We start from the raw sequence: 70,581 nt of genomic DNA, 5'->3' as shown, positions 1-70,581 counted from the left end.
ACTGCATGTTTCTTATACATGTTCATCATTTTCATTTTTCATCATCCTCTTGTCCTTTCAGCTTGAAAAGACTTTATTTCATGGCACCACTAACACAGTAGCTCAAACGTATGGAATGTAATAGGCTCAAAGGCTTGTCATTTGAGTTGCACATGTGTCCCATTTGCTCTTCCATTTACTAAGCACCTATACGTACCAAATCATATACTGCACAGAGCGTATGCTACCAGACAGGCTTAACTGCTAGGTAATCCCAAATCGCTTCCCTTATATGAACTGATCATCCAGATCTTGGTTCAGAAACAGAAACATCAAATTCAACAGAACTACATCCAGGAAGCTTGTCAACTTTTACTTCCTTCATGAAGCCCCTTATTCTCTCGGCATCACTATACCTCCCAGCATCCGAATATATGTTTGCCAAGCTCATGAAGTAGCCACTCTTTGAAGGTGACATGCCCATCAGTTTGTTGGAAATCCGTTCAGCAGCTTCCATTTCCCCATGCACTCGGCATGCTGCTAATACACCTCCAAGCATGGCCTCATCAGGCTGGAAGGGCATTTCCTCTATGAGCTTCACTGCAGCAAGAACACGGCCATCCCTGCCTAGCGCATCAGCCATGCAAGAGTAATGCTTCAGTTCAGGCTCCACGCCATGCCATTTCATCTCCTCGAAGATTGCATAAGCTTTGTTAACCATGCCAGAATGCGCACAAGCTGACAGTGCCCCAAGAAAGGTGACAGAGTTTGGTTTAACTCCCTCAGCTGCCATTTCATCAAAAAGCCTCAATGCAACATCAGAACGCCCATTCAGACCATGGCCAAGAATAAGCGCACTCCAGGAGATGACATCCCGCCTGGCCATCCCTGCGAACACCCTCTCAGCGAGTGCAAAATCGCCGCACTTAACGTACATGTCCACAAGAGCGTTTCCAAGTGACAGAGGCAGCCCTGGGAGCCTCCGAATGCAACATGCGTGCACACTCCTCCCGTGGCGGCGCCACCCAATCTGCCCACACGCGAGAAGAAGGCTAACCATGACCACCGCGTCCAGCTGCACCCCAGCCACCACCATCCCCTGGAAAAATCGCAGCGCCCTCTCCGGATGTCCGCCCTGAGCGTACGCGGACAGCATGGAGGTCCACAGGACGGCATCTCTCGCGCGCATTCCGTCGAACAGCCTGCGGGCGTCGGGGAGGTTGGACAGTCCAGAGTAGCAGAGCACCAGCGCAGACGCCACGAAGAGGTTCCCCTGGGCCCCGATCTTGAGTGCCAGCGCGTGGGCGGAGGCGGCGAGGACCGACGAGCCGTTGAGCGCGCAGGAGCGGAGGACGGGCGGCAGGGTGAAGTGGTCGGGCCGGACACCCCGCGCGAGCATGTCGCGGAAGGCGCGCAGCGCGTCCGCGGGGCGGCCTGAGCGCGCGAGCGAGGCGACGAGCGCGTTGAAGGACGAGAGCGCGGCGGGGTCCGGCGGCATTCGGAGCGGTTGCGGCGACGCCCGCCACCGTCGTCTCACCCGGAGCGCGGGAGGGGTGGGAAAGGAGGTTTGGTGTCACCGGTGCGGTTGAGCTGGGCAATCGCGGGCCATGTGACCACTGGTTGTTATTAGCCGGTACTGGGCCGAATTATACGATGCAATTTGTGTGGGCCGAATTCTCCAAGGCAACAGGTGGACCGTATCGAATTATGGGCCTGGTGATAGGATTTGGTCAAATTTCAAGAATTACGTCAAGATAAGAGCCAAGACCTTTACTTATATTAATTGAAAACTCTCCTAGGAGCCGCACATCCTATGAGCTAAAATAACTACTGCCTCCATCCTATAATAACTTTATTTTTCATTTTTTCTTGTCCAACATTTAACCATTTGTCTTATTTAAAAAATTTGTATAAAAACTTTAAAAAAATTAGTCACGTATAAAGTACTATTCATATTTTATCATCTGGTAAGAACAAAAAATATTAATCGCAAAAAAGTTTCAAATAAGACGAAGAGTCAAAACATTGTATCAAAAAACTGAAAAATGATCTTATTTCGGGACGGAGGTAGTAGAAATTCTCACGTTAAGTGAGGAAAAGGAAATATTTTGGTCGTTCAATCTCATAAAAAATTACAAGTGATTAGTTGAAGGCTCCTAGAGCCACATCCTACGAGCTAAAATCTCACGATTAATTAAGGAAAAGAAAATATTTTGATTGTTCAATCTCATAGAAAATCTATATCTATATTAATTGGGTACTTTCTAGGAGCTCTCACATTAATTAGAAAGATCTGGCCTTCGATCAAGTAGATCATATTATCACCATCGTAGATCTCAATCAATTTTAATGTGATGGGCCTTTTTACTCCAATCATACAGCCTCTATGAAAGCCCATTCGAAGTACCGATGTATACATGGGCCGTAATTTGGATTCAGAGCTGTAAACACTTCAGCAATGGTAGTTCATCGATCAAGATGTTCTAAAATCAAATAGCTATTAAGTTGTTCATGATATCTAACAGTGGTCGCCACATCTGCATTAATTTATAGATGTATTCCTGTCCAAAAATGTATGTCTTCCATATTTTTTAAAAAAGTAAAGTTTTGTAACTTTGAGTTACGAAGGATATTTTAACAAAAATTCAAAATTAATTATGACCTTATACATAAGTAATGCATCACTATAATTATAATAGTTCTAATAACAATAATAATAGCCCGTGCAACGTACGGGTTGACGGCTAGTTACAACTAATAGATAATGTTGGATACTTAAACTTATATTACCGCGACAATAGAGTTTCTGTAAAATCCTGCCCGGATCCATATAGCTCACTCTATGTATTAAGTGTACCCATATTCAAATAACACTACACTTAAACTTTGGTAATTAGTCTGTGTAAAAGAGTTAATCCAGAGGTCCTGTGGCTAAATTATGTATATAAGCTGGTTTGGACTCCCCTATTAAATTATTTCTACCAAATGAATATTTGAACCTAACATGTTTTTTTAAGAAATTGAAGAATATTATTAGAGACAAGGATAAGAGACCATATATAGACATAATTTATAATAATACTAGCCGTGTAATCTGCACGAGTCATCACGCTAGTTATTAAGAAAACGGCTAGCTTGTAAAAACATGAACTTAAACTGCCACAATCATAAATCCTGTGATCAAGGGCCAATAAAGATTTATCACTGATTACACTCCACACACTTGCGAACACAATAGCTACCCGACTTTGTCGTAGGCGCCCATTCATCGATCTTTTTTGTGACAAGAAAATAAAATAAAACGACTGTTTTTTTTCTTACGACAAATGGAATCAGAGAAGCCAAAGAGCTATGTCGACATGAATCGTTCTTTTGTGTATTCTGACGGGCTCGCTTTGCTTTGCTAGGCCTAGCTAAATAATGTTGGACCGGCACCTGTAGACGTTTGGACCACCATATTGGTGATGAGGTAGTCTCCACTGAAAATAAAGCAATTTTTTTTCTTTACAAAAATGTTCTTGTAGGCAATGTAGGTTATCTCATAGCTTGTGCCATTAGAAGGCATGCGCCTTAAACAAGAAAAAAATGTGCATCAGTGTTAGCAGAGATAGAGAGTCGTAGTATGATGCAAGGCCTATACTGCATAATCAGAACGCAAAGCAGCCAATGGACACCAACTACTCATGCAAGATATATGTATTCTTTATTTCTTTCTGTTCATCTCTCAGTTCGATAGGGTGTGTATATATGTAGTTAGTTTATAGCGGCTAAAGGAACAGCACAACAGATTGCCATTTGAGTGGGAGCTACCTTGATTGAACGTAAAGATTCAAACTTTTCTGGCGACGCAAAGATGAATCTCTGACCGGCCGGGGATCTGATCGGTCATCTGAATATGCATCTACATATATGGCTTTAATTTGCATGAGCAAACAAGCGACCAGTAAGCAATTGATCAATCGACACGGCGCAGAAGAAATCAAAGGTGAGGGGATGCATCCACTCATGCTGTTTAGCTCGACCGATCAAGGAGGGGAGCAGCAAGCAGCAAAGCTTGGTGGAGGCAGCTCAGGGATTTGATTTGAGCTGCTCTCAATCATGCTCGTTCTGGGAGTGTATACAAGGACAAGGACATTGTTAAAGTCCATAGCACATTAGCAAACCTTCGTGGCTAGGTTATTCATACATATTGAAGAGGGTTCTACATGTACATAATCTTGTAAGCATCTCAAGTCCAATTGGCCATCCAGTTTATCTGCACTTTAATGGGAGAATCTGAGATGGTGGATATATGAATTCACGTATGATATGCAAAAAAACAGCTATGCTTTTGTAAATATTCCGCGACTGAATTAAGTCGTACTAACCACTCGACAGTTTAATACTATACCATTGATTGATTCAGGACAAAACTTATTAGTTGTGTAAAAAAAAATTATCTTGAGAAATCAAGTTTTTAGTGTAAAATTTGGATAATTTTACTATCCTTTAGAAAGAAACCGTAGATGTCAAATTTACGCTTAAAATTTTGGTATATCAAAATAGTCATTTATTGGAGGTATTAAGTTAGGCATCATTATAAGATGGTTAAAAAATGACAATTTTATCATTCTCGAGAAATATCTTTAGATATCAACAATTAAGCAATTTTATCATACTTGAGAAAGTTCCTAGAGTTATCATACTTTCTAATGTAAAATTTGGTACCTTTATTTATATTATACCTCAAGTACCAATATTTTGAGTATAAGTTTTAGTGCCTAGAGGTACTTTATCAAAGATAGTAAAATTGCTCTAAATTTTATATTTAAAATTTTGGATTTTTTACCATACTTTACCAAAAAAATTTAGTGTAAACTCCGTTATCTTAAGTTATATTGTATCTTGAAGGTACTAAAATTTTACACTGAAAAATATGGTAACTTGAGTTACTTTTCGAGGATGATAAAAAGCTCTAAAATTTGAGTATCTTAAGTTACGTAGTACTTAAAAATATCAAATATTGGACAATTTTCATCATCCATAACAAAGTACATATCAAAATTTACACTTAAAATTTTAATATCATGAGGTACTTGTATTCCCTCCAGTTCTGGAATACAAGACGTTTAGAGTATCTGAAGATACCAAAACTGGCACTAAAAAATATGTTATTTTCCGATACTTTCTCAAGAATGATAAAATTATTCTTAAATATCACGCTAGAAATACGGTGCCTCTCATTATTTTTTAAGGATGTAAAATTGACATATAAAAAAACTCGTACATGTTATAGGATGGGTAGGTACACAATTCCATTGTCTAAACTCTTTAAAAAAATGTGTCTGCTGTGTCAATTGATTAGCCATTATCTCGCATTGCCAAACTTCCGAAATGTTCCTACGAGTGATTACTTAAGTAACATCGATAACTGTTCCTTCAAAGAAGACAAGGGTGTCTGAAGATAAATGCAACAGTACTACTCCCTTTGTTTTCATTTCTTTTTCAGGAACAGATATTAGCACTAGGGGGCAAAAGGGACTAGTACAACCCGAAATTGAGAGCCAGCTTTGAGCTAGGACAACTGACCTAGCAAATGCTACTTTCTCCTGGACTCCTTCTGAAGCTATTGTCAATGTCCTTGCCATCCCTGTAACGTGGTAAACCGGTAATCTTTCCTACAGGTTACACGTGCTGTCTGCTCGACTGTTCAAGTGTTCGTGGTAACTGATCCAAACACATCGGGGTAAAGTCTCGATTCCTTCTTTGTGCTTTCCAAAGAGGAACTGAAATAGAAACTCTGGTTGGATCTTGCGCACTAGTAGGACACAGTTTGTTACTTGATAGATGTTTATCTGTTGCTTGCATATCATCTAAATAATAATTAAAAAGATATAAAAAAATTTGATAAGATAGATTAATATGAGTTATATCACTCTACAAATATGCAAGTTCAAATTCGACTTCTACATATGGTAACAAAAATATCAAAAATAATTGTGAATGAGCATATACTAGTTTTAGTTTTTTTTTTGCTACAACTGGTAGAAGCTGAATTTAAATTTGCATGTTTGTGTATTGATATAACTCATATTAATCTATTTTTTCAAAAAAAATATATTATTTGATAACTATTTAGATAATATATAAGCACACAGGTGAGCATCCACTCGCGTGCTTAAAAGAGTTTCCCCGCACTAGTAGTCTAGTACAATAATTAGCTAGAAAAATAGGCTTCTTTTGTTATTTTTTATGGATCGTAGAAGTCATATATAAACTTGTATATTTGTGGAGTTATATATTTAATATTAATCTACCTTCATAATTTTTTTAAATATTTTGTTAACTTAGATGACACGTAATAGACGAGGGATGTCACCTTAAGAATTTACAATACTTTTCCTTCTCAGTTAATTGATCAATTCGGTGAACACAGCAAGTCGCATGCAGACGAAGAACTTGTAAGAACTGACGAAAAAATAGCATAGGAGAAAGCTAAGTCACCTGACACGCCGACATCGGTAGGATGCCATTCACCTTTTTCTTTGCCATTCAGTAATACAGCAGATAAATTAAAGTGCAAACTTTGCACAATGATTGATTGTTCTAATTGTGCTATTTGCTTAGTATATATGTGATTTGCAGAATAAAAACAGGGAATTATGGCACATGGGCACATGTCATTATGAAATGTGTATATGCGTGTGTTGAAGGATGGTTGCCTTTTGTAGTTCGATTAGAAGTGGTCCTTGAAAGAACAAGATATATGAACACGTGGCAGACATTACGCAACAAAGGCATGTACCTTCATACTCCATAAATCATATTGGGTTCTTTGCTTGTTGTCTGGGATGGTCAAATTAAAGAGCAAACAATTAGAGAGCACTTTTGATGGAAAACCATGTTTTTGACGGATTCAGATTTCAGAGAGAGGGCGTTGTTCAGAACTGTACAAGAAGTGAACTTTTGACAACAAAGGAGCAGTCGTTGGGTTTCATATTTCTATTCAAAGAAGCGTAAAAGAGGGAAGACAAACCTGAAGCAATTCAACTTCTAAACATAAATTTTTGGGGCAACTCTTTGGTGTATTTTACTGATAGTATTATACGAACAGTAGAGAAAAGGTATTTTTATAATTTGTTAATTGTTTGATTAGCAGTATTTTATAATTTTGTTTTCTAAAAAAGATCACCATAAAAGAGACGATATTACCCCTTCAAATTTCTACTACACCTAATATTATTGGTAGTATAATTTAATCACAGCCATCCGATAAAAGTAGATCAACGGTATAAATTAAATTCTACTACCAGTAAAATACACCAAAGTCAGCCTCAAATTTTTGTATTAGTGGCATAATTAAAAACTCGAGTTTCCAACCATTTCAGATGAACTAACCACTGTAAACTGTTAATTTATTTCTGATAATGCATATATATTTAATTCAGACAAGAGGCTTATAAGCCAAAATTTAAATTTTCAACCTTAAATTAGGAGTTGATTTTAGAGCTTCCACTCAAGTTTATTTTTCAGTCTTAACTTTTATATTGATAAAAATACATGTATAAAATTTTTATTCATAAATTATTTTTCGTTTGTAAATACTTGGATCAATCCCTACTGAGCTTTCCTGACAACTAGCAATTGACAGCACATGTGTTACACTGTTACTCCAAGATTTGTTCTTTCACACCTTTCCCTTTCCTCCGAGATTACCACAGGTCGCAGCAGATCGAATATATGCCGGCTCGAATCAACCAACTGTACATATTCAGAAGAAAATGTTTCCAGCACGAGCAAGCAGCCATCCCAGTTGCTCCCGCGATGCAAGTAATCGAATGCTACTAATGCTGCTAAGTGCTAACCCGCTCTTACGTATGCAGCATATTCTTCCTCCCGGCATATGAGAAACCAAGTAGTGCGCTAGAGGAATCACTGCGAGAAAACAATCAATCAATCGGCAAGAAGCACGCACTGTTTGCAAATGGGATCATGCCGGACGGGAAAAACAGTAACTGCACGAGAAGGGCAGCGCACTGTGTCGAAGAAAGAGTCCCTGGAAACAGTTGCAGATAGCATCACGCGGTAGCTTTGCAAACTCCATGCCCTGCTCCTCGTAGGGAGAAATGGAATCTGACGAGCCCCCTCGTTTTTCCTTCCAGGCCCTTGTTTAGTTTGTAAAAAAAATTTACAAAAATATCACATCAAAACTTTAAACACACATTTAAAGTATTAAACGTAGTCTAATTACGAAACAAATTTTAGATTCTGCCTGGAAACCGCGAGACAAATCTTTTGAGTTTAATTAATCCGTCATTAGCACATGTTGGTTACTATAGCATTTATGGCTAATCATGTTCTAATTAGGCTCAAAAGATTCGTCTTACTGTTTCCTCCATAACTGTGTAATTAGTTTTAATGTTTTATTTAGATGTCAAAAATTTGATGTGATATTTTTGGGAAAAATTTTCGAGAACTAAACATAGCCTCAGTTTCAGGGACCCATTCACTGCAGGCCGACGGCTTTCCGATCGATGGCCCAGCAGGTCTTCTCAGAACTCATCTACTAGTAGTCTTGAAAAAGAAAAGGACGAAGGGAAAAAAAAAAAAGAAAGAAAGCTCATGTAACTGCATCGACGGCAAAGGCTTTTTTCTGTGTCCTATCTTGATAAGCCGATGTAAGAACATGTTGTGGCTTTTGACTAGTGAGTAATGAGTAATGACAGCACCGCTTGAGCTCAACGGCTCAAGAATTTTCCAAGACGTTAGCTTTTCCTGACATAAATTGCTAACTCTGCCAAAAAGAAAAGCAGAAATGAACGTATTTCTTTATCTGAGCTCCTGAAGCACAGTTGGTAGTTGTAGTGATGCATTGCAAGCTTTGCATTTGCAATAGCGATCGATTCTTTCTCCTTTTTTTTTTCAAGCTAAGGTGTGACTGGGCCCGTCAGTGCAGATGCTACGGATGAGTAGTATCAGGCTATCAGCCCATTGCCCATGCACGATCGTTCAGGCGGATGTTCAGTCATGGCTGCGTTAGTGCTGCAGTACGTGTAGATTCATGCAATGTTGCCGTCCCACTTGGAGGTCACGAAGAAATGCATGGATACGGCGAATAAATTTGATTTGCATGCTGGCTGCCGCGCCTTTCGAATCGGCTACAGGTGTGCGGTCGCGGCAGGAGTATCCGCCGTGACGGAACGTGTTTCGCGCAAGCTAGGCCATAGCGCGTGAAATGAATTGAAAAGATGTCCCTTCAGCTTACTAAGGCCGCGTTTGGCGAGGAAAGTGAAGGATAAGTTATTTAGCGCAAAAAACATATTAATAGATTATTATATAATTAATTAATTATTAATTATAAAAAAATATAAAATAGATTGATATGAATTTGTTAAGTAAGAGTATCTCCAAGAGAGTGGCTAAATTTTAACTCTCCAGATTAAAATTTAGTTATTTATTTTAGTTTTGGCAACTCGAATTCTCAGAGCATCTCCAACAGACTCTCCATCCCCACTCTTCAAATCCTGCCATGGGGAGGATGACAAGGAGGCCCCACCCACGTGGGACCCACGGATAGCAATTCTGCTAGTGGGGAATGAGTTTTCAGATTTAGCCTTTGAGGACTCAAGTTTAACCATTCAAATGACATGGCAAGTTAAATAGACACTCTGAGGATATTTTTTGTGTAAAATTACTAAATTTAAGTATGGCAAGTGAGATGACCATTCTCTTGGAGATGCTCGAACTTTCCTATAATTTTTTTTATAAAAATACATCGTTTACCAGTTCGGGAAGCGCGCGTGAAAAATTAGTGAAACTGGGATTAGTATTGGGGTGGCCGAATGCAGCCTAACTCCGTTCCAAAATATAGTTATTTATAGGTGGTTCAGCATACACTAACAAGATGTCAAGATATTCTCTTAGTCATTTCAGTTGTTATTTTTTTGAACTTTGCATTAATTTGATTTCTTTTTAAGCATTTGGTAGGCTTTGAAATCAATAGAATAATTAAGATAATGGGAACCAATGCATAAAATGCTTATATCGTTGCACAAAATTTAAATCCTACGGATGCTTATATTTTTAAATGAATGGAGTAGCTTTCAACAATAGTAGTGCTCCGAGTGTGAGTTTTCTTCCTTTTTACGCGTCGAGCTTGACGGAAAATCTATGCATGTATTGTTCATTTTTTATTGACAGCTGATGCACACACTAGACATATATTGGGTTTGCTAAATGGTATTTGGCAGAAAAAGATAAAAAAAAAAACAAGATATTGAAATCTTACTGATATTGAACCATCAAATTTATCACAGGAATTTTTTTTATGAGAACACAGTACAACGCAGACGCTCACAACGCACGCACACTCTCCCCTAAGAACGCACGTGCGCAAACCCTCTCTATGAGCACTTCCCCCCTATGAGCACCTTCGAAGACTGGCCGACAAATCTAGATAAACGACTTCTAGAGAAACCCTGAAGTCGCCACGGACGCCTCGTCTCCCATGGAAAGCACAAAGCCGTTAGAATCCTGAAAAATTCTTAAGTAACCACTAGACTACATGTCCTTTCATAATTTATCATAAGATTTATGCCTAGGTTCCTTAAAGCTTTGGCACCACCAACACATTAAATTCTAGCAAATAACCTACATATTAGGGTTTGGGTTAGGGTCGAGACGCGGGAAGAGAAAAGAGAGGATTTCCCAAGGCTTAAAAAGGTGCTCGTTGGCAGCGAAGAACAAGTGGTGGGCAGTGGACACAAGCAGACAATGAGGCACCAGAGCCACTGGAACGGAGAAGAGCAGTAGGTCAACGTTAGAGGTGAGTTCAAGGAAAACAAGAGGTTTAGGAGCAAGGGTGGCGAGGATGTTATTGAAAGGGGAAGACAAAGGAGCGGGAGCACCTCATGGATGGCCACCCGGCTCGGAGAGGAGAGATGGGCAGGAGGGCGTTGGCTAGAAGAGAATGGCCAACTGGAACTTGCTAGTACCATTGGTGTCTTTCAACGCTAGTGAGGACGAGGTCAACTACTGAGAAGTGGCGACACTAGAGAGAGCTCTCCGTGCTTACATACGTACGAGAGAAGCAAGAAGGGTGAATAAAAAGATATGTTAGGTACGTAAATAGTATAAAAATGTTCTAACGAGGCCATTTTTGAGAAGTAATTGTACATATTCTGATTATTTTCCTTTTTAATTTTTTCCCTAAATTATGGACATGGTATTGAAATTACAACTAAGTACTTAAATTCATAACTATAAAAATTCTGACTATTTTCTAAAAGTTATAGAATAATGATACCATTTTCGAGCATTCTCGTCTCTAGTATAATGTTATCGTGCTTACATGAATCTTGACGTGGTCTGACTAGTGTCAAAGTAACTGAGAGTAGGAGGGTTTTCTTAAAAATCTGACATAGGTAGTATTTACTTTGTAATCAGGAATTCAATCCCATTCTGGGATCGTTGGCATGAACTCAAAGACCTTTCACAATGCCGACAATTTGTGCAGTCAGAGCAAAGATTCGTCGCTACTACATAGCCCATCATACCTTTTGTCTTCTCACCGCAATCATGTCCCAAAGGCAAATGTTTTCTGGGACAAATTGATTGTGTCATGCGTTTGCCCTCCAAGATCTTCGGTGAAGCACTGACGCCTCCTGGAACCTAGGCAAGAGCCGCAAAAGGAGGAGCATCAGCAGTTCAGCACAGGTGCTGGTTTCTTACAAATGCAAACCCATCTTTACCCGTTCCTTCCAATCCGTATATTTTATCATAAGTACGTTTCTTAAATTACTAAATAGTGCGTATTTTTAAATTCTACGCTAAATTTACTTTAAAATCATATCAATCTATTTTAAATTTTTTAGCTAATAATTAATTAATAATATGTTAATTTGGTGTTACATTTTCCATATCAGCTACTAACACAACTGTCGAATCCAGCCTTAATCCACCAACTTACGGTGAGGGCGACCACAATGAGATGTAATATATTTCATTCGGTCATATGGCCTGGTATCAAGAAAATAACAAAACCTAAACATAGTATTATGGATTGGCCAGAAGATAATAAAGACTCGTGCGAATACAGAGAGATATAGGGGTAAACGATTTATTTTTACCTTTGGTGGGACCCACCTTATTTACTGATATTTGACGCTTTCTACAACCGTGACTTCCAGTTGTAGAGCCCACTCTTATAGCCAGTTTGCCAAATACATTCTGCCATTCTGGTTGGCCTAGTGAATATTGCTAGATAGCCAATGCATTTTGACATGGTGCGAGCTCATGTCATATCAAATTAGACGTATCCAAGATATATCTGAGGATAAAAATTAAAACAGTGAGATGGCTTCATATCTACTACATGTATGCACGGTTAGGAGCACATTTGCATACTCTCCGGCCATCAGCATCGAATCTGATGGGGTTCATGCAAGAGAAACATAGGGTGATTTGTAAATAAAAAATAATTTATAAATAAAATTTTTATTTATATATTCAAAGTGATCTAAAAGGCAAGGCTGAAAAATAAATTACGATGAAAAAATCTCAAAATCTACCCTAAGTTTAAAAATTAAAAATCTAAATTTTAGAAGCATAAGCAAAAGCGAAAAGATAGGAGTGATTTATCATTCCCCACAAAAAAAGGTTTCAGAGCAGCCGAATCAATTCCTCTTTGCAACATCTAAAGGAGATCCTCCTCGGCGAATTCCATCGTTTTTTCTTTCTGGTGCATAATTAATCAGAGCAGATTTTGCAACCAAGCCAACTGATACGGTCGCAGATTAATTTCAACCTTTTGTGCTTCCCGTTTATATGGACGGCACGGGGGTATCCAACGACGCCGATCGAATCCACCATCGTTCCTCTCGAGGAATCTGTAAAGCAGTTTTAATTTCTTTGTTTCGTGGAAGCTTAGTAAGTGATCTGAGAATAATAATACGGTTGCGAGGAATTTTTTTCTCTCTATAGGATCTGTAAGTCTCAAGGATCATCCGGCCGTGACCCACATTTCTGCACTGCACACCTGGCCGGCCATGCTGCCACTACATGCAAACATGCAAGTGACAAAGGATTTGAGAAGCTTTCGGCATCAAGAACCGGGCAAATTGCGAGATGAATCATGCAGTCGGGCTCAGCTAAGCATCGGTCTATATCTTTATCGGTGAACACATATGTGTGCAGTAAGATAATGCCGGTGTCGTGGATGTTTGCCAACCATTAAGAACAGTTCCGGGCACGGACACCACTGTCGATGAGCTGAATATGGATTGTGCTTCAGATGGAATGGTACTTTTAGAACTTCCCTATCAGAGAAATGATTTTTTTTTTTGTCCAAAGCCCCAAAACACTCTAGATTAAGCTTTAGTACCGGTTCTAAGGGCTCAAATCTCTAGAAACATCTTTAGTATCGGTTGATGTTATCAACCGGTACCAGTGATGCATCCCAGGGTGGTTTGAAAGAAAAGCATCACTCCTGTCTTTTGGCTTTGGGTTTGGATTATAACCCAAAATTTAAAATTTTAACATTAAATATAAAGTTGATTTTGAGAATATTTATTTTTTAGTTTTATCCTTTTTTTAATTTTTTCTGTTTGTTATTTGGTTTTTTCTACCAATAACCCTAAGGTCCCTTGTAATCACAGGAATGAGAAAACGGAGAAATAGAAAAACATAGGATTCTGACAAGAATGTGAATACAAAACAGAGGATTGCAAAACACAGGAAAAATATAGGCCACAGGAAAAACACAGGAATTTGAGGAGAGATAGACACAAAGGATTTTTTTTCATGAGGTTCAACCTCTTACTAAATTTCCTCCAAAACTTGTATATGAATATGCATTCCATAGGAATTTCATAGGGTTTATTCCTTTGATTCAAAGGGTTTTGTAGAAAAAAATCCTATAAGAATAAAATTATCTAAAATTCGTATGAAATTTCTTTGAATAAGGGGGCCTAAATATGACCGTGGATCCTATCCAAGTTAGATGTATGGAGTAGGTAAGATGGTAATGCAGGTGAGGACTGAGGCTAGATGTCTTGGGTTCTCGAATCCCATGACCTTGCATAATTTTTTTATTTATATGCACCTTTAGTACCAGTACTAAAAATATATGCACTTTAGTGCCGGTACTAAAAATCAATATATTTAGTCTCGGTTTGTCGGTCTCGGTTCTAAAAACCGGTACTAAAGAGGGTTTTACACCAATACTAAAGATTATTTCTCTAGTAGTGCTTGGCTGGAATAGTGTCTCTAGAAAATTTTGATATGTGTGAGTTTCTTGCTTTTATGATAAATCTTAATTATAGTCCTTGAGAAAGTATATAAGAGGATTTTTACCATCCTTAAAATGGTACTTTTATGTACCGCAGACTTTATATATTTTAAGATATTTTAAGGACCATAAAATATCCCGTAAGTTAAATTTAGACTTTAGAATTTGTAGTATGATATATACATGACATATGAATGTTGTTAAGCATTCTATAACTATGAAATATTGGGTATTTTCCATCACAACCACCACAAAATACTTGCGCAAATATCATTGACTTTTAGAATTATGTTTTACTATTTATTTGTAAAGAATTTTTTTGTGCAATATGAAAAATATGGGGCACATTTAAAGTACTAATAATTAGGTATTTTTTTGAATAAGAAACGAATAATCAAATGTAATTTCCAAAATCAACTACATCAAACATTAAAGAATGGTAAGAGTATCCCAACTGGTTAGGTTGTGGACCTTATCCATCTAAATTTAAATACTAGATTTAACGCAATTTACGAGTATTAATTTGATCAGGGAATTAATGCGTACGTGATGACTTTAGAGTGCAGGTATACGTATGTTCATAGGGATGAACGTCTGTGTTGGCATGTCCTCGCTAAAAAGATGGGACGTTCCCACAAAGGTTTCCTGTGGTACTGGCCCAAAAGCCGGAAAACTCGCCCTCCAGTTTTCTTCCGGGGGCGCGTAGCCGTAGCCCGTAGCGCAACACCTCACGTGCGGCTCGATCACAAGCTAGCGAGCGCGCAAACCCGCCCGCGGCGAGGTCGTGGTCGCTGATTACTGTTCGCGCGGCACGCCATCGATCGATCGCGGTGGAGCACCGGTCTGCGTCGGGTTATTCGCGGGAGAGAAGAAAGAAAAAACACGTGGACTTCGCGTTTGGATGCGGAGGGGGAGAGGATGCCCCGCCCCCAACCCAAGCCGCGCGGAGAAACGGCTATAAATACGCGCGCCCTCCGCTTGCCACTCTTCTCCTCAGGCGACAGCAGCGAGCGAGCGAGCCACCGCCACTCTTCGCCTGTTGTGTTTTGTGACCGGCCGGCGTCGTGTGCACACGATCGATCTGACAATGGCCGTGCAGCAGAAGCAGCAGCAGGGGTCGTCGATGATGCAGAAGTGCAAGCCGTACCTGGCGATGATCTCGCTGCAGTTCGGGTACGCCGGCATGAACGTGATCACCAAGGTGTCGCTCAACCACGGCATGAGCCACTACGTGCTCGTCGTGTACCGCCACGCCTTCGCCACCCTCTCCATCGCGCCGTTCGCGCTCGTCCTCGAGCGCAAGGTCCGCCCGCGCATGTCCTTCTGGGTTTTCCTCCAGATCTTCGTCCTCGCCCTGCTCGGGTACGTCCCCCCTGTCACGTCAGCCGGCCCGGCGGAAATGGACTCGACGGTCCGCTGTTCTGCTCTGTTCTCACACCCACTGACCGTGTATGTATCCACGTGTAGCCCGGTGATCGACCAGAATTTCTACTACGCCGGGCTCAAGTTCACCTCGCCGACCTTCTCGTGCGCCATGAGCAACATGCTCCCCGCCATGACCTTCGTCATGGCCGTCATCTTCAGGTATACATGCAGTTACAGTTGCTGCACCGTGTGGGGTTACGCTTGCACGGTCGCGGCGTTGTCAAGGTGACGGAGTGGATGGGTGTCTGGCAGGATGGAGAAGGTGAACCTGAAGAGGGCGAGGTGCGTGGCCAAGGTGGTGGGGACGCTCGTGACGGTGGCCGGCGCCATGCTCATGACGCTCTACAAGGGCCGCGCCGTCGAGATGATCTGGACCAAGCACATGCACCTGCACGGCGCGCACCAGGTCGACGCGGCAGCCGCGGCCGCCGCCGACAAGGACTGGCTCAGGGGCTCCATCTTCCTCATCATCGCCACCCTCGCCTGGGCCTCCCTCTTCATCCTCCAGGTCGGTCAACACAACAAATACCCGTGTCTCAAAAATCAAAATTAAGCTGATGCGTGCCGCCATGAATGCATAGTCAGCTCTCCTCCCACAACGTCGGAGCTCGAAGTGCTAACGAGTGTTGTTTGGTCGTCGAATCGATCTGTCGTCCTTGCAGGCCGCGACGCTGAAGAGGTACGACGCGCCGCTGTCCCTCACCACCCTCATCTGCTTCGTGGGCACCCTACAAGCCATCGTCGTCACCTTCGTCATGGAGCACAGGACCTCCGTGTGGAAGATCGGCTTTGACATGAACCTCCTCGCCGCCGCCTACGCCGTCAGTCTCGAAAACCATCCAAGATATATCCTCTTCTCATCCAGAGCGATCGAACATGTCGTCCGTGTCACTGACCAAGGATCGATTTGTCCGTCTGCGTGTGCGTGTGCAGGGTATCGTGACATCGAGCATTGCCTACTACGTGCAAGGGCTGGTGATGCAGAGCAGGGGGCCGGTCTTCGCCTCGGCGTTCAGCCCGCTCATGATGATCATCGTCGCCATCATGGGGTCGTTCATCCTCGCAGAGAACATCTACCTCGGAGGGTACGTAGCGATCGATCTCCATGACAAACTGACAGCTCAAGCTCGATCGGATGGTCACGTTCTTTCTTGCTGCTCCGTTCTTCGGTTTTTGCAGAATCATCGGGTCCGTGCTCATCGTCGCCGGCCTGTACTCGGTGCTCTGGGGGAAGCACAAGGAGAATGTGGAGAAGAAGGAGGCCGAGGCGATGGAGATCCCGGTGGCGATCAACGGCAACGGCAGGATCATGGACATAGTGGAGCTGGACGAGGTGCAGCTGGAGAAGGCCCAGGCGAACGGCAAGGCGGTGGTGCACGACCACGCCGCGGCCGCGGTGGTCGCCGTCACGGTCCCCGCCGAGGAGGCCCGGATGCAGGGCAAGGACGAGGCTTAAGCTACACGATACATCCACTGATCGGTGAACCATTGCGTCAATTTCGCCATCATTTCTTGGCTTCTGATCTGTTCTTCCCTGAGATGTTGTATTGGCATGGTGATGTAAGCACTGGTGGTAAGTAGTAGCAGTAGTAAATTAGTACTAATTAGTAAAAAACTAATAATCTAGTAGTGGTGTGGAAGATGAGGAGGATGCAATCATGCCATCAACGAGGGAGCGTTTTGTAACCTCTCCCTGGTTAAGCAGATGCTTTCAGGTTGGGATTGTTATCTCTTCTAATGCAATGTCTCCTCAATGATGACATGTGTGAAGTGTGAACCACTATATGGCGCCTCAGATTATATTCCAATCCTATGGCAAGCAAGTGTTTGATCATGTCGTGTTATCCTGCTTCTGGTAGCTGTGTTTTTTGCTCAATGCAATTGTAAATGCTAGGTAGTACACAAAGAATTTGATTGTATTTGAGCTCACATGATTGGGTGGTAAGCAGGCAGCTCCCCTGAATCTCTGAAAAAAGATACTACCTCTGTTTGATAGTAAAAGATGTTTAACTTTTTTTTTGCAGCGTTTGACCATTCGTCTTATTCAAAAATTTAATACATATATAAAAAATGATAAGCCATGCTTAAAGTTCTTTTAATAATAAAGTAAGTCACAAGCAAAATAAATGATATTTTCATAATTTTTTGAATAAGATAAATGATCAAATATTACAATCAAATAAATCAAACAAGAAGTTAGTACACCTAAAAGCAAATATCTTTCTGATTTTTTTTTCATTTTTTAATGGAATCTTTTTAGTTTGAAACAAATGTTTCAGTTTTCATCTATAATTAATAATTAAACAGTATGCTCGATATCAATATGCGTTTCAGCTACGTATCAAACTGATGCGGCTGTTTGCTCAGAATATCGATTCAATGTTGAGAAAAAGAAAGAAAACGCATCCACTGCATATGAATATGCTTTTGGTGTACTAGGCAACACCACTGATGCATAGTGATTCCAAGAACCCTGTCTTAATTGGTAAGGATAGCCTCCAAGAATCTCAGCATTAAGCAGTGACGGGAGCTAGAGGAATAATTGCCTAAAAGGAATCCTACTTAGCATGCACTTGCAAGATTCAGTGTCAGCTCTAAACCAACATGCATCTCTTGGAATAATTAACTTTTTGAGGCCCCCATAATCCATGGCCAGCTAGACCAATGCAGTGGGCAAGTTGGTGCCATTAGGAGCAATGCCAGGAACAAGAACAATACCTGAATTTGATGCCCATATGCTCTAATGTTCCTCCCCTCCAAAAAGAAATTCTCATTCTCGTGTCCTTTCTCATTCTAAATCCTGGGAAGGGATCCCAATCGATACGCGAATTCGATAAGCTCTCCTAGGTTCCTTTCTCTGGCTTTCAATTGCTTCAGGGAATATCAAGTTGCAAGATGTGCAATTGCAGTGAGCCATACATGACAAGCAGCAGTCACTTGTTAAGGGAGCTAATGGGTTCTGCATCACTCGCTACTTGAACACGGATACACGTTTCGCACTTCAATTATGCAAGGGGATGCGCATCATGCTCACGTCCTGGTTCTTATCATGACAGCAGCACAGCTTATCTGTCGAAGTGTCAATCACATTTCAGATCAGTGCTTGCCTGAAGAACAACAGCACAAGACAAGTCTCAATTTAACCATGCAAGAAGCCATGAAAGCTGATGTTGAACATATGGAACAGAAAAGTAAGAAACAACTGATGCTGAGCTTCTGAGCAAACAGGTGATTTAGTACGTTGGTTATCTTAAGATACAATCCATACTGCAATTCATAATTAGGCAGATAGTACTTTTCTTTCCTGCATTACAGTAACTGATTAGCGTTAAGCATGCTTTCTTCTGCTGGTTTAGGTGTAAACGGTTACTGAATCCAGCACTCATCCTCTAATCAGGCAGGGAAGAAAAAATAAAAGTGATTCCACTGAACATATGTCAACATCTACAGAATAACAGAAAAGCTATGTTTGTGTAGGGAAGCGATGCTCACATAAAGCAGACCACACTCACAATATTAGTGTGCCCACACTCAGCCTACATTCCTCTTAATTATTCCATTTACTCCAAAACCCATGCCCAAGAGACTAGCACAAAGTTCGGAAAGAATACCAGCCAGCCACATTGGCACAAAAGCAGGAACAGAAATGATGGTAATAAGTGACTTATGCTTGGTCTGAATCATGAATACATGATAGGATGAGTTTTACTCCAATCCTTCCTTTTGTATCTTGAGGTACCGGTACCTCGAGGTACCAAATTGTTTCTCACCATTGAATCTAGCTAAGTAGGATGTGCATTGTTAGATCTAACGATCAGAAACGATTTGATACCACGAGGTACCAGTACCTGGAGATACGGATGAGAATAAAACTCATGACAGAATAGATGATACGGCATGGGCATCAGACGCATAAGTGTGATATGTCGCTCGTGCAGTCGGCAATATGCATATAGGCAAGCCATGTTGCTACCTCAAATTGCACATATATGATTCATGTTGATCCGAATTACCTTACTTTTCAATAGCTTCTACAGTTTTTTACCCTTTTTCTCTTTGTGGTTTTCATTTTCTAAATTGCATTCGATATTTTGTAGCATGATTGATCTCAACAGTAAAGTAAGCTGCTGTACTAAAACGTATAAGATATTTAAGTTGCAGCACTGCTTCAGAAGTGCCGAGCTTTTGCTTCCAACTATTCTTATGTATCAACAAAAGCAGATAAAACAACAGTTTCAGAGACGACCAAGCAAGCATTCAACTAAGGATACGAACAAATTATCGTGATGAAGGCTTTGATACTTTCAGTATGAAAACAAAAGAAACATGCAACCTTTAACTAACTCCTGACTTTCAACCCGCAAAGCCGCACCTCAACTTCATGATTTGTAGCACTGTAAAAATGACTAGAACGTTTATGATATCTGCATTTGAGATTACTTTAACTTGAAAAGTAGTTTCAGGGTATTATTGTTCAAACCATTGACATCACTGTTGTCTTTTTTTTTAAAAAAGAAAGTACAATAGTTGGGTTGTGTCGTTTTGCAGGTGAAGTTTTCCTCAGTCCCAAATGGTGAGTTCCCAGGTTGCTGCACATACTTTGCAATAACCTACACATAACTTGTGTGGACCAACTAGGATACCACGATTTACAGCACAGCACAATTGCACAAGTGAGAAATCCAGTCTGCATTGTACCTCCAGAACAATAACAAATGTTGGATACAACCGTAATCAAAGGCATTTAGGTTTGCACTACAGATCAATCAAATTCAACTAAATAAATGTTACCCCTATTTTTCAAACAAATCTACCTTAATACGTCATTGTTTTTTCTTAAGAGTTTTTTTATCGTCCTTAAAAAAATATCTTAATGTATCACATTTTCTATAAAAGTTAGTACTTCTATATACTAGGCACCTTGAGATATCAAAATTTTGCACTAAAAAATTTTGTATCAGATACTTTCTCCGGGATAAATTTCTCTTTTCTTAATTACAGATTTACTGCAACTTTACCTATTAGACTAGCAATAAGAGTAGGGTGGGCAAATATTTCTCAAAAACTGACCACTAAAACCAAACCGAAGAAGCGGTTTTTTCGGTGTTCAAAAGGAGTTGCGGTTTTTTGTTTTGCGTACATCAGTGCTCGGTTTTTATTATCTGTTAACCAAGATACTGAAAAAACTGAGTATTTAATTTGAGCCCAACAGACCCAACGAGAAACGAGAAGGTGCCTCGTAATCCGCATGCACTAATTAAACCGACAACTCCTCGTCTCGTGCTAATTAAGCCGCCGTCTCATCGCATCTCACGCCACTGCCTAACTACCCACCCCTAATTAATCTGCCATCTCCTCGCTTCCCATGCCACCGTCACCTATTCCGGTTCACCGAGAACCGACTAAACCGAACAAATTTTGCTCGGTTTAGTCGGCTCGGTTTTAATTATTTTAGATAAAAGCAATTTACATACCTCTAAAATTGATCTTCAAAACCGAATAAACCGAGCCAAAAAACCAGAAAAATCGAACGTCCACCCCTTAACAAGGAATTGAGATCAAGTACAACCACAGCTATGACTGCACGTTAAGAACTACACGCACTCGTAGTCATTCATTTTGATGATCAACGGCACGCATTTGTCACTACAATAACAGCGTCGACAGCAAAATGTGATACAGTGTTTTGAACAGTATATGTTACTGTTTTGCTCGTCCGATCTCTATCCTGCGGTTATATCAGCAACCACAAAAGCTACAGTCGCAATAGTGTCTGCAGCTAATCCGGATCCATAGATGAATGGGATCATCTGCATTCCACTAGTTGTACTGGCTACTGAGCATGGCAACTACTAATGGAGAAGGTTGTGTACAAGGGAACGGAGACATGACATGACCTACAAAGATGATGAGATTATTCTATAAATGAATTCGCGAGTGATTGTTTATTTTTTTATATAAAAAAGTCAAACAGTATATTTGTAAATAAAAATAATTTTTAAATATTACTTTATATTTAAAGGTCAAGGTTAGCAAATAAACTTGAAAAAAACTCAAAATCAACTTTAAATTTAATGTTGAAAATTTCTATTTTTAGCTTATAAGCATAAGTAGAATCAAAAGGACGGAGGTGGAAATGGCAGCGCTCATATGTAAAAAGAAATGGAACTGTATTAATTGCTAACAAGCATTTCAATAAATTTTCCATTTTGAAAAAGAAATGTTAAAATAGTCGTGCGACTAAATAATTTCTACACTGCAAATTTTTTCTTCTGGAGATAGTGTCCCAAATCACTACCTGAAGATGGAAATCGCTTAAGTGATTCAAGGTAACTTCGTAAAGAGCACGGTTTCCAGGGAAAGACAAGAACTAACAGAACATGGCTAATGTAGCATAATTTGAATAGATACAAGTTAAAGCAGGAATCTTCCAGTAGAGTGCCCACAGAACCAATTATACTATCGTTGTGGTCATTTCACATGAGAAAGGTTTTGCATCAGAAGTTTAGATCACGTAACCAATTAACTATTAGCAAGGAGCTAATCGAGTAGATCAAACGAAATGAAAAACGCAAAAAGCCCGAGTTTGACTCCTAAGTTATAGCTGGTGATGGCATTTTCACAGGCTAGAATTGTCTGAGCAATCCTTGGGAAGGGCCACGTAGTTTGCTGGTATAAACGCCGCTGTCTTGCCAGCGTCCTTCACTTTGCCAGAGGACAACCCTCCCTTGCGTGCCATTGGGGTACAGGCACGGCGGCCGGTTGGAGTTCCACCGATTATGTTGACGTTGGAGCTCTGCCCAAGAGGCTTCCTAGCCGAAGGCGGACGCACAGGGCTTGGCTTCATTACAAACGTAGCACCTTGTTCTGCCACAAACTGTTCTTGGAGTTTCTTCAGCTCCTGCAAAGAGCACATCAGCAACATTGAAGACAATGAAGGTCATACCAGGGAGGTAAACCTCTCGTTGCATGATACTATCAATACCCTAAAGCTTCTATTTACTCATCACATTCACTAAACTGGATCATGCATGTGAAAGAAAGGACATTTTCATCTGGCAATACTGCCAATGATTGAGTCCCAAGTTAACAAGAAGCAACGTAAGTGTCATTTGTTTGGCCATGACAGGACGACCCACGATGGACAGTGTCACCCCGATTGTTGGTTGGTGTCAGCGGTACATCCGCCTCGGCGCCTCCAAACAAAGCTTAGCTATCGACATACTTGTAACATATGCTAAAGGAAACTACAGAGAGAACACACTAATAAGCACAACAGAAGACAGAAAATAAAACCAACCCGTGATCGCCGTTTCTCTTCTTCCTTCTGCTGTCTTCTTGAGGTGTATTCTTCTAAACTATCCAACAGCCTTATCTGCCAGTGAAACGCCAGATCTTACATAAGATGAAATTAACATAATTAATCAAAAGAGTAACATTGAGAAATTGAACTTGCCTTGTCATACATGAATGGAACACCCTTCTCCTTTTCCCAAGCTTTAATTTTAGTGGTTAAATTCTCTAGCAGAGCTATAGTATAAAATCACATTTATGTCAAAAACTAGGTATATTTAGTAATTAAGTTGTGTTGAAACATTTCATATTAGTTCACCCAACAATAAGAAAAACCAATTAATTTAAGAAATAAAATGCCGATGTTAGAACAAGTGATAGCTGTTAATTTATCTTGAAGTTAAGTATACACCAAGGACCAATAAGAATGCTTCCAGAAGCAATTTGCTTACGAAAATAGTAAGTAATAAACTAAATAAAAAACAGAGCAACCATCAATTGAATTTTCATGTGCTTGTAAACCAAAATGGTAATCATGTGAGGGGGCTTTTAAGTATCACATGGCGTACACATTGTCCTTTAATGATTGGATTGCATCAAAACATGAGATGTCGGGTATCTCCAGTATACCAGTAAAACCATAAAAAACAAGCAAGTCTACAGGCTTACATGGGATTTTGCTGACCAACATCCTTGCCTTTTCAGCACGCTTGAGATTTATGTGAGCTCCTCGACCGGCATTATAGCGGTTCTGATCCTGAAATGAAAACAAAGAATTAGAACTAATATATGACAGATGAATTTAGACTGAAGATATGTTGCAACTATTTAAACAAGTGAAGAGCATCCAGTATAAGAGAGAATTTATGGTACCCTCTCATACTCAACAAGCCAATTCTCCTCTTCAGATGCTAACGTCCATTTGTCAATCTTCTCTAGAATGTCTTTTCGGCTTAGAGCGTGCTCTCTTGCCTTTGTAATTCGGCCGTCCATTCCTGTAAGCAAATCTGAAAGATCTGCTTTACCTGCAAAGGTGTACTTATCATCAAATTTGATGATTAGCAGTAAGAAACCATAAGGGGGTACATAAACTAAAGACAAAATTATCAAAATTGACTAATGAATGCCATCAACAACTGGGGTAATTCCAGATGGAATTGCAGAATGAATCCATACAGGGGCTAAAACATAAAAGCCTAAAAGTGAAGCAAACCACCTATATTGTAACTGCTAATCATAAATGGAGTAACGGTACACTGAATATTTGGAAGCATGGTAAATAATCAACTACCCATTCTTCTCTTATAGATAGAAAAAAGACAGCAAGCAAGTCTTCAAGTACTAATGTAACAGTATCCAGTTAAACAAAGCATATTGACAACAATATAAAAGAAACCAGTTTGAAATACCACAAATAAAGGATGATTCAATCTATTAAGGAAAAATAGCGGTCTTGAGCAAGTTATATGGAGCAGAGACATCACATTTCTAAACAGTATAAGCAGGGTTTACAAATGAAATACCAGATGCACAAAAGCTTAATGTAAGAGATGATAAGGGATAATTTTTGTGGATTATGGCATGCTATAATAAGAAACCAGTGGTTTCAGTTAAACAGCAGCTTCCTAGAGAACCACCAAATAATACTTGTACTTTTAATCCTAGAAGGATATGCACCATTATACCAAAGTCAATCTACAAGCCAAATGAAATCATAATGGCCTGGATAACTACTAGAATTTCAGATTCAGTTAATGATGCACTTGACAAAAGTTCATGGAATTTCAACATAATGTAGGTATGTAAAATTGAACAGTTAAGTGTCAGAATATTTTAATAATGAGAAACTGCATGGAAAAGCCGTGCTATAAGAAAAGAATTGTATGATGACTAGTTGAGAATTTTTCAGGTTGAAATGGACAAGAGAGAAGTGAACCAGAATCAATAAGATCATTGAGAATCCGCCTCTCGTGATCACTGTCGATATCCATGTGAACATTTCTGTAGATCTCTTCCAGCTCAATCATTTTCTTAAACACAAGCTCTTTCATTCTGCTGGCTTTCAAACAATTTAGCCTCTTAACCTCAGCCTCTACCTAAAATAAGGGGAGAAAGGATTTTACACGCAACTGAGAGAAATTAGCTTCAATAACAATTCAATTAAGCAAAATAACAGAAAAAGGACCGATCAATTGTAACCTTCTCAATAAGTTCACATGCAAGGCATCCTTGGGGCATTTTTGTATTCGGTGAGACTGAAATGAGAGAAGTAACATGATCAAAGCATTTTTGTTCATCAGTTGGTGTGTCCATGAGGTTCCATAACTCAATAAGTGTGCTGCCAAGATCTTGTAACTGCAATACAGAAAACAAACTTCAGCGATGCGAATATAGATACAAGTAAAGATAAAAATCTGTAAATTCATGAGGTAGGACTAGTAACGTGTAAATCACCAAAGTAAAGAGAAGCACAGAGTATGTGCAAAAAAAAAGAGTAACCACATGAGGATTAAAAACTGATGGGAAAATAAACATGATGAAAGTAGCAATTATAATGGTACGTAAGCAAGTTACATTAGTGTGACTATGTTATGAATAGTAAAGTCAGTAAACCATTCTCTTCAGTTTTGACAGTACACAATCTGAATATCAGAATAGGTCAGTTATTCATGAAGTAATAAATTGCAAATATATGATTGTATGCCATTACATTATGGTTGCAAAATTTCATGCTCCACACAATAAACTTAATTTCCATTGCATGGACCTACAGAGTTTCCTGAAAATTATGCTTTCATCAAGGCGAATCATGATAATATCTGGCATACTGGAGGTCAAACTTTCGCACAGCAGCGGAAACAAATCAACAACAGAGAATTGAAATAGGAAACATCTATACAGCTTCTTTTACTGCGTCACAATGTTTTTTGAGATCTTATAAAATGAATAATAGGAACAAGAAATATCACTACCTTCCGGAGCCTCTGTTTCTTTTCTTGATTTAACGAATGAACTTTTCTAGCAAGCCTTTCAAGTGTGCTATCACTTATACTCATCGGTGTAGTTCTCCCCAACTCAATGAAGCTGGGATGAACTTCATATAGTTCTTTTTGAAGATCAAGAGACATCATGTTGCAGATTTCATGAATATAATTGATCTGTACATCGATCTTTTGCAGCCTGAGATTCTGAAAATTAAAAAATAAATATAAACATAAGAGCTCAAGAAATCTGAGATGCAAATTTCTAAAGATGGACCACAACCTTTTCAGTTTGGAGCTCTTTAAGCTGGCTGTTAAACTCTGCTAGCCTCTTTTGGGATAGGTTTGTCTCATCCACCATAGGAGTTACAGGATCCCCATGATCAATTGTTCCCGAAATTTCTGCGTGTAGACGAACTATTTGCACCTGTACAACCATAAACTCTTCAACTCGCTCATCCCTCCTCCGTCTCAAATCGTCGAGGGCAGGCTCTACTTTTGCAAGTTGTTCCAGTAATGTTCCCTCAAGCTTCTCTACCTGAATAGGTAAAAACAAACACATAAGTGAATGATATATACAGCAAGCATGGATTGGATAAAGAAAGAAACACACACCCTAGAAAAAGATTCTCGCTCTCCAAGAGCAGAAAGGATTTTATCAATGTCAGATTCACCAAAAGAAACTGCTTCAATTAGGTCCTCCTTTTGTTTCCTTGTTTGCTCTACTTTGCTTCTGTAAACATTCAGGCAGTCCTCCTCAAGCTGCAATATCATTCTGTCTCTTTCTGCTTCATTCTGACCAATTTCTCCCCAGAGCACCTGGATCAAGAGTAACAGATTTGTATAAAATGGTGTGTACGATATAAAAGAATTTCCACCCAAGGTGATGCAAACAAAACAAAGGAAGCCAGGACACACGGATGCTTCGTAAAGTAGGTACTGAGACAACATGAATACAAAAGATAGAAATTGAAATAAAATACATTTCTCCCCCGCAACAAGAAAAGAAAGAAAGAATCTCCATTTCAAAATCATCAGGTGACGCCACAAAATTCAATCATGATCGCAATCGAATTCTTGAAGTAAGGTGATTTATTTGTCAATTTTCGAGTTCGTCCTCAAGTAACAGCACAAAGGATCACAAAACACAAAGATCGTCGCCCGATCCTCCCTACCAGTAGCTTTGCCACCAAAGAGAACATCCATCTCTCTCAAAAAAAAAAAAGAACTCAAAACACTCGTTCCTCAATTCTCACAAAATCCAAACAAGATCGTACTCCTTTTCAAAAAAAAAAGTAGCAAGAAAGATTGACTTCCTGACTCCGCCGCATCAGACGCAATTTACCGGAAAAAAAAAACCCACAACAAGGGAAACACACTCCAACCACTCGACCAGTGTCCATTATCCAATCCCAGCACCGGAACCAGGAGGCCGAATGAGCAGAACACGCGCAGGGCCGGACCTGCAGTTCCTGAAGAAGGGAGCCGCACGAGACGCGCGGCGGCGTCGCCATGATCGAGGAGGCGGCGGGCACCGGGGGTGGGGGGGGGGGGGACGGCGATCTCGCTGGATTTGGAGGTGCAGCGCGCGGTGCCCGCGCCTAGGGTTTATAGAGGGGAGCGGGGTTGGAGAGAGATTTGAAAGGGGAAGAGCGGGAGAAGGGAAGCGACGCGAGGAGGGAGGAAGATGGGGGGAGGCTATTATTACCGCTACTGCCGGCGAGGCGAGGGCGGTGGTGGTGGGTGCGCCGTTCTCGCCCGCTTTGCTGGGCTGTGATTGACAACGGTCGGGGCCGTAGCCGGTAGCCCGGGCTAGGGTTGGGGCCACAAAAAGGGAGAAATAAAATTTGGAAGAAAAAGAATTGGAGAGATAAGTATGAAATGTGTGTGCCATTTTTAACCTTAGAGCATTCCCAATAACTCATTTAAATTTGGTCATTCATATCTTTATTTAAATGATCATCTAAATTAGTTTCATCATTCATATCTCTTTGTACTCCACTAGATCATCCATATATGATATCTTTTATATCTCTTTGGAAGATGAAGGAAGATCATCTAAATACGAAGGTTCTCTCTCCAAATATAGATGACATCTAAAAATAGATAATAGGATAGCCGTTCTGTTGAAGCTCAATTTGTAGTCTTCATCCTCTATTTTCAGGATAGAGGAGGGGATAGATGAACTGTTGGGGATGCTCTTAGGCCCTGTTTAGTTCAAAAAAATTTCTTCAAAAATATCATATCGAATCTATAGATATATAAATAGAGCATTAAATATAGATAAAACGAAAAACTAATTGCACAGTTATGTGAAAAATCATGAGACGAATCTTTTGAGCCTAATTAAACGAAAAATGCATTAGAAAAGTACTAAGTTTTAGTTAAAATTTATCCAAAAATATATACTCAATTGTTGATCCCTAGGCTTAGGAATTTTATGGTTCCTCCCTTGGTTATGTTGACCACGAGATTCTAGGTTTTATCCACTGCCGGTCATGACTCACATCGTCCCACCCCAAGCTTTTGAGGGATGACTCGAGCAGTAGAGCAAGCCTAGGTAGAGTTGAGTGGCTAGAAGTAAAGCCGATAGGTGGAGTGGCGCCTCCTCTCCCTTTCTCTCTTTCTCCCATCGTATCTTGATTACGGGTATGAGAGCCTGAGTGTTGCTGCTTCGCTCCGTCACACATGGGGAGCTTAGGCCATTAGGCGTGCGGGAGGCAGAAATGAGATTCATTGAAGTATCTCGTCCCTACGGTGGGATCTCGCCCTAGTTGTCCTCTAAATTCCACTACTACTATAATTAGGACGCAGTTCGTCTGACTTAGTCAGACGACTGTGTGTGGCTGACAAGTAGGCCTCACCGTCGATGGGCCTACATTTCAGCCACTGAGATCAAAGTTAGAGGATCCGTCCATTTCGTTCTCTATAATTGGGCTACAAGCATGAATAATATTGTGATATAAATATATAGGAGATTTGTATATAGAATTAGCAATTACATGGAGGAAGGAAAAGAAAAGAGAAGGATTTGATTCGTTGGTCGACTACTACGACATTTTGTCCATACCACTTTCTAAAATGTATATAATTAAGTAATTAATTTGTAAAATACATTGTAACAACTAAAATAGACAACATATAGCAATTGTCTATACGTTATCTAAATTATAACATGAAAAGTTATACAAACAGTTGTTTAAACCGTTGTTCGTACCGTCAGGGAGTAAGACGATCAGGCGATTAGCATCTTACCTGAAAACAAAGACAGCAGATCTCGAGTAAAGAGTAGCATAATCGCACGAAAGGTGTTGCGGCGGAATCAGGACAGCAACATTTTTCTGCGACAAAAGACTGGAAGAAATCGATGCAATTCAACATATGCAGCGGGAATACCATACAACGGCAGCAGTAATGCCTTATATACATGCAACGGAATGACGGGTATGGAATATACAGGGAGCGTTCACTTTGCAGCAACAAATACACACTCCAGATGTCAACTCAAGTCTGCTCAACAGCGTATTACGATCTAGACATCATTCCATAACAGTGGGGAAAACTTCACAAAAGGATAACATCTACTTTAGTCCACAAGTTATTGACAGCTAGATCTCAGAAGCTGAAGTCTTCCATCCTCTCCTGGAAGCTAGATTCAAACCAGAGTACATCTGAAAGTAAATACGAGTTAAACTGTAAGTCGGATTTGTTCACAATGGACAAAAAGAAGAAAATGCAATATGTAAAGTGTCCCAACATTTACGCAAAATGCTAATCATTGTCATAATCAAAAGTTTTAAAGCTACATATTTAGATTACAGCCTTATTCAAAACGTATATGGTCTGTGTGCAATCATGGAAGTCACTTGCTTTTTACTGAGCATTGTATGGTAATATGGTGTACCACATGTGCCAAAGGACCAAACAAGTATACCTAACAGAGCTGCACGGATCAACTAGGAGCTTGACTATAGTGCTCTCTACAGGCAGTAAAATACTACCAGTGAAGAATTTGGGCCGTTGATTTAGATTTCTTTTGCCAGTAAGCAAAAAATATTCAACTATCAATAGTAGACATAGTAGTATAAATATATCTGATCCACTGAATTAGAAGAAATAAATAGTTTAGATTAATCATACTACCAGTAGATAGCATTGTAGAACACCTAATCAGCTATACTTAAAAGCAGAGTTCTTAATATTTTCATCGATTAACCTAAATCAAGATTCATAACATCATGCTAAGACATTATTTCTTAAGTAACTTTACCATCCTTAAGAAGGTACCGTGAGGTGCCATATCTTTTAGTGTAGTGTAAAATTTAAGTACCTCTGTGTACTTAAATTTGTCTCCCTTCTTACTCCCGGTGCTATAAAGCAAGCCAAAGATTAAGCAAATTACAAGAACTATAAGTTGACAGGCAGGATTACCGATCAACCAACTGCTACAAATGGCATTAATAATCATCCCCATCTTTTCGCTTTACTTATGCTTATAAGCCAAAATTTGAATTTCAACCTTAAATTTGGAGTAGAGTTTAGGGGGTTTTGCACCGAAGTTTAAATTCCTAAGAATACAAATATACAAGTTTTATTTATAAATTATCTTTTGTTTGTAAATATGCCATTGAAAAAGCCAAGCAATCACCCGAGTTCCATAGAATCATGAAAGGGGTAAAAAATAATACCTGAGAAAAGGATGATAAGTCAACAGAGACTTTATTTTGCTCACTGTTGTGTGAGTGAGTCCTTGGCGCCAGAGAGGGTTCAGCAGTACCTGGGAAATCAACTTGTACAAGTTATCTTTCTCCCCAGTGATTGAACTGGGCCATTATGAAATTCTTATCAGAAAAATGCACAGTCTGAATGTTTGTCAAACAACACCAAGTTTTTATCTATTAAGAATTTTTGTTGAGGGAAGCTTTTGAGAAGTTCAGGCCATGCAACAATATGACGAGCAATTAGTTGTCATATCATGTAAATATTTTTTCATGTGCTCCCTTGATTCCTAGCTAATTATAATTTATAAACTACATTAGACATATGTATCAAGGGCGTCGGGTCCCCGGGTAGCAGGACCTCGGCTACGTAGTTCGTAGCCACGATCCGTCTTCTCTGGCAAGGTTTTACCCCTCTGCCATAGGCTTAGTTGTAGAACAGAGGAAGGAGAATAAATGACTAATATCTGGTTGAATTTGTCCAACGTGCGGTTACACGAATATATAGCCCAAGGCCTCAACCAATTATTCCTAAACTTAAGGAACTAAAATAGTAAACCAATCTCTCTTTCCTAATTTAGTCACTCGTCGTGGTTTCCTTCTACGCGGCGTCGCACGCGCCTGCCGCGCGTTCTGCTGCACGGAGCACATCGCGGGCCAGTCGGCGCCTGGTGTACGTGTGCCCCCACATGACATATGTCGTTAATGGGGCTGTTGCCCATAATTTAAAAGAATATGCAAATGCAACTACCACTATGTCCCTATAAGAAATTATGTGTGAATGGCCTTGAGAACACTCAGCATTACTATCGAAACAATTCCAAAAACATAATGAGATGAAAAATACCTTGCCCAACGCTACCATCAGCAGCAATGGACGGCTGCGACTGGGAGTCCTCGACGTGACGGAACTCAACGACTGCCTTAAAATCTAGCCATGGCTTCACCCATACCTTTGCACTATACAGGCTTTTCTTTCCAGAATCAACTACCTCCAACATCAGGTCATGCAAGGTACCAGTCACAACCTGCCGCTTGGCCTTCACCAACCGTGCAAATTCCAGCGCAGCGCCCTACAAAACAAGATTAAAATTGGACGAAACCAAACATAAGTACTAAGAAGAATTCATCCTGCATAGAAGAGGAAAATCACAGTATTCCAATCTGCAGAGATTATATTAGAATTCAATTTCTAAGGAGACAAGGGAACATCTGACAAAAAAACAACTAGGAGTACACATGGAATCACGTCATGCCAGTCCATGTGAGAGCAACTCAGAGTCTCAGACACACAACTAGGACTAGGAGCTACGCCGCAAATAAGCCAAAGTTATAATTGTATATGATCATACTTTGCATTGATCGGCGCTAGTTGTTTATAGATTCAGGAAAAACATCCTATTGTCAAAGCTCCATACAATTCCACAATTTTATCGCATGAATAATATGCTTCCACAGTTCCACTTAAGTCAACGAAACTTGGATAAGTGGTTCTAAAATTATCAGCCGTAGAAAACGCCCTTTAAATCTGCAGTGACCGGAGCTAAGTGGTGAAGTGAAGCACTTCCCCGAGATAATGCAATTTACTCAGGTTCATGGACCAAATTTATTATGTTCCTTTTGCAGGGAGATATTACTAGACCTACCTAGGTAAGCTCGTGCGATTCTCAGATTTAAGAACTAAAAAAATCAGACGGAATTGAACTCGCGGACCTGATTCTTGTTGTACTCCGCGACGGCGAAGCGCGCCGCGTCCTCCGCCTCGGCCTGCTCGCGGATCGCGGCGAGCATGCCCCTCACGAGGTCGCTCTCGTCGCCGCCGAGGTGGAACCCGGCTGCCCGGGGGGAGGCAGCCGCCACCACGGCCAGGAGGAGCAACGCGGCGGCGAGCGCGCCGGGGCAGCCTCGGCGGCGAAGCATCGTGGTTGTCGCGGCGACACCTCCTCCTGCTCCGATCCCGAGCTCTCTCTGGTTGTTCGCGTCGGCGTGTGGTGCTTGGCTTCTTCGGGTTGGGGAAAGCAGTTGGGGCCGGACAAGTTGCCGTGGAAGGGACAAAGACGTGTCTCCTAATCTGGCCCGTCCGCTTGTTGGATCGGGCGGTAGGAATAGTAAGGAGTTTGACCAGTACGCGGTTTCTCTGTGTCCGGCGCAGTAAAAAAGAAACAACAACCGAGTAGTAGTATAGAGGATACAGATGTGAACGTCTGGGCAGTTTAATCCCAATGAAAGAGTTGTCAAAAGAAATACTGTAGAAACATTAGTGGTATAGAGGATACAGAAAAGGCCCGAAATAATTAGCGACAGAAATGGACAAGAAGATCCAGGACATGTTTGGTTTACGGACCAAAATCAACCAAACAATTAGGTATGCAAAAAACAAATTGTCAATTGCCGTACGTTTGGTTTGTAGCCAAAAACTGGCATTACCAAATTGGTCGACTTAGTTGAATTGGACCCATTCTATTGCGGTGTATACTCTTTATCAAAAAAAAAATGGCAATAGCAAGAATTGATCATTATCAAGATATTGAGAATGGCGGATGAACGCATTATGAATCTTTTTGTTCTGAATCATTTCATATAGCTAGCAATAGAACAAACTCTAAACGGGGTTGTGTGACACAAAATAGAGTAGCACCAATCACATGCTTTGGGCCGTCAGATTTAACCCACTGAATTCAGGTTTTGCCGTATAGATTCAGGTTTTGCCAGGTTGTGCCGTATAGGGTACATGAATTCGGGCAGAGCCCAAGGATATGCAGCAGGCTAATAGCTTCCAAACATGTGTATCATAAGACAAAGAGACAGCATCAAAAGATAGTACCACAGCAAATGCATGCCAATGATACAAGGGTCCAGCTTCAACTGAACTTGAACTGACAACCGATACATGTAAGTTCTAAATGGAAAGTTAGAGAAGTGCTGATAAACCGCCAGGCTAAACCCTTTGGCTCAAAACAATTGGAGCCACAGTGCGTCCGTTCAAAGTGAAAATCCAACCTGGCAAGAGAACATTTTCAAGCTAATTCGAGAAAAAGGGTAGGAACTAATCAATCTAATAAACATGATTAATCGTCCTGCTCAACCTTCAGGCCCTGCAACTGTGAGTCCAGCTCACCATCATCCTCTTCCTCCTCATCATCATCATCGGGATCTCCCTCAGGGTCGTTTTCTTCAAGTGACCCAAGCACATCCGCTGAGTTCTTACCACTCTTCAGAATATCCTTCACCTCATCTATCCCTTCATCAGAGATGTAATTCCCGTTGAGGTTTAGTTGCACAAAACCTGGCTTGTTGGTGACTGCTTGGGCAAAGCAGCGAGCTCCCACCCTCTGCAGCATATTTGTGCTAACATCAAGCTCCTTCAGATCCCAGTGTCCATCTTCCAATGATTTTGCAATCACCACAGCACCATCATCCTTCAGTTCATTTTCAGCCAAGGTTAACTTCTTGAGTGATTGAAGTGCTGTTAGGCATTCTGCCAAAGCTTGGGCTGCTTTGGCATTAATTTCATTTCCAGCCATTTCAAGGACCTCCAATTGAGGTGCCGACTGTTTGAGGACATTGACAATTGCTACTGTGCCCTTATTCTCAAGATTGAGGTCACTGAGATACAGCTCAGCAAGATCAGGAAGCCTTGAAAGGGTTTTGCTAAGAGCCACCCCTGCCTCAACACCAAACAAATTGTCCCGGAGATCAAGTTTCTTCAGTCGAGTACATGCCCCTAATGCCTCAGCCAGAGCAACTCCACCATCAGATCCTATCCTTGTCGCTGAGCACCTGAAACTCTCTAGATTAGGAGAACGTTTAACCATCTCTGCAACAAACATAGCACCTTCATCCCCTGTCATGTTATTGTGGAAGTGGAGAACCTTAAGCTTCTCGGTAGAAGGAATAAGTTCAGAAAGAGCTTTTGCAGCATCCTCTGATATACCGTCATTCATCACATATAGTTCTTCCAGGTTGTCCTGTGATTTCAGGAGCTCTTCAAATGCTCTGACGCCCTTTTCACCTAAGGCATTGTCAGAGATGTTCAGGTATCTCAATACAGCACCTTCTAAGGCTTTTGAGAAGATGCGCATCACATCAAGGGCTTCATCCTCGGGTCTTCCAGCAACAAAATCAGATATATCTACCTCCGTGAGCTGTGTTTTGATTGATTCAAGAATAGGCCCAGCAACATTGGCAGCACCAATACCAAAGCTTCTGTTGCTGAAGCAAATCCGTTTATAAGCATTTCCTGGTTTGGTAAGTTGGCTCAAAAGTTCCTTCGCTTCGTCTGCCTCAATAAAAGCACGCTTGCCACCAGATATATCGAACACATTATCAGCAGGTTCAACAGGTGTATCAACCAGAGGTACTTCTGGCTCCGTAGCTGAAGTTGGACCTTTTTTCAGAACTTCCAGCATCAGTTTGCTAGTTTCCTTTGCATACAGCTGGACAGCAGAACTCCCATCACCATCAGGCTCTGCCTTGAAATGCTCATCTGCAGAGGTAAAACATATTTCTTCGATCCTTTTAGCATTATCATGAGCCTCTTCCTTGCCCAAAAGGCCATACTTGCGAGAAAATATGGACTCAGTGGACAGATTTTTGGTCATCCTCTCCACAAGCATGAGACGAGTGCTTTCACTTGGCGGCCACAGCTTGATGGAGAATGTACGGGGTTGAAAATCTTGTGTTGTTGAATCCATGTGAAAATATGACAGTTACAACAACCTAATGACAGATGAGCAACTATTAGGATAATTGTAATGATAGAAGACGAGATAATAGCTGCAACATTAAAAAAATAGTAAAGGGCTCCATTGAAAGGCAGGACTGAGAAAATGAAGGAATAGGAAAAACAAAGGACATAGGATTGCAAAATACAGGAAAAGCACATAAATTGGATGAGAGATCGACTTGAAGGAAATTTTCCAAGAGGCTGCAGCTCTTGCTAACTTTCCTCCAAAATCTACATGCATTGAGCCCTTAGGTATTTCCTAGGATTTGTAAAGCTCCAAATCTCCAATCCTTTGTTTCAAAGGGCCAAATAGGAAACTTTTGTTCCAGAGGGGGCCTAAGTAGTCTAGCAAAATAGCTACTGGAATTCTAGCTGCCAAAATATAGTAACAATGGCTATACGACGAACACTAACTAGCCAATAAATAATGAAGTCTGCATTGTAATTCTTTTAGCAACTACCACCAGGGCACTTTGTTTGAAGAATCACTAAGCAGTTATAGAACCATAAGCTCAGAGATTCACTGGACCAACAGAAAACAGTAAAAATGTGTGATACGGATATTTCATCATGATATTTTAGCAGAGTTTTGTTATCATGTTGGTTTTATATTATCGAGCAGAGCCACTTAACTGGTTTATGATGGTTTACTGGTCTCATAGGACCTATAATGCTTCAGAATTCACACTGCAACAAGATACAACCATGGTTCACCCTACCGCGGTAACTGTGCACCCTAGGGGATTGGTAAGGGTAACCACCAGCATGGTTTGATAAATTTTGTCTGAATTCAAATTTAAAAAGAAAGATGGTAACTGTGCTACCACTGGGGGGCGACAAACACCCTCCCGGCAGTAGGGTGAACCCTGCACGACCAGATAAGTCCCAAGAGGTGAGATATAGATCATCAGACCACAATTACCACTGCAAAGTGCAGATATTGCTGACCCCACCAAGTCATGAACTCACTTTAGCTTCTAAATATAATGATGAGTTAAGATATAAAAACAGCAGTTCAGTTAGAACATAACTCAAATCATTGCCATACTTTCAATTTCAGAAAGATTCTACATGCTAAAACTAAGCACAAAAGGGTCTTTCGCCATGAATCATCTCAGAAATAACTAGTCTCAGTTTGAAGAAGATACAAGGGTATTAGATTAAAACACAAAGGGTTAAGCTTCTCTAAAACTGAAAATCAAAAAGGCACTTAAATACTAGCATTTTTTTGTAATTCAGCTTCTACCCATTTCTATTATATAACATGGAAATCATCATTGGAGTACCATTTAAGATCTCCGGAATAGTAACCAACATGAACAAATCAAGTCTAAAACGAGGTCTTGGGAGGTGACGCATCACCCATACCCCCATGCTTCAGGAGATCTTTTGTGGCTAGATCTGTCGTCTGAATCGAACTAGCGATTCGTGTGTGGGCACACAGTAGCATGGGTATGTGCTGCCTTGGATAACCCAAAACCTTAAGAACGGCGAGGAGATCGACACTGACCTGCAGGGCCCTGCAAGTAGGGATGGCAATAAGGCTCAGCAGGCATAGGTATTGCCTATCCATAGCCATAGCCATGAGAAAAATTATGCCCATGGGTATACCTGTTACTACGTCACTGGCAAAAAAAACTCTGAACAATCCCGCTACCCGCGGGCGCTGTATACCCATGGGTATACCCGTTTACCCACCAACAACATTCGCGAGCGCCGTATACCTGTGGGTATACCCATTTACCCACAAATGCTATGTTAGCACTATCCCTAATGGGATTTGTTTCTGGATCAGCCAAGTACATCCTCAGGTGTCAGATCTTCTCAAATTATAGAATATATGTATTGCTTGTCAAAACTGACCAGGAACCAGACGGGAAATTAAATGTTGCATACTATCAGTTTTCTAATGTGTTGCGTTGCTCTTGTTTTACTGCCTTGCAAGCATTTCTATTATTCTAGATTCGTCCAACCAACAGCAAGAACATATACAAGCACAACCCACACAACACAAGCACACATATACAAGCTACAAGCTAGCTAGCATACATTCCCGGGGCGGATCTAGGGTTCATGCTGCAGATTATAGAAGAGAAAAAAGGGAGATGAGAAAATAGGATGTAGATGGATGGATGCTCACCGGTGAGGATGAAGGACGACCGCGGCACAGTGCCCCTGCTCGGGGTGGAGAGCGACGGCGGGTGGTGTGGGGGCGGACGAGGCCCGAGGGTGTAGGCGGCGTTGGGGGTAGTGGATGGGGGCGGGCGCCGACGTCGGGGATGGGGGTCGGGGCGGCGCCGGGGATGGCGTCGAGGGTGGGGAACTGGGGCGACGGCGTCGGCGTCGGGTAGAGTTGGAGACTTGGAGGGGAGCGGCAGCGGCGGCGGCGGCGGGTAAGGCAGGCAGTAGAGTGAGGAAGGCGGCTGAGGATTTGGGAGGCAGGGAGGGCCGGAGGGGAAGGAAAAAACCTAGAAGCTTTTATATACACACTATTCTTTGGGTACACATGTCAGTTCCTGGTTGGTGGGTAAACGGGTGAAGTGGGCATGAATAGCGCCAACCCGTGCCTGTTTGCCATTAGTCCTGGTTTTGACTCGATAAGAAACCCATGAGTAGTAGGGCATCCACAATGCTAGAAGCATGAGTGCTTAGTAGAAGGAAGTAGTTGTCATGTGTCAAGAGTCTTGTTAAAAGCTTAATAATCCAATGCAACTAACTTAAATGGATGCTTAAAACTTGAAATTATTAGCGTTAGTTGAGTGCTTGATACAGTTAAGCGTCTTCTTAGCATCGATCCCCGTCAAGCGTTTGCTGCTAGAATTAAGCACCCATTTGATTTGACGTGACAAAAAATACCAATTTTTTTCTTGAGGCTTCTCTACAAGCGCTCCGTTGAGAATGCTCTTAAATATAGAATAAACCCAACTTTAATATGGTTTTTACCTACAAGTAAACATACATAATTGTTATCCTTAAATGCGGTCAAGGTAGTGGTGGTCAACATCGCATAGCCACAGTTATGGGAGGGGGTGAGCCCTGAAGGAGGCCAAATAAGGGGGATTGAGAGTGTTCAATTGACAGGGCTTTGCTATGCCTTTTGGGTTGTTTGGGCCTTCATTAGTGCTATTTGGGCAGCATGTCAAATGGATACTACATTTGATTTGAATAAATGGTTTTTCAAACTTAAAAGAAAGAAGTGGCGCTACCCCGCCACCAATCTCCCTAAAATAAACATGTGGTCCTTGCCTAAAAGGCATTCACTTAAATATGTAATAAAGAACTTCAATTTTTTTCATAAATATCAAAATCTTTTTAAACTGGCCAACAGAACTCTGATTTATAGTTGACTCGTGATCAAGTGAGTTTGGAGTTCACGTTAACGTTGTATCCTTCATATCATGGCGACTATCCCTTCATATCACGGCACATAGATGCTCTCTATCCTCAGTTTCTTTTATTTTAACTTCTAGGCCCGGGTTCGGCAAGCTTGGTAAGTTAACTTCTCGAATTGTATTTTTTTGCAAAAATTTTTTATAGGAAAGTTGTTTTAAAAAATCATATTAATTTATTTTATATTTTTAATAATTAATTAATCATATACTAATCTATTACTACGTTTTCCGTGCCAGAATAAGTTAACTTATCCGCCTGTAAACGAACGCGGCCTAGGACACAATGTATGTATGCTATTGTCTTGACTGAAACTCGTGTCTTCGTGTAATCAGCCTTGAACTGTCAACAAGTATTGCTCCACTTTACGTTTTTTGAGGAACGGAGAGGTGCAGCCCAATATGAATCTGTATGTGCTGGAGTGATTACTATATGTAAATAATGGTATACATTCCAATTAAAATGATGATTAAATAACCATGTTAGTTCTTTCATTTTTGCAGCTACGTCGTGATAAAGTCAACGTTGGCTATATCAATGAAACCAAGGAGACCAGGAGTAGCATTTGTCTACCCCAACAAGGGAGGTGGCTGAGGTTAGCCTTAGGCCCAGTTTAGTTCAAAAATAATCGCATTAAATATTTGGACACCTAAATAAAACATTAAATATACATAAACAATAGAACTAATTACATAGTTATAGAAAAAATCATGAGACGAATCTTTTAAGCCTAATTAGTACATGATTAGTTTTAGGTGCTACAGTAACCAACATGTGTTAATGATGGATTAATTAGACTCAAAAGACTTGTCTCACGGTTTCCAGGCGGAATCTGAAATTTGTCTTGTAATTAGACTACGTTTAGGGGGTGTTTAGATAGGGATAAACTTTTTAGCCTCTTTTTAGCCACATATCAGATCGGATGTTTGGACACTTATTATAAATATTAAACATGGACTCATTATAAAACTAATTACAGAAATGAGAGCTAATTTGCATGATAAATTTTTAAGCCTAATTAATTCATAATTAGAGCATGTTTACTGTAGCATCACATAGGCTAATCATGGATTAATTATGCTCAATCGATTCGTCTCGTGAATTAGTCCAAGATTATGGATGTGTTTTATTAATAGTTTATTTTTACTATTTATAACAAGTGTCCAAACATTCGACGGAACAAGAAACTAAAGTTTAGTCACGTGTCCCAAACACCCCCTTAATGTTTCAAATGTGTGATCATACGTGTCGATATGACATCTCTCCTAAAAATTTTTGGGAACTGAACGCAGGCTTACTCCCAAAGTAAATTTTGCAACAAGGATGTGATTGATACGATACTCTGTTTGTTCTATACACGTTCATACTTCATCCTATCTTACACCACACTTAACACAGTGGCTCAAGATCTCGGCGTGGATGACCGTCAGAGCAAATGATGACCGTCAGAGCAGGTGGATCAATTAATATACTCAAAGTGCATCTAGGTCTCTAATTTATTTTGGTGATTAATGACGATCAAATGATGAGAACTAATGGATTGCGTGAGATTGTGAAGATATATCTAGTCCTCATGAGAAATGTTGTTGTTGGACCGCCCACATTGAAAAGAGAAGAAAATCGGTATACTCGTGTTGGCGTATGTTTATTTTCATGTTTAAGTCAACTAGGAATGCTGTACTACAAATAGGGGTGTGCAAATGAATTATATGAATGAATCTGGTGCTTGAAAATATATTTGAAGTACATTTTTTGCTATCTTTTAAAGTTGCGCTAGAATTTACGAAATTTCTGAAGGGGTCTTCGGAACATTTTAAGAGGTCAGATTCAGTTCTGTTGGCTGTACAGAAGTTCCGAAGAGAGTCTTCGGAAGTCGTGTACAAGGTTGATTTCAGTACTATATATTTTACAGAAGTTCCGAAGAAAGCTTCGGAGGTTCCGTCAAAGATGATTTTGGTACTGTAAGATATACTGAAGTTCCGAAGGCTTTGACTGAAACTTCCAAAGAGTAATTTTTTATAGTTGACTTTGAATTTTTTCTAAGTATTGGGGGCAATTATTTTTGAACTGACTCGAAGTTCCGAAAGGGTCTTCGAAAGTTCCGAAGAGAGCATCTTTTGCCTCCAACGGGCAGAAAATGAGTGGGGGTATAAATACCCACCAACCCCTCAAGCTAGGATTGTTAGTTCCCTTGCTCATCTTTTTGCCCTTAGCTTGTATTTCTTGAGATTCACTTTGAGCCTTGTGTCACGTCTAGAAATTTACACCAAATTTCTGAACAATAGCATGCATTAATCTCGGTCTAGGAATCAGCCTGAGTACACACTATGACAAATTAATACACAGTTTCATGACTTAAAAATAAATAAAAACAATTATCTATCAAAATACAGCGGAAAAAGAAAAACAAGACTAGACCATCTAATCTTCAGCTTCAGCTGGCGAAGACGGCTCCACACCACAGGCATTCTCGACCGCGGACTAAACCTCACTTTAACCTTGAGAACAACCTTCTTACTGAAACTCTGGCACTTGCTCTGGTGGGGAAAAATTAAGCAAGGCTGAGTACAAACCACCGTACTCAACAAGTAACACCCAAGAGAGAAAGAATAATGAATGCAATAGGGTATCAAGGAATAGGCTAAGGTTAAATTGCACAAAGCTGCAGTAATTTAGCAAAACAGTAGATAAAATAGACTGAAATAAAAGTAAAGTAAACATTTAAAATAATCACCCACTGTTCAACGTTACACCACGTTGCAACAGGCCCAGACCACTGTCGAACGTTACACCACGTAGCAACAGGGTCAACCCTCTGTCCAACGTTAAACCACGTTACAACAGACCCAAACCACTGCCAACGTTACACCACGTTGCGCAGGGTCAAACCGGTTCCAAGATTAATCAGGTTATTAATGGTTCAACTAATTCCAGTGAATCTGTCAGTTCGCCCAATAACCGCGGGCACGGCTATTCGAATAGTTTTACTCTACAAAGGTGTACAACTTTACCCACAAGACATGGCTCCCAAGCATGTTACCATGCCCCAACGTATCACCACGATACCTCAGTACGGAATCCATGATAAGACCTTTCACCTAACCCTCCCTAGACAATCGCACCGCACTTCAGGTTTCACCCCCTCCTTTACACCAAGTCGGGCAGTCCCCTCTTGTGCCTTGGTGAATCCGGAAGCAGCAGAAGCTTTCGTTACACCACGATTGCCCGTCCATACTCCATCACGCTCACCCTTACCTTGGTACGTCGAATAGGAAAAAGCTAGATTACGAGTCTCACCATTGCCTATTCTGGCTTATGGTTAGTACGTGTAAGACTTTCAGGGTTTCTTGAGAACCGGTCCTTAATTGCTATAGACACACTCTCAAAACCATGCACCCACAACCCACCATAAGCAATATTTTAGTTGTATTAATCCTCAACGGGATATTAACAATGATTACGACCATTAAAGGTCTATCAAAGTTTAATCAATAATCAAATAATAATTGGTGAGCTAGTTGAACTAAGCGTGGCTAAGCATTGAATAACCCTAATTATAGTCAAATTAACCCTGGGATGACAATAATAATGAGTGGGAATCAACGGATATATTGGTAAATTCCCAACAGATAAGTAAAGTAAATAGATTTGCATAAAACAATGCATGTTTGAATGTAAAGCGAGGAATTTTATAAACATCGGGTCAATATGATCAAAGAAATGTGACACTTGCCTTACTTAGACCCACGAGGAACTTCGGCGACAACTTCGGGAACGAACGGCACTGCGACGGGGTCAAAACCTACGACAAACAATGCAAAACAAGCAAAAACAGACTATAAAACTACTGAAACAGAGAAAGAAACTATTTTTAATGGATTCTTGATATTTTTATGGATTTAATGAAACTTGAATGGACCTAAACGGAGACTAGATGAATTACTTATGAATTTTAGAAGTTTTCTCGGTTTTTTAACTAAACAGAAAAGTCCTAAATCAATTATTGCGCAATTAAATGGGGCGCTGACATCAGCGGAGGGGAGGTGGCGCGCCGACAGGTGGGTCCCGGGGAGGAGAGAGAGGAAGGGGGAGACCGGCGGCTGACGGGTGGGACCCGTCGGTTGGGAGAGAGGGAGGGAAGAGGAGGTGTGGCCGACGTGTGGGGCCTATCGGTCAGAGAGAGAGCAGGGGAGCGGGGAGGGGAGATGCTCGGCCGGCGGCGGCAACCGGCGGGCGGCGACAGCGGCGGCGCGCGGCGCAGCGGCGACGGCGTGACGACGACCGGCGACCGGCGACCGACGACGACGCACGGCTGGCGGCGATGAGCGCGGCGTACCGCAGCGGCGCGACGAGGATGCTGGCGACGGCACACGGGAGCGGAAGGTGATGATGGGCATCGGCAGCGGCGGCACGGCGATCGCATGGCGACGGCGACGACCGGCGGAGGTGCGGCGACGATGGGAATGCAGCGAATTCGCCCGACGACGACGCTGGTGGGAGGAGGCCCGGCGGCGACGACGAAAAAAGAGACAGAGGAGAGGGGAGGGCTCACTGGCGGTGGCGGAGGTTGCGATGAGTCGGCGAGGAGGAGGGACAGGTGACGGTGAGCGGAACGGAGGTGGCGACGACCGGGGCGCGGACAACAGTGCGTGGGCGACGACGTCGAGCGCGGCGGTGAAGAGGGCGAGGAGGCGGCGAGGACGCTCGGGTGCCCACCGGCAGCGACGGAAGCCGGCGGGAGATCGGCGAGGAGGAAACAGTGGTGGCGACACGGATCCACGATGACGGTCGGAGCGCGCGAGGGCAAGGCGGCGGCACCGGCTCGACGTCCACGGGTGGAGAGGAAAAGAGATAGAGAGGGAGGACGATGACGGCTTACCGGTGACGGGGATGGAGCGGCAAGTCGGCGAGGCTAGCGAGGCGCGGGCGGCGAGATCGACTACAGCGGCGGAGGAGGAGGGCGTGGCGGCGGTTCGGGCGGACAGGGAAAGGGCGGCAGCGACGCTCGTGCGAGGGGGTTTTAAAGGGGGAGAGGCGCCGGCTAGGGCGGGACGGCCAGTGGAGAGGAGACCGAGTCGGCGTCGGCCGGAATCGGCGGCGGAGGTTGCGGGCGGCGGGTGGAGTCCGGCTCGGTGGCGAGGAGGACTCGACGTGGCCGGCGTAGCAGGGTGCGGTCGCTGACTGACAGGCCCTGCCTGTCAGTGGCGCGAGGAAGGAGGGAGGATGGACTCCGTGGGCGGGCGCGGCGCGCGGGCGAGCAGGCGAGCTGGGCCGAGGCGGCTGACGGCCCAGGCGGAGGGGGAAGGGGAGGCGCGCGTGGGCAGGAAGGCCGGCTCGGCTGGGCCGGCCTAGAGGGAGAGGTGGGCCGGCTCGGCTGGGCCAGCCCGGGAAGGGAGAGGGGAAAAGAGAAAGAAAAAAGAAAAAGAGAGAGAAGGAAAATTGGACTTCGGCCCAATTTGAGAAGGAAGGGAAAAAGAAAGGAAAAAGAAGGGAAAAAGGAAAGCCTCACTTTTGCCAAATTTTAAATTAATTTGTTTGGCCAAATTTTATACTTCTTTAATTTGAATTTAAATCCTGTTAATCGATTTTGAACCTCGATTTAATTAATTACTTTCTTTAGAGAGATTTTTTTCTGAGTTAATTAAGCCAATTATTATTTACGAATTTCTTTTACGAATTAAGGCTTAGGATAAACTCAGGGTGTGACACCTTGCTTACTCACCGCCTACTCTCCACAGATCTAAGTGATTTGGACTTTGTGTGGGTAAGAGTGTGTGGATTTGAGTTGGTTTAAGTGCTTGGTGTTGACTTCGTGAAGAAATTTCTTGAGTACTAGATTCATCCCCAAGAACTCGTTGCAAGCTTGTTACTCTTGATGGTTGAGAACACCTAGATGGTTGCGCATCGTTCCTTGAGCCACCAAAGTTCTCGTGGTGCACAGGGAAAAAGTTTGTGAAGGTTGGGTCTCGCATCCACAAGGGAAGAGACACCTCGAGTGAGGGGGAGTGCATAAGTGCAACCCCGAGAAAAGAGTTGTGAAAACCCGGCTCAAGTTGAGCTCCTTAACAGAGAGTACAATCCCCTCAAGGATTAGAACTTCGATAAAAAGTCTCTGTGCCTACTTGTGACTTGAGCTTTGGTTTTGGTTGTCACACGTACTCTAGTTGCTGGTTGTGCAAAGCTTGAAGTTGGTTTGCTTATTTGTGTTTTGGTTAGCTAGATCTACTCATTTCTTGTTCTAGATATGGTGTTGTCGGAAGTTCTGAAGATCACTGGAACTTCCGAAGGCTGAAAGTTCTGAAGCTCTGACTAGAACTTCCAAAAGTTTCAGCTTTCACTTTTTAGGATTGTTTTTTAATCGCTTGTTCACCCTCCTCTAGGCCTTGATATACTCTTTCATATACTACATCTATTTCATATTGTAAGACTTTATAGTTTTGTTTAAATTCATCAATTGATAAATATATATAATTTATATATATGTCTAGATCCATTAACATCCATATGAATCTAGACAATGCTAGAAAACTTATATTATGAAACGGAGGGAGTAGAAAATATCCGAGTAATCTGCATTTTTTTTTGTTGTTTCCTAAGATGTATCCAAATTTTTGATAAATGGTTTTCAGTAGCGACTTGCTTGCAAAAGTTGACTTGCACAGAGCATTAGACCGAGTATATTATTAGTAATTTTTAAAGCATATGAATATGGATAGATATAGATGATTTACGAGTTGAAAGTTTTGAAATCTTTACCTTATGAGTTGAAAGTTTTAATCTGGAGTTAGAAAGTTTTGGTCGCACATATGTTGGCTCTACCTCTGGTTGGATCCGTGCGCCACCAGCGCACACTTGCTAATCAGCAACACGAATAAACATTACTATCAAAGTATACACATGTGGAATCAAAAATGCTACCTCGTTTTATATTTATAATATAAGATGTTTGAATTTCTTGATTATAACGTTTAAATATTCGTCTTATTCGAAAATTTAGTACTATATAAAAAAATGACGAGTCGTGCTTAAAATTTTTTATAATAAAGTAAGTCACAAGCAAAATAAATGATGTTTTCATAATTTTTTGAATAAGATAAATAATTAAATATTATAACTAAGAAAGTCAAACATCTTCGTTATGAAACTGAGGGAGTAGTAACAAACAAACTAAAAAACTACACATAAAGCAGTTGTGAGATGCCAGTAAGATTTTTTTTTCCCTATACGTGCAAATGAAAAGTTTGACCGTAGAAATATGTGACGCAAGAAGCTAAACAATCTACCATATCTGATGTTTTTTTTAGAAAGTTAACTATTTTAAATCCCATTCAACAAATATGAGCACATGCCTGCACAAAATCCACTTCCATATAGGTAGCATTTCTCTTGGGCACCTAGTTGTTTCATTTTGATAGAAGTTACGTACTTACATGCATGATAGTCCCTTCTATATATCGCTGGAAAGCATTAAAAAAATGGGGTTTTCCCTCCAAGAATTGAACTTTCGAAGATCGAACCCAAGGAGCACCATATATAATAAACAACAGCTATAATCCCTAGTAGATCACTCCTCGATCAAAATTAACACACTTGCAGATTTTCCACTGATGCATACCAGTCCACCATTACAGAAATGAAAATCCTGCAGCAAAAGGTAGCACTCTTGCATGTCAGGAAACGTCGAAGGAGAATCTGGATTTGCCCAAGAAGAAGATATCTTCGTTACGCTTACCTGAGACCAGAACGGCCCAGCAAAGCGCGGCGATGGCACGCGGAGGCGCGGAGCCGGCGCTTGGCCGTGCCGCGTCGGCGGAGGAGTCGCAGTTGGAGGTGGAGTTCCAGTCCCCGCAGAGGCAGAGGTCGCCGTGGCTGTCCCCGTCGTGGCCGCACACCCCGCCCGTGGCGCGGCACGCGCCGCAGAACCCGCGGTTCGCCTCCGGCAGCGCCCACGACGCCCGGATGCCGTACGCCCATCCGGCCGGCCCGGCCGCTCTCACCGGCGCCAGGCTGTACGCGCTGCTGTACCCCTCGCACTCGAGCCGGCTCACGTTCACCGCCCGGATGGCGTCCCACGACACCGCGCAGCACTCCGGCGGAACGGACGCGCCGTACGCCGCGCCGGACGGCCGCCGCCCGTCGTAGTCCTCCCACGCGGGGCAGCCGTAGTACTCGCCGCAGCCCATCCCGGACACGTTCCGGCACGGCAGGTGGCGGTCGGGGAAGCCCTGGAAGAGCGGCGAGCTGGCGCGGCAGCCGAGGAGGAGGAACACGTTGTCCGGGTCCGGCGCCAGGTACGGCGCGCGCCACGGCTCGACGACGAACCCGTTGCCCCGGCCGCCGCGGGAGCGGTCGAGCGCGCGGCAGTCGGACATGGCCGGGTCGTGCAGGGTGAGGCCGCGGTAGGCGTAGTCGATGTCGAGGACGCGGTAGGAGCCCGACGGGAGGTGCAGCATCAGCGCGCCGTTGATGCAGTAGAGCAGGTCGCGGAACCCCGCGTGGCCGCACCCCGCCCGGAGCGCGAACGGGTAGTCCACCGTGATGTTGCCGCAGAAGGACCGGCACGTCGTGATCGGCACGTTGGCGGCGTCGGCGGCGGCCGGCGGCCGCGCCATGGCGAATGCGCACAGTGCGAGCAACGCAGCTAGGTGAGGACGTGCTGGCGCCACTGCCATGGTGGTCGCTCGATCGAGACGGGAGATGAGTGTTCGCAAGAACATTACATACTAGCTAAGGCTGTCGGCGTATAGGCTATAGCTGAGATTGATACCTTGCTTCAGTTCGAGACTTCGAGTGAGAGCTGGGAGGCATCATTTGCTTTTCTTTTTCGGCGCTTTAGCTTTAGCTTTGCTTTGATTTAATCTTCTTATTAGCGTTCATCTTCAGGACATGCTTTTCGTTCGGTCTCCCGGTCAAATCAAGCGAACCACACCACATTATTCATACTAGTTGGCAACTCGTGCGCGGTATGGCTTTTGTTATTAATATTATATAAACATCAAAAATATAACCATATACTTAAAACTATAGTCGCATAGACTAAAAGAATAAATCATTGCCTGATAATAATTAATTTTGGGAGTTCCATAATAAAGTTACAAACATAGAGGGTAACATATTTGCAAACGAAAAATAATTTATGAATAAAACTTTTATATACGTTTCTTAGCGATTTAAAAACTAATACTGAAAAATAAACTTCGGTGAAAAAACCTAAAAAACAACCCCAATTGTAAGGTTGAATATTCAAATTTTGGGAATTGGGATATAAACATAATCATAAGCGAAAAGACGGGGTAACACTAAAGTGAGAGTCCAAGTTAGGTACAACCTTATATTAATCAATTCCAAATTTCTGATTACTGATTTTTCAGAAAAACTGAAAACGAAGGGCCCACAATATTTTTAGTTGCATGTTTTCTAGCACAAACTACAAAAATACGAGTTACAATCATCATAATATAATATGCATAATCAGTATGATCATTTTTTTTATGTTTCAGGTGGTAGAGCTCTATCCTGCTAATATATTGACGTGCAATCATTTTGCGCGTTCAAGGAAAAAAAAGGTGGCAGAGCTCTCTCAAAGTATGCAGTATAGAGGTACATAGATAGTGGTGGTAATGGGTTGAAGTTTTTGGTCTAGAAAATTTAAAGGGCTGGGTTTGGAAAAGTATAGGCTGAAACTTTATAGATTTTTAAGCTAAAAATATATTTAAGACTGAATGTGGCTGTAAAAGTACCCGAGGGCCTTGACTCATTACTTCCCCTAGCTATAGTGTCACACCCGGAGTTTCGTCCTAAGCCTAAATCGTAAAAAAAGAAATCCGTAAATAACAATTGGCTTAATTAACTCAGGAAAAATCCCTCTAAAAGGAATTAATTCACTTAAATCGAGGCTCGCAAATCGACTAACAGGATTTAAATTCAAATTGCAGAAGTATAAAATTTGGCCAAATAAATTAATTTAAAACTCGGCAAAAGTGGGGTTTTCCTTTTTCCCTCCTTTTTCCTCTCTTTTTCCCTTCCTTCTCAAATTGGGCAGAAGTCCAATTTTCCTCCCTCTCTCTTTTTCCTTTTTCTTTTTCTTTTTCTTTTCCCTCCCGGGCCGGCCCAGCCGAGCCGGCCCATCCTCCTCCTCGGCCGGCCCAGCCGAGCCGGCCTCCCTCCGCCCGCCAGCGCGCGCTCCCGCCTGGGCCGCCGCTCGGCCCAGCTCGCGCGACGCCCGCGCCGCGAGTCCGCGCCGCCTCCCTCCTCTCTCCCGCGCCACTGACAGGTGGGGCCCACCTGTCAGTGACTCCTTCGCCGCTCGCCCGCGCCGCGCCGCGTCCGAGCCGGACTCCGCGCCGCCGCCGCAACCGCCGCCGCCGAGACCGCGTCGTCGCCGACTCGGTCTCCAACCTCCGCCCGCCCTAGCCGGTGCCGCCACCCTATAAATTCCGAGTCGCCACGCGCCGCCGCTCACTTTCCGCCGTCGCTCGTGTCGCCGCCGCGCCGCCGCCTCTCGCCGCCGCCGCGCAACTTCGCCGTCGGACGCCGGTCGCCGCCGCTTTGTTGCGCCACCACCTCCGTCCCGCTGTCGCCGACCGGTTGCTACCCTCGTCGCCGCCAGTGAGCGTTCCCGCGCCGCGCATTCCTCCGTCGCCCGTCGCCGTCGCGCCCGGTCGCCTCGCCGCCGCCAATCGATCTCCGCCGCCACCGCCGATCTCCCGCTCCCGCCCGCGTCGCCACCTTCGCCTCGGTCTCGCCGACCCGTCCGCACCCTCGCCGCCGCCGGTGAGCCTCCGCACCCTCCTCCCCTCTTTCTCCCCCTCTCCGGCCGACCGCCGCCGAGTCGCGCGCCGTCGCCGGACGAGGCCGTCGCCCGCCGCTCCCGCCGGCCACCGTGGTCGTCGTCGCCTCCGCGTCGCCGACGTCTGGCCGCCGTCGCTTGCGCCCGCGCGTGCCGCACCGTCGCCGCTTGCCAGTCACCGTCGCCGCTGTTCTTCCACCGCCGCCCGTGCGTCGCCGCCCCGGCCGTCGTCGCCGTCGCGCCGTCGCCGCTCGCCGGTCGTCGCCGTCGCGCCGTCGCCGTCGCGTCGCCGTCGCCGTGCGCCGCCGCCGCCGCGTCGCCCGCCGCTCCCGCCGGTCGCCGCCGTCCGCCCGACCGCGCGTTCGGTCCCCATCTCTCTGTTCCCTCTCGCTGACGAGTGGGTCCCACTCGTCAGTCGCTCCCGGCGCCCCGCCCTCTCTCTCTCCTCCCGGGCCCAGCTGTCAGGCCTCTCTCCCTCTCTCTCTCACCGACAGGTGGTCCCCACCTGTCAGCCGTCAGCTTCCTCTCTCCTCGCTGACGTCAGCAGCCCCATTAATTGCGCAATAATTGATTTAGGACTTTTCTGTTTAGCTAAAAAACCCAGAAAACTTCTAAAATTCATAAGTAATTCATCTAGTCTCCGTTTAGGTCCATCCAAATTTCATTAAATTCATAAAATTATCAAGAATCCATTAAAAATAGTTTCTTTTGCTGTTTTAGTAGAGTTTGTGCCTGTTTTATTTATTTTTGTGCTTTGTCGCTTAGATTCGGACCCCGCCGAAGAGCCGGTTTACTTCGAGATCGTCGCCGAAGTTCCCCAGGGGCCAGAGCAAGGCAAGTGACACGCATCCTTGAACATATTGAACCCATTATTGCAAATTCCCCGCTTATTTATTTCAAATATGCATTGTTTTAATTAAAGTACTTACTTTATGCTATTTTCGGGTAAACCTTACTTTTATGCCGTTGTTTATCCAATTTTGTTCGTTGCTGGACCAGGGGTAATTTGATTAGAGTCAGGCCTAGGTTAATGCTTAGCCATGCTTAGAACAAATAGCTCATGGGATCACATATAATTATGCTTAGTTCTGAATAGCCGAGATAATGATTCACTACCCGGTTCGGGTTAATGTCAACTAAAATATTGATAATGGTGGGCTATGGGTGCATGGTTTTGAGAGTCGCACCCATGGCGATTAAAGACCGGTTCACGGGAAACCCTGGAAGTCATTAAGTGCTAACCACATGCCGAAATGGGTAAGGTGGGATTTGGAGCATGACTTCGAACTATTTGACGTACCCAGGCAAGGGTAGGCGTGATGGAGTATGGACGGGCAATCGTGGTGTAACGAAAGCTTCTCCTGCTTCCGGATCTACCGAGGCACAAGAGGGGACTGCCCGACTTGGTGTAAAGGAGGGGGTGAAACCTGAAGTGTGGTACGATTGAATAGGGAGGGTTGTGTAACGGGTCCTATCACGGTCTCCTTTCCGGTATGCCGTGGTGGTATGTCGGCGCACGTTCAAGTGTAGTGGAGTCGTGTCTTGTGGGTACAGTAGTACACCTCTGATCAGAGTATAAACTATTCGAATAGCCGTGCCCACGGTTACGGGCGAACTCCCAGCTTCACTGTGATTAGTGAACCCTAATAACTTGAGTAAAATCTGTTATCACTCGGGACTACTGCAACGTGGTGTAACGTTGAGTAGTGGTTGGGCCTGTTGCAACGTGGTGTAACGTTGGACAGTGTTGTGGTACTTTACAACTGTTTATTTATTTATGCTTTACTGTATTTAAATTACCTTTATTCTTTCAATCTCTGTTATTTATTTAAATTGCTGCTTTGTCGCAACTAACCCGAGCCTGTCCTTGTTAATCCCTATACATCATTTGTTTCCCCCTTGTCCGTGTTACTTGTTGAGTACGGTGGTTTGTACTCAGCCTTGCTTAACTTTCCCAACCCAGAGCTAGAAGCAGAGTCCGATGGAGGTGCCTCTCAGGAGTGAGCTGTTCCGCCGTCGAAGTGTTGCCTGTGGACTGGAGCCGTACCCGCTGGAGCTAGTCTACCCCTTTGTTTTTTCTTTCCGCTGCATTTCCGCTAGAATAAGTGTAATTTTCAGTTGTTTCTAAGAACGATGGTTATGTAATCAACATTGTCTTTTTGTGTACCCTGGCTGGTCCTGGACAGGGATTTAATACACAGTTAAGTTCAGAAATTCATGTGAGGAATTTCTGGGCGTGACATATAGATAGGTATAAACTTATTCATGGGCATTCAGTCTAACTAGCCCAATCTGATTCGGCCCAAAAACAAGCCCAAGCTTAGCCCAGTCGTGCTAGGCTAGGCTTAGGGCTCAACTTCAAAGCCCAAGAGCGTGAAAAACCCTAGAAAAACATGGGGTATTTAGGCCATGTTCGACTGCCCTATTTTCTAACCCAGATTTACTCGTTTTTCGCGTGCACGTTTTTCGAACTATTAAACAGTGTATTTTGTGAAAATTTTCTATAGTGAAGTTACTTAAAAATCATATTAATCTATTTTATAATTTTTTATAATTAATAATTAGTTAACTATGTACTAATCTATTACTATGTTTTCTACGCCGGATAACTAACCCTTATCCCCCCACGCCGAACGCAACCTTAGTGCGGGTATGGCACTCGGGTCTAGGGTTTTTACGCTGGGTTTTCTTCAACCTAGCTTCATCCTGCATTTAAGTAGGTATATACATGGCTATCAAAAATAGCTCGAGCTCAACTCACCCTAGTTTCAATTTCAGCTCGGCTTCACGACAACTCATAGCATTGGTATCTAGGAAGCAAGGGGGTTAGGAGGTAGCAGAATGACTGTTGTATCTCATGGCAACATTGCCTCCTAGAGATGTGGCTCATAGTGTTTATAGCAATCTAAAGGAAGGCTGGGAGGGCGCTTGGTGGCGATGACCTAGGGGAAGGACGTGGTGGGAGCAGGGCAACACATATGCATAAGCTATAGTTTGTATGCGTCATGTCCTCTTGCGGCATTATGATTGGAAGTTGTGATTTAGCATTAGGGATGTGATTGTCAACATGTCATCGGCCTTGTTAAGGTCACTGCTACATTTACCGGTATTACCAACGACATGTCCTCATGTTCCATCTCCCTCCATATTATCATCTTTTGATATTTTGTTGCCTTGTGTTCTATTTATGGCATGAAGTCGCCACACCATAGTTTTCCCATGTCAATCGATGTCACCTCATCCCATCACCTACATACATGCACACATTTGCAAGGGTACTTCCTATAATCACCCAAGTTTTTGTCGAACTCCTCTATACCTACCAATCATCAATTTTGACTCGACAGATCACCTCTGAAAATATTAGGGTGTTCCCTCTTTTTTTTTCACATTCTTCTTTATATGGCAGGAGCCCCACACCACCCACTTCCTATATCGGTCTGCGTCATCTTGTCCCATGGCCTGCTAAAGTGCTCATACTTGTAGTGGCGCTGCAATTGTTAGATCTCCATCAAACTCTTTATTGTCCACCATTCATCAACCCTATTGGGCAGATCACATGTGAAAATGATAATATTATGTGTAATTAAATAGGAAAGAATGCATGGCACATATCTTCAAGTGAATCACAAAGGTTATAACATTTATCATTTATTCATCTTCTATGCTTGATTATGAGGTTGTATCGAACGTACCGGAATTGGGGTTAGCATTTTACTTGGGGTTGTCTAAGTATTTTTCCCATGGTTTTTCAGCCTATCTATGTTGTATATTTTTGCCAATCAGATCAAGATACTGCGATCCACATTTAACCTCCTTTCCAACATACACATCAATACTAACTCCTCCCCCTACTTCCCACCTAGCCGACCGCATCTTACACATGCCACACGCTTTTAAACTTATTTGCCTCGACCCCCCAATGCCGACGAGTGCCCATGGTTGGCTGGCGCCATTGCTATGCTAAAATGGTCCTGACTCCACCACACCATCATTCGCCTCCATGCCACCCTTCTGGCTCCTTCCCCAACTGTGATAAGATTTCCGCATGCCACTATTTTTTCTCGTATTTGGTGGCATTTGTTGGATCCGCCTTCACTCACTGGCATCTCCTTCCTCTGTACCTACAGCTTCAATGGTGCCACCGTGACCTCATGCACCATTAGACCTGCGCTATCCACACCCCCCAAAACCCGAGCAACTTCCTCACACCTCCCATTCTCACCCTAGCGCTAACCTGTCGGAGCTAGATAAGGAGGTCATGGAGCGGATTCGAAGGTTACGAGTCTGTAATATATTGATTCAATTTTCTATCTAAAGGTATTTAGAAAATCGGTTTACTTATGTTAACTCATGGATTGGTTTCTTCACCTATTTTTCTTTGTTTGTGTTCAGTATGACCGATGTAAGACTCAACTTGTCAGATATATAGGGTTTAGTAAGCACCATGTTGAATTCCTTTACCATTGTCTTCCTTTTCACTTCCGATGCGACTTAACCTGGCGCTACCAATTTTACCAAGGAATTTCTGTCCTCGTCTTTCCAGTTGATCAAACCATCTGCTGAACTTGATCTCAACGGATTCCCGGTGCTACGGCATCCTGCACAACCAGGCTGCCAGAGTCCACAGTTTGGCCCAACTAGGCCTACCTTAACAGTTTGCTGTTTGGCGCTGGGCTGGACCAGAAGCTTCCATTCCACCCACTTCCGACCAAATTTCCGCTTCCATTTCCAGCCACGCGGACGGGACGAGACAGCAGCGGAGCGGAAGACGCAGGCGCCTCTTCCCACCACACGCGAACCAGGCTAGCCAGGACCGAACCGGACGAGACGACCCCCCTCACGCACGCTCGGCTCGGGTCACGCGACCCACCCGATCGGTTGGTTGATCCCCTCTCCTCACCTCTCCTCCCCCTCTCTCGCTCGTCTCGCTCGCTCGCTCGCTCTCGTCTCCCACAACCATCCGCGCACCCCGCCCCCGCCCCGCGTCAACCAAACCCTAACTCGCCAAATCCACCCCTCGCCCTCTCGATCTCGCCTCCGCCATCCGCCGCCAGCGCCGGGCGCCCAAAACCCTACGCCTCTCGTCGTCTCCGCCCGCCCGCCAGCAGACGCTGCCGGTAAGCGTCGTCTCCTCCCTCCTTCTCCTCGTCGCCCCTCCTCTCCCTGATCCCTCTTACGTCTCGGGGTTCCGATGCGGGCGACGCGTGTGGCGCCCCGGGGTTGATCCGCGGGGGCGGAGGAATGGGACTGCGGCGTGGGCACGCGGGCGGGTGGTCCGCCGCCGCGGAATTTCGGGCCCGCGGGCCGGTGTTTGGTACCAGGGGATCACGCGATTGATTCGGCGGTGGGGGCCCTGTGGCGTCGGAGTTGGAGGGTGTTTCTCTGGTGGCTTGGCCTCGAGGGACGCAGCAGGCCTAGAAATTTTGTGAATTTGGTTGGGGGTGGAGTCGTGCACTCTCGATTCCAGGAGGCCCTTTCCATTTCACTATGTTTTTTTTAATGAAACTGTGCTGGTTATTATTCTATGGCAGGAGAAAGTTTCTCTTCCATATTTTGTTCGCTTTCTGAATTCTGATAAGTAAGTTTTAGATTTTAGGCAGGGACGGAGACACAAAAGATACTTTAAAGGCTATTAAGTGCAAACATTTGCGTGATCGAACTTGTTATTATGGTACTCGTAATATTCTGATTCGGACTTGACAATCCTATAAAAGGTAACGGAGGAAAATATGCTCCTAGAAAATTGTAAGGACAAGCGGTTTTTGATTCTGTAATAATGTAGTAAATTACCAGATTTGTCATTACACGTAGATCAAACAAGCAGTATTTAATGTAGCTAGTATATGATAATAAAACTATAAATGGCCAAAGAATGATGGTCAGATGAACATAGCACCGAAATGTAGCTGATTTAGTTTCAGTAAAACAAGGGAGATCGAGCTAATTGTTGTTTAGTGAACAACTCAGCATGCTTTTGCTATTAGCTCATCATGCATCTGAACTACTGTTGCATTGGCCCTAATATTGATTGTGGTGAATCGATGTATTTTATGTAAACATGTGCTTTAGTGTATATGCTGCATTCTTTTTTTAATCCTCATCTTTTTATTTAGCAATAATTGATGCTTTCCATGGAGTTTAGACCTACCCTGTGTGCAGAAAGATTAGTACTGCTTCCCAACCATTTTATGAAGGATCAGTTTCCATATTCTCAGCCCCTCAAATGAAATGGAAAATGTTGTGTGATATATTCAAAAAATATAAATAAAAATCAACAGTTGGGAATTGACAGAACTGTAAATCTTTTGTCCATTCTTTACAACATATAAATAAAAATCAACACTTGGGAATTGACAGAGCTGTAAATCTTTTGTCCATTCTTTACAAGCTATTGTTCTCCTTTATTCTAAATTCAGCTATTTAAGAACAACAATGAGGTATCTGATATATTTGGTTATGAATTTCAAGTTTGCTGTTATTTTTTATGTTGTAGAGGTTTTTGCTGAACTGCAATTGATTTCCTGAAAAATCTTTATATGCTTTTACCAATAGGACAATGCAATTTTAGTTGTTAAAACTGCCAGGAAGGGATGCATACTTTTCACCAAGTGGAATGTTCCTGTTGTGCTTAAGAGCAATTATTATTGTCGCAAATAGCTTCTTGTTTTTACCAACTGCTCTAAGAAACCCTCTTGATATCAAGTTGAGCTATGCTTATCGAAGCAGTAAGCACAAGCTGTAGTCTGTGCTGACTAGCATGTCAAGATGAAGGGCTTATATCATTAGGATTCTAATCTAGACTAGGTGTTTCTTCTTACCACCATCTAGTATTATATGTTAAATGTGAATGTATTGAACTTGTGTTGCCAGTAGGTTTCAAATTTCAATCTAACTAGTTCCAACATCTAGTCATCCTGAAGTTCCATATGCTCCAATCTATGCTCTTTTTTTTTTTTTTGAAAAATAAAGGAGCCCTTAGATGGGCATATGCAACGATTTTCTTTGCAATAAGTTTTATTTTTTTTCTGTAAATATAACTATTTGGTTGAAAATTGGACTGCAGGTATATAACAGGGTGATCATCAGTTGAAGATGCCATCTGCATCCAAATCCAAGTCCAAAGACAGGTCAGCTTCTAAGGCACCAAAAGAGCAACCTAAGGTTGCAGCAAAGCCTATGGGAAATGGCACAGTTGCAAGTGCCTATAACAACTTTTCTGGAAAATTCCATCTGTTGGAACCATCATCCTCTTTGCTGGTTAGCCAGGGTAATGACAAATTAAGGAATACAGATGAGATAGATGAACATTCACGTAGCTCCCATGGTACAGGGGACTTTGATTGTGCCTCTAACAATGGTAGCTGTTCCGGTGAGTCTGAAGATCCAAAGGAAAAATCAACAAGTACTGCACCTCGAGTGGACTCTGTTCCAGGATGTGATATTGATAAGCGTGAGAAGATCAGACAAAAGAATGAGAAGAAGCATCAAAGGCAGAAAGAGAGGCGTGCCCAGGAATTACATGAGCGTTGCAAGGGATACCTAATGTCGAGAAAGCTGGAGGCACTTGCACAGAAGCTTGTTGCAATGGGTTTCTCATCAGATCAAGCAACAATGGCCCTTATACAGAATGAGGGCTGCCTTGAGGAATCTGTTGCCTGGCTATGCAACTTTGATGGAAGTGAGGAAACCAAACAGCAGACAGCAGCAGATCAACAGCCTGGGGTTAATTTGAAGATTGATATAACTGATGAGCTTGCAAAAATTGCAACCCTAGAGGTTAAATTTAAGTGTTCCAAGCAAGAGGTTGAAAGGGCTGTTGTTTCTTCCGAGGGTGATCTAGAAAAGGCTGAAGAGGTTTTGAAGACACAGAAGCAAGAGTCAACGGCAACTACATCTAACCATGAAGGATCTGGCGATTTAAGTGGCTTGGCTAACAAACAGCAGATCATGCTTGCACAGAACCCAACTAGGCCTCAAACAAATGGGTTTTCTTCAGTTGGGGTTCAACAAATGAGGAGAGATGAGAAGGACTTAAACTACAAGCTTCTGTTAAATGGCAGTGGTCCAAAGGAACATGCTGTTAAAGGCTTTCAACCATTGGCTCCACCAGTTAAGCCTGAGATAGGCCGGCAACAATTTGTTCAGCCTGAGAAAAGGCGGCTTAATGCTAATTCGGTTCCATCAGTTTCATACATTACATCATCTCCATTACCTGTTGCAACACCTCAAATAAAGTCTGAAACGCGGCATGTGGCTGGGGGCAATGAGGTGAAAAGTGCAATGCATAATGGAGCTTTGCGAGAATCAGTAGTTGTAATGCAGCGTCCCCAATCTGCAGCTGCCAAACAAAGCCTGCCATCTACAAGCCATAGTATGTTTGCATCAGAACCTCCAAGGGAATGGTACTTAAATGGTGCATCAGGCGTGGATATGATGTTGAATGGTGGTTTAGGTCATGGGCTAAGAAATATGAGTTTGGATGGTGTTAATCCTGCTAAGCAGTTTGTTCATGCAAACCATCAACAAAGTTTTGTTTCCAATCCTATAGAGCTGGCTGCTAATGGTTGGGGTGGTACCTGGGGCTCTGGAGGAACATCATCTTCCCTTGGCGTGGCTTCATCGCTTGGGTTGTTTCGAGGATGGAGCTCGTCTGAGTCTTCTTCATCTCTATCTCGTCCTGATTGGAGAACTAATGGGCCATCACCATGTGACTACACGTCGATAGACTGGAGCCTTGACACAACATTATTAAACCCTGCAGCAAAGAGTGAATGGCTGTCAGACACATGGTCAACGATGTTTATGGGTGGTAGATCCACAAGACCATCTGGAAACCTTGGTGGTGCAGGCATTGCTGGGTTGCATGACAGCAATTTTCCAATGGATCCTTCTCCATCACCCCGGCCCTATGAGTGGCCTTCTTTCTGCAGGGGAGGATCTTCCTAGTTCCCCTACCCTGTAGGTAAGAATCCATCGAATAAAACAAAGTAAAAGCTGTTATTTGTTTCTGTTCTTGTTTTGGTCTCAGATCCAGTTGGTTGACAAGTTTTACCTGTGTATTGAACCGTGTTTGTGTATCCTCAACTGTTGGCCGAGATTAGTCATCTTTCTGTGAATGCTGTGCATGAAAAATGAATGAAGAATTGAAGATATCTTGGCTTAAAATGGATGGATTCCCCTACTCTCTCTTAACAAATAGCTCACCAATTGTTATTTGGTGATCCATTTCTTTATTTGTTCTGTCATGTCAATGCACGCTTATTTTTCTTTATGAAAAGGGGGGCATTCTAATGGAGTCTAAATGTTTGTTTTGGGGGCTAAAATATCTTAGGTTTCTTTCGTTTCTAGAAATAGAAAATTCAAATATTGTTTAGATGGCTTCATCCCTTTTGCTTTGCTTTACACCATTTGCTGTTTTCCCCCACTTGAAGAGCTGTTCTCTTTCTCAATTTTGCTTATCTGGGGGATTGTTCCCTCCGGTTCCATAATTCATATCGTTTTGGACAAGTTTGAGATCAAACTTTTAGAATTTTGACTATTAGTAACTTTTAAAATGTTTAGTATGAAGTCACTAGGACAACATGCATATATAAACCTTAAAATGTGTTTTAATAAAATTAAATATCTGTTTGTTTTTTCTGTTTATATATCATAATACCATAGTCAGATAAATTTTGAAGATCATGTCGTATCTAAAACGATAGAATTAGTAAACTGAGGAGTAGCATTTTAGCTGAGTGCACTATACTAGAGTAGAACTAGTAATAAGATCTTGTTCATGTTTTTGAACTATCAAAAGTATGGAGTAATTTATGGCATTCACATTTGGACTTAACATCCGGTCAGTATGTTCTATTGTTTAAGATGTTGCTATTGTACCTGGTTAAGTGGAAACTATACTGAATGTCAGCCTGTCCTAGCATGTTCGGTGCGTTTCGATGATTAAAATTGACCATCCTGTTGCATTCCTGCTTGCATGCTGTTAACACGCGAGTGTCGCTATGGATTTATGGCTGTCTTATGCTTACCCAGTTGAACTAGTGGTATACCATTCCTTTCATGATGGGACTCGCCTGGGTTGTTCTATTGCCTTGTTCAACTCCTGCAAACTATTGAAAAATCAAGGCGATAAGTTTTATATGTGCACTAGTTTCCTGATTTCGTTGAGCTGCAGTATGGGCCTACAACTGCTTTATTGACATCCATGATCTCTGTAGGACAGTAGTACTGCCGTTGAGAAATACATCTTGCTTTGCGCGTTGTTGTATTTGGATTTGCATTTTTCGGTTGTTCCATTCACTGGATGCTCCAGTAAAATAATACTCCGTACCTTTCTTTCGTATTTTAAGTATTTTAATAGATGGCGTTATTGATTTTTTGTTACATGTTTGACCATTCATTTTATTTAATAAATTTATATAAATATATAAAAATCATAAGAAAATAAATGACAATTATATTTTTTAATAAGATTAATGATTAAACGTGTGAAAAAAATCATCAGTGTTATCTATTAAAATATATAGAGTTAGTAGGTTTCAAGACTAGGTAAGATGGGTTAGACATATTCTTGGTTTTATTGCATGGGATTATCCCGGTTGTCTGGTTGGTTCAGGAATAGATTGGCCTTAGTTTTTTTTTTCGGTACAAGAGATTGGGGGGGGGGGGGGGGGGGGGGTGAGAATGTGAGATGGAATGAACGGATTTATAGCCACCATTAGCCCCGTTTGCACCCAGCGGTGGTGGGTGGTTGGCATGTTTTTCGTTACCGTGGTAATCGGTCTTACCGTGGAGGCACGGTATGGTACCGTGGGTTTGAGTTTAAATTTGAGAAGAATTTCAAACTTTTAAGGAAATTTAATGAAAAAAATTTGTCAATGAAATTCATGAAAAAGTTGTATTTTAGCGTAATTAAAAATCTTAACCTAAAATTTCGGAGGAAAAAAATTAAAAAATAGCCTATTGTAAATAATATTTTGTAAGAAGATGGTTAATAATATTTTATTATTGAGTTATTATTAATTTGCATTAGATACACGTTGTACATAATATTGAAATACAAATATACAAAAGATGATGGATAATGATGGATATAGGTAAAATATGTACGAAGGAAAATTATTTGTGCATGTTAGTACATAGATAATTGTTTTGTTCGTAATAATGTAATAATGGATAGTAGATATATTTATAACACAACAATTAAAATGATGTTATTGTTACTCGTTATTGATGTGAATTATTTGGTTAATGGAGATATGATGGTGTATATTTGTATGTTACAATGTTAAGAATTTAGAAAATGTTATATCAAAATTTTCTTGTTTTCCCTATAACATGTTCTAAATGTCACAAATATAGTTACAAAATATTTCTCTTATATTTTTTTGTAATTTTTTAGATTTTTTAAAGTTTTTTTTTCATTTGACATCTCACAAATTTTCTTGTTTTCAAATCATCTTCTCCTCACGGTTTCCTCGTAGTAACCGCAGTTTTCGCAACCGAAACCGCACGGTTTTGCATGGTTTCCGCCGTTCTTATGCGCTGTTTCGGTAAGTATTAGCTACGGTTACCGTGCGAAACCGCGTGGTTATCGTGCGAAACCGCGTGATAACCGCGCAAAACCGTGCGATAACCGTGAATATCGCACGGTTTTGAATTCAAATTTTTAATTTTCAAACTCATCGTGCTTTTTACGACATCCGCGGTTACGGTGCGGTAACAGCGCTAACGGTTGCCGCGGTAGAGACGGTAAAAACTGAAAGTGGAACCTTGGTGGTTGGTCCGTGGAGAAGGCTTGAGTGGCGGCTATCGGCGGTGATTGTTTGGGTTTTATGGAAAAAGCTAAACGATATATTTGTAAATAAAAAATAATTTATTAATAAAACTTTTATATATGTATTTTTAGTGATCTAAAAGTCGACGCTGAAAAATAATCTTCGGTGAAAAACTTAAAAATTATAACTAAATTTGAGGTTGAAAATTTAACTTTTGGCTTATAAGTATAAACAGAAGTAAAAAGATTATGGTGGACATGTCCTCGAGTGAGTGATGACAGTAGAGGAGCTCGGGATGATGATGGTATCCCAAGCAACGGTGGCATCCTCGTGTGAGTGGTAGCAGTGCAAGAGGCTGGAACGATGATGGTGTCTCGAGCAGTGGCGGTTCGCGGAGGAACGGTGACGGTGCCCCTAGTAAATTGTGGTAGTGGATGAGATTCGAACAACAATAATGCCTCGAGCGGTGGCGACGGAGGGCCAAATGCTGACTACGCCCCAACAACGACGGCCAATGAAGGTGGGACAGAGGTATGTGGTTTGGTGGTCGCCTCTTCTCGTTGGCGCTCCTTGTTAGTTTCGTTCGCTAATTCTTCTGGAATGGCTTTGACCTATATTTAGGAGATATATTCCTTTTCAGTGATAACCTAATGCACCTGTCCTTAAATCAAACACACTAATAAATGGATCGGCTTTGTCCTAACTCATCTCATCTCTACAATGAAATAATCCTATAGAGAAACCCTCGAGTACTAAAATTACGTTGTTACGTAATTCCCAATCGATGCATATGGACGGCTAATTGGTAGGCCTGCTAATGGGTTGGATGGAAATGGATTAAATGAGTTAGTTTTTAATTTGGATTATTTTGATTGGGTGCAAATGGATTGTTACTTTAAATTGTTTGGATTGGATTGGGTTACAGAGACAAATGGATTGATATGAACTGTATTTAGTTAGGTGATTTCAGGTTCTAAATGGATTTGACCCGTGGAGATCAAATGGATCATTTAATTGAGTAGCTAATTGATAAGAGAATAGACATATGCGAGATCCACATGTAGAAATTGATTAAAATTTACACAAAGTTATTCTTATAATAATAAATCATCCCACCAAATTTTAGTTAAATTTGATAAATTTTCATAGTGTAAACACGAGTTTTAAAATTTTAGTCCGAGTTTATACATAATAAATGTGTACATCCATTCTAGTAGAGTGGATTAGATCTATTTTAACCAAATGGTTTGATACGGGTTGGACTAGATCTTAATAAAAAATAATTGGTGCGTATTAGTTTAGTAGACTAATTAGTAAAGAGATAGATTGTAGTTGATTTGAATTGAATTAAAATCCATTAGTAGGCTTACCAATTGGACGTAAATAGAGTACGATTGAAGACGCTTTGCTGGCCTTTCCCGTTGGGAATGGTGGAATGGTAATGGATCTCAAGAGCATTAATTTATGTTGTTGGATCTCCCTTGATTGATTTGTACTTATTGGTAGTAATTTATTTATTCTAATATAACTGTATTTATAGCATGGTAAAGACAAAATAGTTGTAAAAAATAACTTAAATTTGCCAAATTAAAAGTAAAAAGATTGTATAGAGTGAGAGGTAAATCGAGGTGAAATAGATATAGATTTGAATATAAGATGATTGATGTGATAAATAGTAGTTTGTAAATGAGATAAATTTGAATTCTAAAAATATCCTTATTATTATGGCAGAGTTAGGCCGTGTTCGGCTGATAGTTATCTTACCCCATATTCCCACGTTTTCCAAACTGTTAAACAATGTTTTTTATAAAAAATTTGGATAGGAAATTAAATCATATTAATCTATTTTATATTTTTAAATAATTAATAATTAATTAATCATCTATTAATCTATTAATACGCTTTCGCGTAGATTAACTAAAGGCAGCTCTAACGTGCATACTAAGAAGGTGCCAAGAAGAGAGAGAAAGGGATATGAGAGGTGCTATACATTAGAGCAAAAGGTGCTAGCTTGGAATGTGAAAGCACGTGTAGCTTCTTCTAGCACCTGGTGCCAAGGACTTTTTGTGAGAGAGTTAATGCTAATGCTATACTACAAGCACCAAATATTTCTATAATCCGCAGGACCTATCTTAGTATGGACTATAAGATTTTATACATTAGAGCAATATTGAGCTATGGTGCTAGCGGCTGACGTGTCCTCCCTAACAAATTTTAAAGAACTAAACACTAAAGTTGCCCTAACACCCATTTCTACTCCTCTCGAAGGCAGCCTTAGTCCAATATGGGCTAGTTCGCAGGAGTGAGTCCAAAGCGGTCTAATCAGTGCACGCAAAACAAGAAAAGCCATTAGCATATTATTAATTAAGTATTAGCTATTGTAAACTTAAAAAATAGATTAATATGATTTTTTAAAACAACTTTCATAAAAATATTTTTAGCAAAAAATGCACCGTTTAATAGTTCGGGAAGCGTGTACACGAAAAAAGAGAGGGAATTTGAGGTGCCTTGTGAACTAGCCCTACGTGTATTTGATTGCTCGGGGTAGAACATCTAGTACTCGCTGACTTGTTGGAGTCTCTGGCTAGAGTATCTCGTTTACCGTATGTTGTGACTTTACGTCACTAACACAAGTATACAAGTATGTATGTAACAATGACAGATACTAGTTGTACACATGAAAATAACTCAAGTGTAGAAAATGCTTAGAATGCATCAACCATGTTCATCTAGCCAGGATATTCCTAGGAGCCGTCTCCAATAAGCTTCTTTGTGTCTTGTTTGGCAAGCTTCCTTCTTATCTTGCTCAACAGGATTCTCCCTATCCCTATTCGAGTATTTGTATATTTCAATGCGACCCTTGTACATTTACCGAGACAATCTTCTAAACACGGTGATTTAATATCTGTGACTGAGGCATATTGCCTCAACATGCCAACTGAGCATATTGTCTCAACATGCCAACTGAGCATATTGTCCTAACATACCACCCGAGCATATTGTCTCAACACACCAACCGAGCATATTGTCTCAACATGCTCTCCGAGCATCTTGTCTCAACACACCATCCGAGCATATTGTCTCAACATGTCAACTGAACATATTGTCCTAACATGCCACCCGAGCATATTAACATATTGTCCTAACATGCTACCCGAGCATATTGTCCTAACATGCCACCCGAGCATATTGTCTCAACATACCAACTGAGCATATTGTCCTAACATGCTCTGAGCATATTATCTCAACATGTCAACCGACCATATTGTCCTAATATGCCCCATGAGAATATTATCTCAACATGCCAACTGAGCATATTGTCCTAATATGTCACCGGAGCATATTGTCCTCTTATGCCACCCAAGAAATTGTATCAACATGCCAACTAAGCATATTGTCTCAATATACCAACCGAGCAGATTCGGGCGAATAGGCAAAGGGGGGCATGTACCAACACTGTACTGTACAGTAGTACCACTCTCTGGAAGCCTAAAAATGCTGGATGGAATATTACATCAACATCAACGTCGACACGTCACCCGCGAATAAATTGCCATCCCAAACATCCCTCCCTTTCCATCGTACTCGTACCCTCCGTGGTTGCCGAGGTCAAGGCTGCAGCGCATCTCCGCTTGCGCATCTAGCCATCTAGTATGGCTGGCTTGCTCGTCGTCGGCGACGATGACTCGTACGAGCAGGAGTATTCTCTCTTCCAGCCCTCGTTTGACTCTGCGTCTTGGCTGCATGCGTCGACGTGGCATGGGAGGGCAGGCACTCGCGAGTGCGGGGGGCCACGTCTTTTTCACGTCCCGTTTTTTTGGCTCGGCTCGGCATGGTGCATCGCATCAATTCAGACGCGGTTAGGAATGGGAGCACCAGCGGGCATCACGCTAAATATTCCTGGGACGGCCGGGCCAACCGACGCAGTTGAAGCCCCGTGCGATATCATGTGGCCCTGTTTCTTGCAAACTTATTCCACCACGATCTATTTATACTTGTACTCCCTAGTCCCTACTCATGTTTCTCCCTTCCCTCGGCGCCATCAGTCTATTCTTCCCAAGATCTCGATAGATTTTTCACTAAAGTATGTGTTTGTATTCTGCCTAGGCAGAATATTGACATACGAACACAAGCATTGCGTATTATACTATCCGTGTGCAGTGTAAATGAGACGAGCAGTCAGCAGATTGCTTTGCCAAGGGAGTCTCGCCGGCCCCAGGCACAGATGGTTTTCTGCAACAAAACAAATGACCCGTTCCTTTTGCTGTCAGTCACGCGAGTTACACGATGGCACTGACCGGATATATATCGTCCAGGCTCAACGATGTACTGGTGGACTGCATGATTGAGCGTAGAGTAGTGGACTATTAGAGCAGCGTTTGAAGGTTCTAGGTGAGCTGAAACCTAGGCAGTAGCCACGACAAGGAGTATAAAAGGGCGACACCGTTCGTAGTATAGAGAAGCGAGGAACATCCTGATTCGGTGTCTTTGCACAAAGGTGGTAGGAGTATTGTTGGAAGAGCCCGAAGAGTGTTCACCCCATCCCAAGCACAAATGCTCAGCTCCATTGGAATATCATCATTCTAATGCGGATCCTAATCTTAGATATCAATGAAGTACAATGTGTTAGTCTTATTCCTCCTTTTGAATACCACATATTGATTCATATGGTTTAATTGTCAAAAAATATGGTGTTGCGGGGTGGACCACCCATGACCCTTTGTCACCCTTACGCAGGCGACTTTGAGGACGATGCAACCCACCGCCATCACTTTCTTTCTCCTTCACCTCGCTGCTACTAGCTAGGATGGTGGTGATGGAGCTTGGCTCACCACCCATCATGTGCAAAGAAGGAGTGGCACATTGCGATGAAGGCAACGATGCCATGGCGACGGTTCAATGAGGCTGCATAGCGGCAATGATGTGACATAACTACACGGTGAAGGAGCTCATACTAGGAAGCGACGGCGCGATAAACCACAGTGGAGGAGCTCCTACTCATAGCTCGCTAGCATAGATCTTGGGACTCTTTTTGGCGACAACAATTATGTGATGAGGTTGGGTGGTGGTGACGACAATTATGTGATAAACTGCGCGGTGGAGGAGCTCTTGCGCAGAGCTTGTAGCCTAGATATAGGGACTCCTCTTTGTTTGGTTTGGCTAGATGGGTGGTAGGTCGGCAGGGCATCAATGGGTGGTTGTGGATGATGCTTCTTCAACCTGCTAAGCGATGGTGATGGGGCTTCTCTTGTTAGGATGGATTTTGGCACGCAAAAGGTGGCAAGAGGGCGACAATGCTAGGAATGGCGATGACAATGCATGGGGCCAGTGACGGTGGTAGACCCCCAAGAGTTGGTGGCAGCGAGCAGGGAAGCAGTTGCCAGCTGAGCACCCTCTTCTTCATGAAGCTTCTTCCCTTCTTTGGCTGATCCTAGTCGCGAGGAGTTCCATGGGGAGTGGGGGTCGATTGGTGCAATAGTAGACGATGGCTATTTGGTGGTGACCGAGAAGCTTGTGTGAGCATGCCGAAGTAATGGGATGTTGACCTAGGCTTGGTTGTGGAGGGATGATGTTGGTTTTTTGTCAATGGTCTCTTACGTGGATCAGTTGTGTGGGGCTGGGTTGATATCGCCGATGAAAGCCATGGTAGGCCTTTGGCTGACCTGATCATAGCAACACCCTTAGGTATTGTTTCGTTACTTGGAGACATTGTCATGGCATTTTTCATTCCTCCACACAAATCATTGGGTTAAAACCTTGCTCTGACTTTCGGACAAGTGGTGGCAGTGTTTTACGTCGTGTTCTCCATGAGGCCCCTGCTTTGGAGAAACTACCCATGCAATGATGGTCGCCAATACACTCTTACATCAGTTCCCAAGCTTTACAAGCCTAGAATGTGCGTTGAGACCCTCGCTTTCTTGGTTTTGCTGTTGTTCATGGTGGGCAACCAAACTCTCTTCATTTGTTTATGCTATGTGAAGTCGAAGCTAATTCGTTGTGGGGCACAGTGAAGCTCGATGACGATAACACACTACAGACTCTTTCTAGGGTTATTGGTGCCAACCGTGTGTGAGAATGGTGTCTAGGTAGCTTAGACTGATGTCCACCATGGGAAGTTGATGGTATTTGTTCGTTTTGGCAATGTCTTCGTCCACGACGATGTGATCACTATGGAATAGGAGCCGTTGTGTGGCTAGATAGTAGGTTTGACAATGATAAGGTGTTTTTTAATTCGGAGCCACCGTGATGCTATTACGTCAAGCTGAGAAGTGATTTATTGTGTTTGGGTTCCATCCATGTTTTAGTGTTGTCGTTGGAGAGTCAAGTATTTTCACGTGTGCTGTTGTGGTACTTGATGTGGCTTTTTTCTTGTAACCCACCTAGGTTTTATTCGTTCTATTTCATAATGTAAGACTATTTATGTTCAGTCATTAACAGATGCATATTATTTGTTTATACATCTAGATTCATTAGTATTTATTTAAATCCAAATAAAGCTATAAAGTCTTGCGTCATGAAATAGATTAACAATTATTCTATTTATTTAGCTTCACAAAAAATAAAATTCCGGTGTTTCAAGCGAGGCTGTAGTTGTTTAGTAAATACTTCATTCATCTTTTTACTTAATACTTCATCTGTTTCATATTATAAAACTTTTTAGCTTTATCAAGATTCATCCACGTATCAATGTATATATTTTGTATATGTGTTTAGATTCATCAGCAAGTATATGAATCTAGGCAATGCCAGAAAGTCTTATAATATAGAACGGAGGGAATACCATTAACTTTTGGATCAATGTTTTACCATTTTTCTTATTCAAATTTTTTTATCCAAATGTAAAAAAATTATAAGTCATGCACCAAGCTTCTATAGTAATAAATTAAATTATAATAAAATAATTAATAATTATATAATTTTTTAAATAAAACGAACGGTGAATCATATACGTAAATGTGTAAAAGAAAAAAAAAGACGGTAGCACTGAACAGCAAAAACGGAACCGGTTGTTTTTTTAACCGACCGAACACACCAGTAGCACGCGACGCGTGGCGTACGTTACGCCGACCAAGCCACCGTGCGCCGGTGCCGACGCGCACTCCCGCAGTGCGGCAGGCCGACCAGCCCAGCAGCAGCACGTCGTGCTGCTGTGCGTGCGTGACGTCTCTATGCACGTAGTGGCGCGGCACGACCGACGACCACGCTCGAACGGAGCGCTGCTGGCGCATCGATGTGACACGTCGCGGACGCGGGGAGGCCCGCCCGCGTGCCGGTCCTGCCCTCCTGCCGGCCGGTATCGATCGACCATGAACGCTCGCACGCACCGCACCGTCGCCGGACGCCCGGCACGACGGCCGCGGTTGCCGCCGCTCCGCGCGGCGCGGGCGGGCGGGCGAGCGCGCCTGACCGGTCCCCCTCCTCTCTCCCCCACGTTCGCCGGTCGAGCTGGTTCGACATGCCCGGCCGGCCCGTCGCGGCGCCGTCCGTCGCGCGTCGCGTGATCGGGCGGCTTGATGGCTTCCCTTGAGCGCACGCACCGGTGCCATGCTCCGGTTGGAATATTGATTATGGAGGGACCAATCATGAACTGCACAAACACGTAGTGGGTAGTACTCCACGTTACACGATCGTTTGACGTGTGCGCAGCTAAGGACGTGACACGTACGTACGTCTCGGTCGACGTTTGCTGACTTGCTGTTGCTTCCTGCTACGTCGCCTGATTGTCTCGTTTAGGAGTGATAGGACTTATTAACGATTAAAAATAATGTATCGATAAAGCTTATATATATAAATAAATATAATCTCAGTGATTTAAAATAAAGACTTATTTAAAGTACAATGAAAAACTATTATTAAATTCATAATTAAGTTTTAAAATTTAAAATTCTGCTTATAAGTAAAAATATATGAAAAGAAATAGAACGATGATGCGTCCCTTCAGATGGCCATGTGCTCTCATCCTTGGTCTACCTCTATCGTATGGATATAGTCTCTGTCTATGGACACTAAGTATGAGAGACACTAAAATAAAACCCTTTGACTTCAAGGGGTTAAGTAGTGATCTGTAGTCGATATGGGTTAATATCGTAGCATAGTGTATAAAGAGATATCATGACTTTAGTATAAAAACTATGAAGTCGACCGCTGCTACATAAAATGGCTACCGTAGATGAGTCATTTCTCATTTAGGATCGTTAAAGTGGCTAGTTTAAGATGGCTTGCCTGCCTCGTTACTACTCCATTCGTTTCAAAAATATAATTTATTTTAGAATTTTAATCTTGTTCTACAATATAAGAATTTATAATATTATTTACGATACTACTTGTCATCTCAATTATTTCCTATTATTTAGATTTCTTTCAATCTTACCCCACATATGTTACCACATCTAGGGTTTGTAAAATCGTTGGCTGTCACGACTATTGTGCAGAGATCACTCATATTTGAATCAAAAAAATTGAATAGACCCACAGTGGTTTGGGCGTAAAAATCACACGTTATGTCACATTTATCATGATATATTAGCCAGTAAACATAACGGAGTGATCAATATCCATATTCGTAATACATATATCGATAATTGTTGTGACATTACCAATATTGATAATTGCAATTTAGGGGTGAAAATCACGAGATATGTTGTGATTACCACGGTATATTAGCCGATAATCATGATGGAACTATCAATATCAATAATTGCAATATATATGCCGATAATCGCAGTGACACGATCAATATCGATAATCGCAAGGATTCTGCTTATAATTCCGTGTTTTTGATGTAATATCTCCCGGTATATGCGGTTTTCCCTGCTAGTTAAAAAAATGGCCAGGATGAACATTAGCAACCTCTCTGGTTATTATTAATTTGTTCAAATAAAATTCGTTTTCTAACCACAACCTGATGCTACATGCGTTATTTTTGAAGAATTTCTTCAGCACAAGGTTCTAAAAAAATTAGAACTATCACCACAAATTTTTTTTGGATTTTTACCATTTCTTTTATAAAATTGATATCTTGTGAAATTTGACAAACCCTATTTTGGCTTACCAAAGCCACACCCTCGGCAGCTCGCGCAATTATCATAGTTTTGTATATCCTCATTTATTAAAGGATATCAAAATGTTATCTCTTTTACCTAACTTATGCTAAACAATGTTTAATTGCTTATATTTTTGGAATGAAGGAAGTACAAAATAACATGTTGAGATATAGTTAGAGAGGGAGTAAAA

At 42.3% G+C, this 70,581-nt stretch overlaps 7 protein-coding genes across 7 annotated transcripts in view; 2 read left to right on the top strand and 5 right to left on the bottom strand.

Moving 5' to 3' along the window:
• The window catches only part of LOC102714190 (pentatricopeptide repeat-containing protein At4g14170-like), a 2,196-nt gene extending 635 nt beyond the window's left edge, over window positions 1–1,561 (bottom strand). Inside the window, exon 1 of the mRNA XM_006655252.3 lies at window positions 1–1,561. This exon is cut by the window's left edge and continues 635 nt beyond it. Coding sequence (XP_006655315.3) covers window positions 281–1,477 — 1,197 coding nt within the window. The 5' untranslated portion in view covers window positions 1,478–1,561 and the 3' untranslated portion in view covers window positions 1–280.
• Window positions 1,562–15,252: 13,691 nt separating this feature from the next.
• On the top strand, window positions 15,253–17,644 carry LOC102703968 (WAT1-related protein At5g07050-like). The gene is made up of 6 exons (XM_015837404.2): window positions 15,253–15,607; window positions 15,713–15,829; window positions 15,923–16,178; window positions 16,333–16,491; window positions 16,604–16,755; window positions 16,850–17,644. The coding sequence occupies exons 1-6, from the start codon at window positions 15,333–15,335 to the stop codon at window positions 17,124–17,126; spliced, it is 1,236 nt and encodes a 411-aa protein (XP_015692890.2). The 5' UTR covers window positions 15,253–15,332; the 3' UTR covers window positions 17,127–17,644.
• A 4,460-nt stretch (window positions 17,645–22,104) lies between these two features.
• On the bottom strand, window positions 22,105–27,483 carry LOC102713912 (65-kDa microtubule-associated protein 5). Its single transcript, XM_015837257.2, has 11 exons — window positions 27,408–27,483; window positions 26,560–26,763; window positions 26,228–26,482; window positions 25,936–26,151; window positions 25,163–25,318; window positions 24,900–25,059; window positions 23,837–23,988; window positions 23,633–23,720; window positions 23,127–23,200; window positions 22,971–23,045; window positions 22,105–22,571 (listed from the first exon to the last, which is right to left on the bottom strand). The coding sequence occupies exons 1-11, from the start codon at window positions 27,456–27,458 to the stop codon at window positions 22,290–22,292; spliced, it is 1,713 nt and encodes a 570-aa protein (XP_015692743.1). The 5' UTR covers window positions 27,459–27,483; the 3' UTR covers window positions 22,105–22,289.
• A 1,816-nt stretch (window positions 27,484–29,299) lies between these two features.
• LOC102703684 (cysteine proteinase inhibitor 3-like) lies at window positions 29,300–32,674 on the bottom strand. Its single transcript, XM_006654335.3, has 4 exons — window positions 32,376–32,674; window positions 31,510–31,735; window positions 30,633–30,721; window positions 29,300–29,615 (listed from the first exon to the last, which is right to left on the bottom strand). The coding sequence occupies exons 1-4, from the start codon at window positions 32,580–32,582 to the stop codon at window positions 29,553–29,555; spliced, it is 585 nt and encodes a 194-aa protein (XP_006654398.3). The 5' UTR covers window positions 32,583–32,674; the 3' UTR covers window positions 29,300–29,552.
• Window positions 32,675–33,294: 620 nt separating this feature from the next.
• On the bottom strand, window positions 33,295–37,641 carry LOC102703398 (RAN GTPase-activating protein 2-like). Its single transcript, XM_006654334.3, has 2 exons — window positions 37,529–37,641; window positions 33,295–35,381 (listed from the first exon to the last, which is right to left on the bottom strand). Exon 2 carries the CDS (start codon window positions 35,354–35,356, stop codon window positions 33,731–33,733), a length of 1,626 nt encoding a protein of 541 aa, XP_006654397.1. The 5' UTR covers window positions 35,357–35,381; window positions 37,529–37,641; the 3' UTR covers window positions 33,295–33,730.
• An 8,492-nt stretch (window positions 37,642–46,133) lies between these two features.
• LOC102713638 lies at window positions 46,134–47,495 on the bottom strand. Its single transcript, XM_040524650.1, has 2 exons — window positions 46,511–47,495; window positions 46,134–46,420 (listed from the first exon to the last, which is right to left on the bottom strand). Exons 1-2 carry the CDS (start codon window positions 47,493–47,495, stop codon window positions 46,404–46,406), a joined length of 1,002 nt encoding a protein of 333 aa, XP_040380584.1. The 3' UTR covers window positions 46,134–46,403.
• Window positions 47,496–54,490: 6,995 nt separating this feature from the next.
• LOC102703121 lies at window positions 54,491–58,735 on the top strand. The gene is made up of 2 exons (XM_006654333.3): window positions 54,491–54,687; window positions 56,634–58,735. The coding sequence occupies exon 2, from the start codon at window positions 56,663–56,665 to the stop codon at window positions 58,514–58,516; it is 1,854 nt and encodes a 617-aa protein (XP_006654396.1). The 5' UTR covers window positions 54,491–54,687; window positions 56,634–56,662; the 3' UTR covers window positions 58,517–58,735.
• Window positions 58,736–70,581: the final 11,846 nt, after the last annotated feature.

The sequence above is a fragment of the Oryza brachyantha genome, chromosome 5 (genome assembly GCF_000231095.2).
Source record: "Oryza brachyantha chromosome 5, ObraRS2, whole genome shotgun sequence".
Taxonomy (NCBI): Eukaryota; Viridiplantae; Streptophyta; class Magnoliopsida; order Poales; family Poaceae; genus Oryza; species Oryza brachyantha.
The sequence above is the reverse complement of the archived record's forward strand: the minus strand, read 5'-3'. Positions and strand labels throughout refer to the sequence as shown.

What these genes read in the sequence shown, in the direction of transcription:
- LOC102703684 (XM_006654335.3), bottom strand. Translation starts at nt 32,582, where the DNA reads ATGCTTCGCCGCCGAGGCTGCCCCGGCGCGCTCGCCGCCGCGTTGCTC. An exon ending in CGGAGTACAACAAGAATCAG is followed by an intron (nt 31,736 to 32,375) that starts GTCCGCGAGTTC and finishes CTTGTTTTGTAG; the next exon opens with GGCGCTGCGCTGGAATTTGC. An exon ending in ACTTATCATCCTTTTCTCAG is followed by an intron (nt 29,616 to 30,632) that starts GTATTATTTTTT and finishes ATTTACTTTCAG; the next exon opens with ATGTACTCTGGTTTGAATCT.
- LOC102713912 (XM_015837257.2), bottom strand. Translation starts at nt 27,458, where the DNA reads ATGGCGACGCCGCCGCGCGTCTCGTGCGGCTCCCTTCTTCAGGAACTG. An exon ending in AAGAGCTCCAAACTGAAAAG is followed by an intron (nt 26,152 to 26,227) that starts GTTGTGGTCCAT and finishes TTTAATTTTCAG; the next exon opens with AATCTCAGGCTGCAAAAGAT. An exon ending in CAATGATCTTATTGATTCTG is followed by an intron (nt 23,989 to 24,899) that starts GTTCACTTCTCT and finishes ACACCTTTGCAG; the next exon opens with GTAAAGCAGATCTTTCAGAT.
- LOC102703398 (XM_006654334.3), bottom strand. Translation starts at nt 35,356, where the DNA reads ATGGATTCAACAACACAAGATTTTCAACCCCGTACATTCTCCATCAAG.
- LOC102703121 (XM_006654333.3), top strand. Translation starts at nt 56,663, where the DNA reads ATGCCATCTGCATCCAAATCCAAGTCCAAAGACAGGTCAGCTTCTAAG.
- LOC102713638 (XM_040524650.1), bottom strand. Translation starts at nt 47,495, where the DNA reads ATGTTCTTGCGAACACTCATCTCCCGTCTCGATCGAGCGACCACCATG.
- LOC102703968 (XM_015837404.2), top strand. Translation starts at nt 15,333, where the DNA reads ATGGCCGTGCAGCAGAAGCAGCAGCAGGGGTCGTCGATGATGCAGAAG. An exon ending in GTCATGGCCGTCATCTTCAG is followed by an intron (nt 15,830 to 15,922) that starts GTATACATGCAG and finishes GGTGTCTGGCAG; the next exon opens with GATGGAGAAGGTGAACCTGA. An exon ending in GAGAACATCTACCTCGGAGG is followed by an intron (nt 16,756 to 16,849) that starts GTACGTAGCGAT and finishes CGGTTTTTGCAG; the next exon opens with AATCATCGGGTCCGTGCTCA.